The sequence below is a fragment of the Mixophyes fleayi genome, chromosome 7 (genome assembly GCF_038048845.1).
Source record: "Mixophyes fleayi isolate aMixFle1 chromosome 7, aMixFle1.hap1, whole genome shotgun sequence".
Classification (NCBI taxonomy): domain Eukaryota; kingdom Metazoa; phylum Chordata; class Amphibia; order Anura; family Limnodynastidae; genus Mixophyes; species Mixophyes fleayi.
In genome coordinates this window covers 16,595,327-16,667,415 of record NC_134408.1, presented here as the reverse complement: position 1 = coordinate 16,667,415, position 72,089 = coordinate 16,595,327, and the positions used below count along the sequence as shown (strand labels likewise).

The 72,089-nt window shown below is 41.9% G+C and overlaps 2 protein-coding genes across 2 annotated transcripts; one reads left to right on the top strand and one right to left on the bottom strand.

Moving 5' to 3' along the window:
- The first annotated feature begins 16,964 nt into the window (after positions 1-16,964).
- On the top strand, positions 16,965-17,877 carry PERCC1 (proline and glutamate rich with coiled coil 1). The gene has a single exon (XM_075181466.1). The coding sequence runs from the start codon at positions 16,972-16,974 to the stop codon at positions 17,785-17,787; it is 816 nt and encodes a 271-aa protein (XP_075037567.1). The 5' UTR covers positions 16,965-16,971; the 3' UTR covers positions 17,788-17,877.
- Positions 17,878-24,518: 6,641 nt separating this feature from the next.
- On the bottom strand, positions 24,519-58,578 carry CLCN7 (chloride voltage-gated channel 7). The gene is made up of 25 exons (XM_075179162.1): positions 58,388-58,578; positions 48,539-48,610; positions 48,131-48,199; positions 47,859-47,924; positions 46,585-46,717; positions 45,583-45,692; positions 45,377-45,457; positions 44,804-44,866; positions 44,371-44,454; positions 43,496-43,589; positions 41,581-41,645; positions 40,212-40,328; positions 37,311-37,365; positions 36,064-36,124; positions 34,301-34,439; positions 33,961-34,054; positions 33,591-33,763; positions 32,748-32,799; positions 31,879-32,006; positions 31,407-31,492; positions 30,712-30,844; positions 29,698-29,757; positions 27,838-28,014; positions 27,479-27,559; positions 24,519-26,920 (listed from the first exon to the last, which is right to left on the bottom strand). The coding sequence occupies exons 1-25, from the start codon at positions 58,538-58,540 to the stop codon at positions 26,834-26,836; spliced, it is 2,433 nt and encodes an 810-aa protein (XP_075035263.1). The 5' UTR covers positions 58,541-58,578; the 3' UTR covers positions 24,519-26,833.
- Between the last annotated feature and the right edge of the window lie 13,511 nt (positions 58,579-72,089).

The following is a 72,089-nucleotide window of genomic DNA, read 5'->3' as shown; positions in this document are numbered from 1 at the left end:
TGAGTGGAACAACAAGTGTGTTTTGAAGGTGGGAATACAAGCAACAGCATAAGTGAAAACAACAATTCATAATCAAACAGCAGATGCAAGTTGAGAAACAGATCAACAGGCTGTGTGCAGGCAGCGCACAATGCAGGAGGTGGAGGATATCACAGCTCACAGATGAATGAATGTTGTGCATATTATGTTGTCAGCACCATGGACAGAGAATGCAGATAGCGATGGTCACCTGACATAGCAATGGTCACCTGACATAGCAATGGTCACCTGACTACTCTCCTGCATTATTATCTCAGCAGTACCAACAACACACTTCCTGTAGACATGTCTGTGCATTGTACCTGTAGTTACTCAATACACTACATTACAAAGCTAAAAGAATAGCTGGTGTGATGTACTAAGTGCAGTAAAAGAAAATCCTTGCAACAATCCAGAGCTTATAGGTCACTGATGACAAGGTGGCCATATACGTTAAAAAAATTATCTTAAGATCCGATTGCTTTCAATCGAATTGTAAGAAAATCAAACCTCGTGCAGGTGAACATTGATTCAATGCAATCAGATGCAGATGTCTGAATCATGGGAACAATATAAAGGTTTTACCTGAAGTGGTCAAATTGTAGTATTTTGAAACCTGTATTCTAATCAGGCAACAAAAGTCTAATGAGGGTATAATGTGCGCAGCAATCTGACCAATTTTAAAAAAAATGTGATTGCATTGTGTGTAATGTCATTTATAATATATGTAATCTTATATAAAGCCAATTGTAATCCTGAAACATATGTGACAATCCAGGAGGCCAAGAACCTTATGAACTGTATTATGGACAATTTATGGCTGATTTGACCATCCAGGACAGATGCTTAAAGACTATTACATCATGGACAGTCCTGAGGAAGAAGAGGACTAAACACCTCTCGTTCTCACTGTATGTGTTTGCTTTTCAATAAAGTTTTGAGCCTGTGACTTCCCCTCCTCAACATACTACTTGAAATTTGTAGATTGTCTTGCCGTATTTATATACCCTCCCCTTATATGTGTCTATCAATAAAACTTCAGGCCTGTGATCTCCCTCCTCACAGCCATTGCTTGTAGAAACAGTTGTGGTTGTTGTGTTGCAAAATAAAGTATTCATTTTAAAATCAAAAAACTTACTCCCACCTACAAGAATTTTCCAATGCTGCTACCCTCCTATGGATTCCCTTAACACACTCGGTCAGACTCTTCTCCAGCTTTAAAACGCTCTCTGAAAACCAACCTCATGACTGCAGCCTGCTTTACCCCCACCTATACTACCCCCACTGGCACACCCTCACTAATGTCCCAATCTGCACTCTGAGCCACATTCGCTCCACTAGTCTCAGTTCTGCCCTTTTATTATTATTATCATTTATTTACGAGGCGCCACAAAGAGTCCTCAGCACTGTACATAGAGCATGGGACAACAGTACAGGGTAACAGTGCACAGCATACCATCAGGGCAAAGTGCAAAAATTACAAACTTAACAGAGAGCAGGTGCACAGGCAAAGGATAAAAGTGACTACTATGGTACAGATAGAGTGGGCAGAGGGTGAGGGGAGTGAAGAGAGGAGGCTGAGCCTGTGCCCACTAGTGTGGGCGCCACTAACAGGATCAAGGCAAAAGATGGGAGATGTGAAGGCAAGAGAGAAGAGGAGAGACAGCGGCAGGAGTCAAGTGATGGAAAGGAGAAATGAGGGGGAGCTGGGGGCAAAGGTAAATAGGTGGAAGAAGACATGAGGATAGATGGCCCTGCTCAAAGGAGCTCACAATCTAAGGGTGAGGGGAAGACTGACAGGAGACACAGAGAGGGAAGATAGGGTGAGGGGACAAGAACTGTAAGGGAAAAGATGAACGTGAGAGAGAAGAAGCGGAGGAAAAGGGAGGGGAGGTAAAGTATGCTGAGTGTAGAAGGATAGTGAAGAGGGATAGAGTTAAATGGAGGAAGGATAGGCTAATCTGAACAGATGGGTTTTGAGGGAGCGCTTGAAGTTTCGTAGGCTGGGGGAAAGCCTGATGGATCAGGGGAGAGATCGTTCCAGAAAAGGGGCAGCATGGGAGAAATTTTGAATGCGGGAATGAGAGGTGGTGACCAAGTGGGAGGTATGGCGGAGGTCATTGGAAGATCATAGAGGTCGAGAAGGAGTATGAGTGGAGATGAGGTTGGAGAGATAAGGACCTGTGGCGTTAGAGAGGGCTTTGTAGGTGGGGGAGAGGAGTTTGAAGAGGGATCTGAAGCAGAGGTGGAGCCAGTGTAGAGCTTGACAGAGAGGGGAGGCAGATGAGGACCGGCGGGAGAGGAAGATAAGTCAGACTACAGAGTTCAGTACGGACTGAAGAGGAGCAAGATGGTTGCGGGGGGAGGCAAGTAAGGAGGAGGTTGCAGTCATCCAGGTGGGAGATAATGAGAGCGTAGATGACAGTTTTGGTGCCATCAGTGGAGAGGAAGGGTCTGCTCCGGGCTATGTTGTGGAGATGGAAACGTCAGGACCACTAGATTGTAGACTCTCTCAAGTGGGTACTTCCCTACTCTTTATTATTCACATCTGCATTTATTTGGTCTATCTTCAATGTGGACAGAAGAGCAGCACAGTAATTAGTATTGGGGCCTCACAGTACTGGTGACGGGTTTCATAGTATGATATATATAATATAATGTCCGTTTTTTTTCTATGTCCTTTCCAAATCAATGACAATATTAATAATATCCTGCATTGTCCTTTGTTAAGTGATTCACCCTAACTATATGCAGGGAATACTTATTGTTTCTTTGTCTCTCCCATTAGATTTTGTTTTGACAGTGGAATTAAGAAATAGATGACAATGATCAATCTCCTCTATGGAGAGATGTAGATAAAATGCACAGGTGCAATTTACCAAAGCATAAAATAAAGCAAGTCCTGCATTCATTTTATAACACACAGTATAAGTATCAGCCCAAAGAGAGCATCAAGGTTTTGAAAGCTATATCCCTGCCCTGATCTCTTACTATTTACTGATCCTATCTCACATGTCTTCAGGTTGGTTAAGAGGAACTTTGCATTACACAGAACCATTTGAGAATAACCGGTTATCTACACAACCAGACAAGCTGAGAAGGATGAAATATGATTTTCACTTCTATGGTATCGGACCTTGAGATTTAGATTAAGCTCTGTCTGATAACGACAAAAGTTCAAAAGTTTTCCTAGATTAGGTGGTTTCCACTGAGAAGAGCGGACTGACACTACTGTGATTGATGAGACCATGGGATTGTCTTTTGAAAAGAAAGTTACAGAGGTTTATAAAGTGGAAGTACGGAAGAGTAAACACGAAGTTCAGAGCTGAGCAGATGAGATAAGACGACAGAGATAACTGTGAGCCATGCAGACAATATGAAGGACGAGGATGTACTAGACGATAATCACATTTACTTTGACTATTGCCAGAAGTGCAGTGTTAACTGGATAAACAATTATAATACTGGAACTAGACAGCTACAAGAGTAAGGCTGGGTACACACTACAGGGTTTTCAGGCGATAATCGGGCCAATCGAATGATAAACGACCGTTCGACCCAATATCACATTAGTGTGTGCAGCACAATAACGAACGATTATCGTTCCAAAGCTCATCGTATTATTTCATTTGAATATAAAACCAAACTAAAAATCTCTTTCATTGATGGAACGTTGTGGTTCCGATTCTACGGTGTGTATGCACTCAGGACCGGCAGTGTCCGTAGATCTCCATGGAGTGCGCAGAGTCACCATATTTTCAGCTGATGGTTATGACAGATGAAGATCACAGATCTGACGGTACATCGTGTAAAATGTGTTTAGGTTTTACATATAAATCGGCATGCTGATTGGGACTTTTTTTTCTAATCATTGCTAAAATCATTAAAGATATCGCATTGGGAGAAATTTTTACAGAAAACATTACAGAAAATTTCTCCCAATGCGATATCGTTAACAATTTTACCAACGACTGACAGCTCCCGATCAGCAGCATATTCATGTGTACACATTATACACGATTTACCTTCAGATCTGTGCTCTTCATCTGTCATAACCATCGGCTGAAAAGACTGTGACTGTAAACTTTACGGAGATCTGCCGGTTGCGAGTGCGCACTCACTGTAGAATTCGCCCGGCATCATTCCATCATTTATAGATTTTTTTGTCCATTTATAAAATCAAATCAAACAATACGATGTGCTTTGGTATGATCGTGGGAGCGTACACACTAATTAGATATTGGACATAACGGTCGTTTATCGTGTGATTGGCCCAATAATTGCGTGAAAGACCTGTAGTGTGTACCCAGCCTAATACAACATTTCTAACCCTTGCTACATAAGCAGAAATGTTTCATCCAATACGATGATCTTACAAGCGAATCATGCGATTATCACAGCTTCCGCGTGTATCGAACGACCGAGACATATACATCCTCAGAATTGCATGGAAAAATTATATTTAATGTATTTATAAAGAAATTAACATGTTGGCAAGTATGGCTATTGTGGGGGGGGGGACAAACCCTCCAACCAGGGGGGCTGGGGAGATCCTCAGTGATCTCAGCAAGGGGCTGCTTTTCCCTTCACCTGCTTTTTTGTTGTGTGTCCGACCAGCCTGTCATAACCTGGTGCTGTGTGGGTATGCAGACTGCATTAGGTGTAACCATCCTGGTCATAAACACCGGTGCTGGTTCCACTTTTTTTTGGAGGGTAGGGGAGGCTTTGTCAAAGCAATAGCTATTAATATATGGTATTTGCATAATATTTTATACAAGTATTATTTACAGAACTTTCCATAGCCTGTACCCATTGGTGTGTATTATGGAAGAACAGAAATATCATCCTTGCTATTTGCTTCAGAAAGGCTTTATTTTCATGTGTCTTCCTCCACCTGCTTCCACTTCTGTAATCATCTCCTACAGTGGCTACATAGGGACTTAAATAAGCTGTTGGTGTGGGCAGAATTCATCATGTGATCATTCAGAGCCAATGTACTGCAAGCTGGCAGCTTGATGATGTAACAGGATGTTTCTCAGGAGCTCACTGAGCATGCTCCATGCCAGGACATGGACTATTCACATACCTGCCCTGTAGACAACTGACTAATGCCAGCAGGTTAATAAAAGAAGAATATAGAAGAAACTGTACAACTCTAACACACATTACATGTAACACATGTTAATTTACATGCTGTCTGCTCAGGTATCTCTAATGTGCGGCCGTGTAGCCAGCGACTCTTTAAATGTTTTTGGGATTTTTTAGCCATAAGGCACGAATAACAATGTTTGCAAATCATCATATCATCGTTTCGGAGAATGGGAATTAAAAATTGATGGACAACTCCTTCAATTGCGTTCAGACTCCCTAACGAGGCCAGAGAAAATGATAAGATTGCCCGTGTGATTGATCTGTATTTAAAACAGTCTCTTCATTCCTGATGTACAGCACAGGAGACGCCACCAATGTCGCCCTGGAACAAGGAAAAAAGGTGATAGTTTATCTGTTATCTGAAAGCAAACTGTATGAAAGTTTTGTTAATGTCCATCTAATGGCATAAGCTAAGCTGCAGTCCTTGTGTGCCTAATGGGTTGTGTAATCCATTGGAGCTCTCTTAAGTGCAAACATATTGTGGCTATTGATTTTTGCCTAGTAAAATCAATGAGTGGAGGACAATGAGGGAAAGGGGAGGTGTGTATTAATAACTGCGGTTTAGGCTGGGGTTTTTTTTGCTTTTTTTTTTAAGTTTCTGGGCAACCAACAGAATATTGCCTGTGCTCCTCTGACCTCCAATATGATGCCCTGATAAGAGAGGGGGGTTGTCATGAATCAGGATATTCAGTATAGACAGCTAGCAGATGCTGGGACATATGTCATGGTTTGTGATATTACTTTGGATGCGTGTGCCTGATTGGTGGAAGAGACACAGAACAGACAAGATTCTGTTGTGGCAAATTGTCCGTACCCGCAATAAAAAAAAATCTAGCAAAAGGCCTAAAAAATGTCTTGAAAACAGAGTGTCCAAATTAATTAATTTAAGGGACCATTTACGAGCTCCCATACCTCCCAACGTTGCAGGAATGTTGGCCACACCCACGTATTTTACAAGACCACACCCCAGATCGGTAAGCCCCGCCTGCTTTGGGAATCTTGTGCAAAGTGCAACGAAGGTCCTGTGTAAACAGCTAATAAATACAAGTTGGTCCAGTCTAGAGAACACTTATGACATTCACATTATGTAAAAGTTCCCATGCCATTACTAAATGCATGTAACCGTGTTTAGGATAACTGCAAGTTACGGTATTAGGAGGCTTACACAGTGGAATTCCAGGGTGCAGACTGAAGTATCTTAGGATATAATACATTCTAGAACATGATAGCGAGAATCTGGTTGCTATGGGCAACACCTCAACTTTTCCTTTTTAGAAGTTTTGATAAATCTCCCCCCGGTCTCTTTTCACTGAAACCACTGAGGTGGAAAGAGCTTTCTCACTGTCAGGGTAATTACTGAGGAGACTGCCCAGGGGGGTAGTAGTGGCAGAATCACTGGATGGTATTAAAATGGATCGAATGTCATTCTTACAAGAGGGTTAAATTTATCAAGCTGCGGGTTTGAAAAAGTGGTGATGCTGCCTATAGCAACCAATCAGATTCTAGTTATCATTTATTTAGTACATTCTACAAAATGACAGCTAGAATCTGATTGGCTGCTATAGGCAACATCTCCACTTTTTTTCAACCTGCTGTTTAGTAAATATACCACCAGGTGTGCGCATGGTGAGTTCAGACTAGCAAGTGAATGCAGGGAGTAAGAACCAAGGGAAACAGGCAAGAACAGTGCAATGTGTGACACCTATGAACTGCAACTCGTAGCTGGATGCTGGACAATGCAGAAGATATTCTTTCAGCTAATTATCTACTCCTCCTGTTTCCTCCACTTCTAACTCTGCTCTCCAGCTACCTATCCCCCACCCCCCTGGGGGTCTCCCCGTCATCCGCGTCCTCCCTCTTGGGCTCCGGCGTTTGCGGATCTTCCCTCCCCCATCTTTCTAGCTGTGCTTTGAGCTCATTGAGTTACTGTGCTTATTGTTTACTGCACTGTGCCATCTCGCCTCGTATTATAATTGTACGGCGCTACGGACACCTAGTGGCGCCCTATAAATAATAATAATAATAATAATTGTCTGTTTCTGCTTGCTTTGTGACAAGACATGTAGTGGATGCACGATGTAGAACGGTTGCACGACCAAAGGAATTTTATAGGAATTGAAAAATGACAATACGCCATCTGCAAGTAGCATTAATCAGGTCACTTAGTTGAAAATGTTCCATGTAAAATTATCCGATTGTTGACCCATTTAGCAATCAAAATGGGATCATATCGGATAGATTGTCACTAACAAACGTCAATTATTTAACAATTTGATAATGAATGATTGGATTTAATAATTGGATTATAATGTGTGTGGCTAGTTTTATCAACCCAATCTCTAAGTTTACGCCTTAAACTACAACACTACAATGGTTAAATGATTAAATGTTTGGCAAAAGTTTAGTAGAGTCATTTCCTAAACCTTCCAATTCCTTAAATTAATTTGAAATAAAGAATTAAATGCCTTTCTAAAATCTAGATGAGAGATATCCATTGGTCCACCTGATCTATTGCAACAAATTAATTACCCAGGCAAAACAATCCACTAGACTTTTTTAACGTGATTTACCGTCTGTGATTAGTTGGCTCTCAATGTTTTGACTATAATTGGGCAAATCTAGCTAACATCCCAAGTAACTGGATCTATTTTAAGTCCAATATAATATCTGGGTGAATAACCTAATCTTATGAGGTCCTAGTAACCACAAACATAAGATGTTCATGTTCATCATCCAATTGTATTTTCCACCAGTCCCAATCGACACCTCTTCAATCCTAATCAATTCTGATTGTGCTCTGCAGTCATTTTTGGGCCCACAGACACAGCAATTTGACCACTTTGACCTAAAACAACCAATCTGGTCATCAGAATCATGGATTGTGCCGGCAGGATAAAGAGCCAACATTACTTTCATACACAAATCCTTTAGTTTCCTAAAAGGGAAGTGTGATTTGCATGTTGCTATACTCACTACGTCTTCTTTCTTTACTTTGTGGGAAGGAAATAACATTTTTTTATTATCCAGTTACCTGTAAATACCATTATCAGCAGCAACTGATTACAAAGTTCGGTAAGAGGGACTGGAAGTTCAATAAATAATTTTTTCTTTAATTGTGCCAAGCACATGTGACCGTATATAGTATACTAGTCAGTGCACACTATCAGTAAATTTAGGTAGTTGCACTGTGCCCATCCCTTGTCATCTTTTCCATCCATTATGGATGTGGCCATGGTCTGATAGCATCATGCTCATGCCCTCCCGACCCCAGTCACACATATCTCTTGCCACTAAACTATGTCCAGAAGCTATTGTATTATGGGAGTCCTATCCTCAATAAGGTACCCTGAGATACCTGATAGGAGATAAAGGGAGATAAAGGGATTATGGGGGAAAGAACATAATAATGGCAACTGTACTGAATGTAACCAAAGTAATTCAGTGAATCACCTCTAGGGGGCGCACCATCAGTCTATAGCAGTGGTTCCCAAACTTTCTCAGTTCGAGGCACCCTTAGGGTCACCATAATTTTTCCAAGGCACCCCTAAGCAAAAATAATTACCGGGTAGTCCCTTTTTTTAAGTAGTTGGTTCAAAATGACATAAGATGTATTTAGACCCCTTCACCATCACATTGTGCCCTTTCACCATATCACTCTGTATCCCTTCACCATCTCACACTCTGGGTCCCCCTATTCGCCATCTCACACTCGATCCCCCTCTTCATCAGCTCTCACTCTGTCCTCCCTTCATCAGCTCTCACTCTGTCCTCCCTTCAGCATCTCGCTCTGTCCCCCCCCCTTCAGCATCTCTCTTTGCCCCCTCCCCCCCTTCAGCATCTCTCTCTGTTCACCTCCTTCAGCGTCTCTCTGTCCCCCTCCTTCAGTGTCTCTCTGCCCTCCACCTTCAGCGTCTCTCTGTCCCCCTCCTTCAGCGTCTCTCTGTCCCCCTCCTTCAGTGTATCTCTGTCCCCCTCCTTCAGCGTCTCTCTGTCCCCCTCCTTCAGCGTCTCTCTGTCCCCCTCCTTCAGCGTCTCTCTGTCCCCCTCCTTCAGCGTCTCTCTGTCCCCCTCCTTCAGCGTCTCTCTGTCCCCCTCCTTCAGCGTCTCTCTGTCCCCCTCCTTCAGAGTCTCTGTCCCCCTCTTTCAGAGTCTCTGTCCTCCTCTTTCAGAGTCTCTCTGTCCCCCTCCTTCAGTGTCTCTCTGTCCCCCTCCTTCAGCGTCTCTCTGTCCCCCTCCTTCAGCGTCTCTCTGTCCCCCTCCTTCAGCGTCTCTCTGTCCCCCTCCTTCAGAGTCTCTGTCCCCCTCTTTCAGAGTCTCTGTCCTCCTCTTTCAGAGTCTCTCTGTCCCCCTCCTTCAGTGTCTCTCTGTCCCCCTCCTTCAGCGTCTCTCTGTCCCCCTCCTTCAGTGTCTCTCTGTCCCCCTCCTTCAGCGTCTTTATCCCCTTCCTTCAGCGTCTCTCTCTCCCCCCCTACCCCCTTCATCATCTCTCTGTCTCCCTTCACTCTCTGTTCCTTTACTTACCTTCTTTCTTCATGTTCCGTTGTCTTCTGTCCTCTCTGCTGCTGCTCCTCACTGACACTGTCGGACGTGATGACATCACGCCCGGCAGTCAGCGAGGAGGATCCGGCGCTGGATGGGTAAGTTTTTGGGGGGGGTTTTTCGGGGTTTTTTTGGAGGGCGATCGCGGCACCCCTGTGACAGTGCCGCGGCACCCCAGGAAGCCGCGGCGCACACTTTTGGAACCACTGGTCTATAGTTAGTAGGTCTCTGCTTTTAAGAACAAATAAATTACCACTCGTCCTGACCTTGGATTTGTCTATCAGTTATGAGATTTCTCTGCCAGACCTGATTTCAGATTTGCCACACTAGACTTCTCAATTACAAAACGGAACCATTGTGCTCAAGAAGTCAAAACTACCTAAACTGGTAAAGCTGCTTGTAATAAAACAAAGTATCGCTCCTCTAATGTAACAATAAATAATACACATGCGCTCATACCAGAAATGGTGATGATAGCACTAATACAAGCAGAGATGAAGTCTGATTTAAGAGTGAATATTTGTTAAGAGAATGGTAAAAACATATTATAAATGTACAATATAAAAGAAATGTACTAGTTTAATGTTGTGAGAGACTACTTAAATGTGAGACTAGCATGGACACAAAGTTTAATAGGTTTTGCAGAAGAGGATTGCCCTGCTCTAAGTACCATCATAGATTCAATGCCAGTCTTATATTATGATCCCTACCATACTGAAAAGACAGAGGCTGTTGGCCATTTTCTACAGGAAGGTCATAAAGCTGTGGGGGGGGATCAATCTTCTACATTTCACAGAAGGGTAGAGACAACACACAGTTTAATGAGGGATCTCAGAAGCACCAGAATCGTCGCTCTGGGGATGAAGAGATGACTGACACCGGTGGGAATTACCAAATCCCTGGAGTCCCTTATTCAACTCTCAGTACGAATTTACTGACTCCTAAGAGAGAGATGGATGGAAAGAGCAGGGAACTTTCGACTTACATGGTGTTTGGGTAAAGACTCTCCACCTGGTCAACCCACCAGAAGAAGAAACTGATGAAGATTTTGTTGGTTCATCCCGCTATATCCTCTAAAGAAAGATGTAGCCTTATAGAAGGAGGCTGCTGTTTGTGACTGTGACTTATGGTGCAAACTGTGATTATCAGAGACCTCTCACTATTCTCAGTTCTGTGCACACTTCATACATAGCAACATTGCCCAATTTTCCTTTTTATATCTTACATGCTTTGCCCTATACTGACTCCCAATGTATTGCAGTCCAATATATTTATACAGCTCTTTATCCTGTGTACAAATTACCCATATACCCCCTTCCCCCTCTGCATTATTATATAATTCAGTCATTTAAATAAATCCAAAACCCATTGTTTCTGTACTCCATTCATTATCCATATGAGTGTTCAGATACCCAGGCAATACATTTATATCTAAATAGTTGTATGTAACAAATATGTTTTCCTCCACTTGTCATTAGTGCTACTAGCTATCTTAGTATCTAAGTGTACACATACCCAGGCATTATATAGTCTTCTCAAGCAGTACAATTATTTATAACACACTAACTGGCACAAAAAACCCACTATATTTTTCTGCACTTGTCACTATCACTCAGTCAGTCTATCCATCGCCTTATTGTACATTGGGGAGCCACAAAGCCTAATGTATTGTATTGACTTTCAGTTACTTTATAGGAAATAACGACTTGCATGAAGAAAAGAGGATGTTTCAAACTTTGCTTAAGCCACAGCTTTGTATATATGAGTGAGTTAAACACATGATATTATGGAATGACTATCTCATATTGGAAGTTCAGATAATAGTGAAGTGGTGAATCTCTATCATTTCATTTCTCAAAACAATGCCGAGCTTTATTTAGTCACAATTTTGCAGACTTTAAAGGACTAGTTGTCAGGTTGTAGCAGTGGAGAAAACTAAATACATCTGAAATTACAATTAAAAGCCAGTAATGATATTGCTAAATAGATTGCACAAGAAATGAAGCAATGCCAGTGTCAGTGGTAATGAAGCTAAGAAAGTTTGTGCAGAGGCTTTCTTTTCCTTATATAGCTTATTTAGAATTAAAAAATAATAAAATAATGGGTGTCAGAAAATTGTCATTTGTGCACAATGAAAAGCAATATTCTGGCAGCCTCACAAAACGAAATGACACTATACAACTTATGCCGAATATGCAAAGTTTTCACCTGTGGCCCCCCCAGCTGGCTGCTCCCGATCTTATCAGAGCGTGACCTCTTCTGCACAATGCAGGCAGGTCATGCGGCATATTCCATGTACTCTCCCGTACACACGGCCCTCCATCTCTTTCACGTTGCTGCTCACTGGATTCCCGCCTCTCGGAACCGTCAACTGTTCAACTGAATGGTTACCAGTGGAAACTTCCATTTTAATGCATTCGCCCTCTTCTAAAACCTTAAGTTTTACAGGTATACGTAAGACACACTCTGGATAAAGATGTCATCAGAACATCCCAAATCACCTACTAGGGCTGGTATATTTTTTCCTGATAAAGAAAGACCACAGCCTTCACCCATGATTACAGGGAGCTGAATAACATTACCATCAAAAACAGGTAGCAGCTCTAACTCGTTCCTGAAATGTTTCAAAGGTTGCAGCTTGTTAACGTCGCCTTCTATGTGGCATTCAGAGGTGTCTATAGATTTGTGCACATTTGGCAAAAAGTTGAGTGGAAGACAATGTTAGAACCTGTCTTCCTTTACCTGGACTTATAAAGCACAAGCTGCTTCTGAGAAACTCAATATTTATTCATCACCTGTCTCCTATCTTGGCTCATCCGGATCCATTATTGCCTTTTATCCTGGAAGTGGATGTCTCAAACCTGGCACATGGTAACATCTTGTCTCAATATCAAGATATTCAGAGGCAGCTTCTTACCACCACTTTCTTCCCAAAGAAACTCAAAGGAGCTGAAGGTCATTTATGATGTAAGTGACTACATTTCGAGGAACACTCACTAGTGAAAGACAGGTGAAATCTGTCACTTACAAGTTGATGTTATCTGCATCTCTTCCATTTCCTAACTACAGTCCAGATACTATTGAGGTAAAAGGATGTCAGTAATTCATGGGAGAAGAGATCCTGGATGTAGGAAAAAGGGGAATGAAAAATTAATATTCAGAGAAAAGTTATTAGTCTTGACAAAGGTTCCTGAGAACCAACCAAAATCTTCTTTGCAAATTTAATTAAACTCATTCAAAGCTCCCCAATCCCTTCTGCGTCCGGAGGCTTCTCCTAAGGGGAAGTCGATCATGAAAAAATATTTACCTGATCCTGCAGACTCCAAGGAAGTGGGATGTGAGCGGAAGAACCAATCAAAAGCTATAAGCTCCTGCTTGTGGGTTGTGATTGGTCCTCCTCCTCACACCCCTCTCATCCGCTCAAGTGGGGTTGGCCACTTCAGAAATAGAATTTCCTTGGTGATGATGCAGCTTTAGAACACTTATAAATGTAATTTACTCACTCACAGAATGTCTTTTTAAGATATTATTTGAAAATGCAGTTCTACGATACATTATTGGATCAATTCTTGAGGTGTCATCCCAAGGGTAGGGTTGTTTCAAAGCTCTACTGGAATACCATCTCAGTTCAGCTGCTGGAGAGTTCAATACTGTCAGCCTTTGGTGATCTCTGTGGCATCCTCGGCTATTGCCACAATTTCTGCAAACATGAGGAAGAAGTGTCCTGACTTTGTGTCCAGCAGTGAACATGATACCAAAAGAAAATACCAGGCACCACACAGCTGCTCCAAGCTGGCACGCAACTGCAAAAGTGCCACACAAATGCAAGCCAGAAAAGAGACAAGGTTCGGGTAAGAGAAATGGTGAAGGCCAAAGGGAACTGTCTTAATGTCTACGATGACTAGTTCTCCTCTTGTGTCTCCAACCTTCCCCTGTCTCTCCTCACTCCAACCAAAATATACCGCCACAGAAATGCCAGTCGCCAACGACAGCTTAATATCGTGGGCCGATAATTCTTCTGCCTTACACCAGCCACACGCACCTACCCCACCATTGTTAATCTACTAGCTTATGTATCAAGTGTTCCCCTATTATTATTTATTTGTATCATGATTGCCTCAATGCACAGTGCTTCATAATTCATTTATTAAATTTAATGATAATAATAACTCTTAAAAATAACTGTTTTGTAAGTTGATTTGAGCCAAAATGCGTTGAATCCTGAACCTTCACTGAATTGTTTCATTCATCTCGTTTCAGTTTTCCTTGTAATATTCAATTCTTTTTTTTTAATCATTGTTGGTCGTTTTTATATATTTTACGTGTCTCTTGCAAACACAGAGCTGTTTGCGGCTCAGTCTATCTCTTTCCACCTGACTGACAAAATGTCTATATAAATATTGACTGTTTGTCAAGCATCATGTCCTTTAAGATCCCTACTCCAGAAGTCAAAATAGCATGAAATGTAATTTTCCAGCTATCTGTCAGAGCCGGGCAGAGCCTGTGATCGCCGCTGGTGATAACAGCCATAGCCCGTAGTGTCGGAGGCAGTCAGGCAGCTGTGGGGAGAACCTTAATAGCAGAATTCACAGGAACACCACTTGAGAATCCCCTGGCAAATTGACCATTAAGTTAAAACTCACCATCCGCTCTAATTTGCTGCCTTCCCCTTTCTCCTCGGTTGCTGGGTGCTAAAACAAATCCCTGCTGTGTTTGCCAAGTGTACTATTACAGTACTCCTATCAAATATTTGTCAACCTGTCAGCTCCAACCTTCCCTATAAATACTTTATCTAAAACCTCAGGTGTAGCAGATCAGGAGAACCTGGCTAACAGGTGAGTTCACTGTTCCTCTAGGTTATTTTATAATTAATATGTAAAACTTTAATTAGATTTACATAACAAAATTATATATATACACACACACAAAAATAAAAGCAAGAAACAAAAATGTAAATTGCGTTTCAATCATCAGATTGTATTATGTTAATTCATTTATCTATTTAACTCATTTATTTCAGTGTATTCGTTTAAGATGTGCATTTTGTTAGTCATATTCGAGTTATTATTTTTTTTTTCTTTTCTCTTTTATGCCCAAATGTTTTTTTAAAATGCACAATATTTCATAAAAGAAAACTTTGCAATTATGTTATAATTTAAAAAAAAAATCCCCCTCTGTTTGTTCTTCAAAGCTAATGAGTGTTTTTTTCCCCATTTACTAAGGCGTGAACAAATTTTTTACTGAATCATTATTATTATTACTTATGCTACATCAAATTTTAAATTAGGTACAGATTTATCGGAAAAGGGTCCAACTTTGTGAGGAAAAAAAATATTAAGTATTAATAGTTACTAGACATTATATATATATATATATATATATATATATATATATATATATATATTATATTATATATAGATATATAGTAATTAACATCAATAATGAAAAATTACCTTATAAAATGGACATTAAGACCTGGTATAAAGATAGAAAAGGTAATATGTTTTTTGTATAAAACTAAAATTGCTAATTATACAGAATATAAATATTTTGAATTAGTACAGATTTCATTGCCCTGTAAATGGTGAATGGTACCGCACACTTTATATACAATGACTTAGTAAGAGAAATACTTAATTATTTTATTAATGATAGAAGCTGAAGTCCAGACTCATGGCTGTCCAAATGGATTTAATCATTGTAGTAGTAGTAATGGGATATTTGCAAAGACTTAATTAGCTTAAAAAAATATAACTACAAATAAATGTTAAAAAAAACAACTACAAATGTGTGCCAGTTATAAATCAGAAATATTAATGGAAAACACAGAGCATTGGAGACATTTTTACTATATACATTACCATTTGTTTTTATACATTACTTTTTGTCTATATTTACCCATATTTTGCATCTATTTATTGCTTAGTAAACATACAAGTATTCCAAGCTAATTATACTTTATATATCACACATTCACAATGTTTAAAGTAGACTTACAAGCACGGTTTAAATGCATTAAATGTGTATTATAACTCAGGTATTAAAAACATCAACATTTGATTTGTAACCTCCAATAATAACCTAACTTCCCCTATGAATCAGGGAGCTTATCACTATATCTAATCGACTTATATGTTTATTACTAATGTGAATAAAGTATTTTATTAAGAGATCGTTCCTATTTCATTTTAATATACAGAATATTATACTGCAAAATAACTAATTAAATTAAACTTAAAAATATTCTCCCACCTTATTCCTTTTTTGCACATTATTTCCCAGAGACCCATCATATAAAATACTGCAAATCTATCTCATCACATTCTTTTCCACTTAGGATTCCAGATGTAATAGCCACCAACAAAACGGTTTTGTTAAAGTTCTGTCGTTTTCAACACAGAACAATGGTGAAAATGACAAATTGTTGTTGTTTTTTTTCTCTGTTTTCCCACGTTGTGATAAATCCCTGTGTGACTTTCTGGAATTATCAATCCGTTTGTTTCTGAGAGAATCTGCACCTATGTAAACATATCCTGGGGCTCAGTCTCCCTGAGATAAGATAGCTGTAGCTTTATTGAGTGTGGTCTTTACAATGAATTGTGAGCTCAAATTTAATTTATTTTTAAAAATGAATCACTAAATATGTCAATCTTCAACTCTTTTATAATCATTATATCTGAGCATAGATAAAGCATATATAAAGTGTAATGTTATTTGTACACGCATTCTCCAATAACAATATTTAATTTACACTCAAGGATGCACTGATTGCTAATGTCTTTCTTTACCTGTTAAATGTTTTATTTTATTTTTTAAAAGTGACATGTTATTTTTTTTAAATGTTCTGCTCTACATTGACATTAATTCAGAAGTTCTATTACATCTTCTACACCCTTCAACCAGGTAATTGATAATGACTAGATCTATTCCGATGTGGAATTTTTTGTAGTTTTGTTGCTCTATTTTGGGGATGGGGATATTTACAAAATATGAGGAATGGAAATTTTGCACTGTCCCTAAGATTTTCTGTTTTAAAAATTCAGAATTATAAATAAACACATCTACAAAGCACAGTAAAAAACAACTTTTTTAAAAAAAGAAAAAAATCTTTAATATAGTGTAAAAATGTAGTTAATTTATCTATTACATTTTTAGAATATTTTCAGATTTCTCCATCTTTTTATATGCAGAGTGTATGGTTAAGATTCTTTCTATATTTGATTTTACTTTGGTCTTTTATTCGTAGTGTGGTTAGTTATTACAATGGCAACTGGTGTGATACGGAACCTTTCAGAATTTCAGTTTCCACCATCCTTCCAGCAGTCGTTCTTACTCCCAGCACTAACTCAGGATCTGGACTTCCAAGAGTCATCAGAAGATGAGGATGAAATGATGGAGGAAGAGGAGATGGATGACTTTTCGGACGGGGAACAAACACCTATCAGGTCAACAATCGGTTTCAGCCACCAATGTGAGGATTCTCCAGAAGAGAGCTCTACAGAAATGACGGAGCAGCTTTTGAAGTTTTCGGAACTCATCAGCTCCGACATCCAAAGGTACTTTGGGCAGAAAACCAAGGAAGAAGACCCAGACTCTTGCAATATTTATGAAGATTATTTCACACCTAGACTGTCCGGAGGTCAGGAAATGTATTATCAAGATCTCATGAAGATAGCGCAAAACAGAGACAATGACAAGGGTGACTTTTTAAACCCACTCACTCCTCCAGTAGAGCTGGATCAGAGAATATTAAAAACCCTCTGCACCAAAGAGGATCCCAAGAAACTAGGACCCCTGACCGAGTTGTTCAACTTTGGTCTTCGCAAGTACACAAGGCAGAAGGTGGCGATGGGCAAAGACAGCAGGCTACAGAGACTAGACAGGAAATACGCTCATATCGTCCCCATGCATAGGCGATTGCTACCCTTGTCGTTCTGGAAGGAACCCTCTCCCATTCCGTCGTGTATCCTAAACACAAGTACTCCAGACTTCAGTGACCTCCTGGAAAATTGGACATCTGATGCACATCATGAGCTACACAACTCCGGAAGAGACCTCATCAGTGAATTTAGCAGATAGGTCATTATGATGATTTTCAGTGCACGTGATGATACACAAGTCATCTGAAACATTATAGCCTACACGTTGAGATTGTTTAAGTTCAGCAATGACTCCATAGATTGGGGATTGGTAATGATGGTTCCTGTAATTGTAACTTTAACTTATCTTATACAGGCTTAGCTACTTCCACATTGGTGTTTACAGTGGGATATTTTATTGCCTGAAGAGGAAAGTGAGTTTCCAACTGTGTTGCACAACGCACGTCTGTACAGTCTCATTTGGTACAATGATTTTTATTTTGACATCCATCTACAAGTGCTTAGCTTGTATTAGGAACGAATGTCAAATACAGAATTTTAATGCCAATGTGTAGGCTTAAACTGGCCGCTGTCGTTTCAAGGTGTCCACAGTAGCATGTTTTGAAACATGAAAATATAACAAAAGTGGCTTTGAGCCCATCTGATATTGACTCCCAAATGTTAAAACATTTAATTGAAGATCTGTTTAAATTATTTTTCCTTTTAAACGTCACCAAAATGAATGGACTTCCCAGCAACCAAACTAGTTATTTTATTAGTCAAATAGCACATAAAAAATCCTACATGTTGAAACACAGGTAAGCAACCTTTGGCTCCCGAGGTGGTGTGGAACTACAAGTGCCAGCATGCCTAACATTCCAATAGCATGCAATCTGGTACTGCGACATCCACAACAGAGCAGACGCCTATGCTAGTCATTAAAAATAAGGTATTTCTTGACTAAATCTGTCTCTTTTACTGACGTCGTCTCTCCAATGAGACAGCAGGAACTGCAGCAGTTTGAAAAGAAAGAAGTCCCTGCGATTGTAGGAAAGTAAATGTTATCTAACAGAAACACTTTGTGATCATCAAGATGCAGATACTATAGGAGTACCAGCAGTAACATCTAACACAGGTTTTATTATTCATTATTCAGTGCTCAATGTTGTTCATATAGCCACCTAGTGTCTTGAACTGGTAATACACCACACATGAAAACTAGAATCAACTAAACATATTTGAGGTTTTAAAATAGAAGTTAACCAAATTTAAAAAGAACATGTAACTAGTTTATGTAGTTTTACAACACAAACATTATCTGCTATATTATATAGCATCTTGGTGGCAATTGATAACATCTACAGGCGATAGGTTGGTACTACGGTATATAAAATATATTTTAAGTATTTTTGAAATTGGAGTAATACTCTTGAATCTTTTAACAAATATTTCTGTTTGTTTCAAAAATGTTCTTTATTTATCTATCTGTAGTTAATGAATAGACAGCCTATCACTAATTGTACTAGCGATAACATAAATTCAAACATAGATTTTAGTATTTCAATAACTGTGATTGAAAGTAAAGCCAGATCTTTCAAAACAGGTTGTTTGCAGAGAAATCAAATATGTCAATACAGTTTCCACCTACTTCGTTATTTTCTGGAATATATTTGTGTGTGCACAATATGCTTATGTAAAATATCTAATGTACATAATATGGTCTTTATATATTGATATAAACAAATATATATTTTGCCTAATAAAGTTTTTGAAAACCAATTGCATTTTGCAATGTTTTAAAACCATTTCTCACATAAACTATCACTATCTCCCCCCACACCCACCAATATAAATCCTAGTTTTACAGGTGTTGATGGATAAGCAAAAGAAATGAATTTTCCTTAAACGGTGCTGGGTATCCAATTAGCTACAGCAGCTGTAGAAGGAGCCGGCAACCGTCAGAAAAACCCAACAATATAACCAAGAAACAGCGCTCGTAGCTAATTGGTGTAATATGTATTAAAAGACACTAATATACTTTATCTTTGGTTTCCTTAAGCTCAAGTTGGTATCGTTAGCAGCGGTGGCATGGAACATATAAGTGAATGGAGTATGAAGGCATGAATTATTATTTTAATTTTTTTTAACACTTCGACCCTTGTGTGCATTCACATCCTTCATTACTACTTGTGTTTTATAGTGGCTGCATCCCTGACATTCCCGTTCTTACTCTCTCTCCCTTTACAATGTCTTTTATCTATGCCCCTGCACCATCTTCTCCCCTGTCTCTTTCACTTATCCCCCTGCACCATCTTCTCCCCTGTCCTCTCACGTCTCCCTGCACCATCTTCTCCCCTGTCCCTCTCGTATATCCGCCTGCACCATCTTCTCCCCTGTCCCTCTCGTATATCCGCCTGCACCATCTTCTCCCGTCCCTCTCACATTTGCCCCTGCACCATCTTCTCTCCTGTCCCTCTCACATATCCCCTGCACCATCTTCTCTCCTGTCCTTCTCGCATATCCCCTGCACCATCTCCCTCTCACACTGTCCCCCTGCATCATTTTCTCCCGTCTCTCACACTTGTGGCAATCCAATCCCCGCCCTCTCATGCGACTCACAGCAAACCATGTTTCACTCCTCATGACACTACTTCATCAGTGGAATCCTACAATTGTCCTCCACGTGTCCTTAAATAGGCACTGAAGGACGCTCAGCCACAAAAGAAAACATCACGGGTGTTGAACAACCAAAGTTAAATATATGTACTAAGACATTAGAGAGGTTCCGTGATGAGAGATTATAATATATATATTCCATATAGTAACTGATGAACCTCCTGACCATCGTAAACAGAGTCTCACTATTACTCTTGTATTTGGCATATCTTAAAGAATTATTGAGACATAAAACTTACAATCCCATATGGAGACAAGTGTTTTCCAGGTGTGGATGTCTGGAGAACGTAAAGGACCACTAAACCCCGAAATTGAAATGTTTGACTATGAACCATGAAGATAAAACCCATTGTCCAGTGTTTCCCTGACATTACTCCGCACCTCCACACTCCATTACTGACAGCTGAAGCTCCTCCCACCTATTGAAGAAAAGAGGTTCAACAGGATTTAATAAAGGTCAAAATGCTGAGACTGCAGTCACCCGTTTCTGTGACATCACTGGACCGGTTCTCTATATAAATCCACCAGTCCACAAAGTGCATCTGTGCAGAGCAAGTCTACAAAACTGTCAGTCCCTGCCTGCTCAACTATCTAGGCAACCTGCTGCAGGGGAGTGAAAGAGAGCATGGTGAACATATATAAAAAATCTCTCTCTCTATCTATCTATCTCTATATATATATATATATATATATATATATATATATATATATATATATATATATATATCTCAAAGAATTTGTATTACTGAGCTTAATATACATTTATTAAGTATATATTAATGTGAATTAGAGATTTCACACACTCTCCCAAGTTAGGCAGGACAGTCCTGATTTGGGAGGATGTTCCCGCTCTCCTTGTTGAGCAAGTGACGCAGTAATCCTTGTTGGGACAGAGTTGGCAGGTATGATAGTGTAACCTTTTACAATTGCAATAACATACAGTAGACAGCATTTAAAGGTACCTAAACCCCACTTTTCACTTTTCTCATATATATGAAGGAGTTCTGAAAGAATAAATATATAATATTGTATTGTAAGGCTTGACCAAGCTTTAATAAATTTGTTAGCCACAGGAGCCACCAATCTGACAACTTACATCACATTCATTGTTCTCGGTGATAGGCTCCTGTCTACTCAATATCCCCTTCTCATGTTCAGTCCCCACTCTGTTCCTCATGGGAGTCGGACCAGCTGTGCAGCCTCCCTGCGGAGATGGGATGAGTTTGGCCGCACACGTTGGTGGTAAGACCTGGCTGATTGGTCTTTCTGGGAATGGCCTCCTTCCGGCACTACTTGTAGAGACCAATAACAGTCAGAGTCCCCAGAGAGAGCATCCATGCTGGGGCCCTCTAAGAACGTGCTCCTTCCTGATATCAAAGGGCTCTTCGGGGGAGGGTCCCATTACCCAGAAACATTCTCCCCCCACATCACCCGTTTCATTCCAGATTAGACGCATGCATTTCATTTTATGACCACAGCACTAAAAAGTAGAATGTCCCAGAATGCCGTCTGCGCTGGCCGTCATTCTAGCACATCCAATCGGCTCAGAGAGGAAGTGTGTTCTTATTTCCACTCGGAACAGAGCTGGCAGCAAAATGGGGAAGGAGTGGGGTAGTGAGGACAGCTGTAAGGGTGCCCATAGGAGAGAAAGACGAGGAGGGGTCACTGGGAGAGAGATTTGTGTTAAATATTACGTTTTCTTTGGAACCAAATATATAACACCAACCTCCAGCAATCCTAATGAACAAGGGAGGCTATCTGTCCTACTATGCAGTTATGGAAGTTGCTCAATCAATTTATAGGTTCACCGCAGGTGCTAGAAGGGGGTGTTATACAGAATGGAATCATACACAGAAATAATCCCCCAGCACCTTACTAGTAAGGAATTTGAAATCCACATATTTTAGAAGCTCAAATGGAGGTCACAGTAGCACCAAAAGGACCAAGTTTAAGTCAAATGGAAGTAATGACAGAACAAAGGGCGGTTGGACACTCGGTCTGGAGTATTAACCAACCCTCTCCGGAAGATAGATAGCGCCAAATGCTGGACTTTAGGAGATGACGCTCTCAGGCCACTGTTCGGCCTATAGTGTAATAAGAACAGGAGCCAAGTTAATGAGGCGTCTACTTCTTTCTGCTCACACCACAACATGTAGGTTTTCCATACTTATAGGAGACAGGTTTCCTGACCTTCTCCGATATCCCCTTAGCTCAAAGAATCATGTTAACACTGTTAAAGCCAGCCAAGCAAAGTCTTGGTTCTAGGGACCTAGCAGGTTATCTCCTAGAGGCAGCCTCACTGGAAGTTCTCACAACATTCTTAGAATGTTGGTGTTCCATGATGTTCTACGCCAGCCTGGAGCTATCAGAATTACTCTGACATCCTCTCAGTGTTCTTTAGTTACTTTCACGCTATTCAGCAGCGCATAGAAAGGTGGCCCAACAACCTGGCAATAAATAAAAACGAGAAGAGCTATTGCTGGTGGAATATAGTAGGGAATGAGCTTGGATTCAAACAAGTTTACACTTTAGCATTATTGCCTAATCCTGCACCATTGCCCTCTATAGGCCAAGGTTGGCTTATGTCCCCCAAATAGTAAGAAAGAAAAATGTCTGTTATAATGGCTAGAGGACAATTGTTGGTTTAATGAACTCTCCGTGCCATGGACGCTCCAAAATGTTTGTGTGCCGGATCTCAGCATCAGCCATAGATATCTGCATAGGGAAGGGTCTGGCACCAGCGCTCTGGAATTCAGGTAAAACATTCAAAAGACAAAACTCCACCGACATCTGCTAAATGCAAAAGTTTTATTTAGTTTCAAGCACGGCAGTGGTTTTTTTAAGATGGTGCATGAGTTGCCCACATACACTTCACCTGCTGCAGACAATAAAAATAAACAATTATGGAGTTGTATAGTATATGTAAGATCGTCTCTTACGTTTTATTGACAACTGCAAAGTAATTAAGACTATACATAAAACACGGCACTCTGTAAAATAATTGTATCCCATATACCGAACACATCTAGACACAACAAAATGCAATAAAATTAAAAACAGATGGTATAATGGGTAATTATATGCTTAGAGCCCTAAAGATGGATTTGTTAACGGATAGCGTAAACACATAGAATATGTTAGAATAATTTAGGACTCTAACCTTAATGTTTACGGTGTAATGTTTTATTGAATACACAGACAATGGAGTGAAAGACATATCATCATTCTGGAGATAGATGACCACTATTTAAGTGGACAGTTCATCTTGCTACAACAGTCTTTTAGACATGACCAAAGGATCTCTCCAATTTGATTTAAAAACAGAAAAACCAAAACCTATATGTCGTACCTTTTCTATCCTGGCTTCAAAACTAGACAAGAGAGCCGTCTTTTAAGCAATTAAAAATGCCTGATAAGTGTAAACCAGTGGAGGACATCAGGTGGTCCGCAGAGCCTTTACCTGTGGGAAAAAACCGTGCAAGGCTATGCCTGAATCACGTGGGTAATTGCATCGCCCCCCTCGGAGATTCTGATTGGTCACTGAAGGTCAACCCCTGCACAAACATTAATTCGAATAGAAGAGAAAGAAGGGAGAAAGTGTGCCTTTGCAATTTCAGGTGGTCAGAGGCAATTGGAGCCTACCTCCTGCAGAGAGCAGTATTGATGAGCTATTGGGGTGTTTTCTTTTACCATTCAAGTAGCAAAATGATAATAAGTATATTAATAATAGCAACCCCCTTCTAATCATTGCTCCAGGTTCACATTAAAAAATTAAGAGCAATGCATTATTTGCAAAATCACTTTGCCTTGGCTCTTCCCTGTATGAATCTCACCGATGAGTGTTATTTAAATTATTAAAGAACTGGAATGTGTCAACCAGAAGGTCTTCCAAAAAGTTATAATTTGTAGGGTCTAGTGAGGAAACCTCTCAATAGGCAGCAAGAGCACCACCTACAAACTACAGTGTTATCACAAAATAACACATTGAAATCTGACAGTGTTACATTTAATTACATGGTTTTAAAAGAATAATTATGACCATAAAATAAACGAGAGATATAGAGAGTTGCAAAGGGAAAAGTTCTATTCCAAAAAGTGGAACGACAGTACTCAGAATTCATACAGATAAAACTATTATCCTATAGAAAAGGCACCGGGCAGTCAGTGTGTCTCTCCCAGTAAGCACCAATACACGGTGCACTACGCCACCTGCTGGTAACTTGGGTAATGCACCAAGTCTCGCTCAAAAGAAAAAACGATATACTAAGCAAGCAGTCAACCTAAATTGCATTATTTATTTATGGTTTCCTCAAACAGCAGCAAGGTTTAAAACCTTTAAATTCAAAGCAACACCCACCTCATACACATGCATACTATTCTGTATGCTCACACAACCACACACATTATTACATAGTGTAAACCAGTCATTAATTTGCAATATTTGGCATTTATAGCAAGTGGTCACTTAGTGAAGTTTGGTGGACGTGTGAGATCGCTGCATCTTCTCCTGCAGCCATTCCTGGTATAGTTTAGACTCGTGTTTGCCTATGTCTTGTGCATTAGATGTATAGGTACAAATCAGTTTCATCGTTGAAGTGTTAGATTCTGTGCTACACATTTATATTCCATGGTGATTTATCTATGTGGGGTTTACAAAATACAGAATCCCATTACCAGATTCAAGATAAGTATGTGAATATTGTTAAAGGTTAACTCCACTCACCAACATTTTGCTTCATTAAAATCATTATGCCGTGTCCAGCAACTTATATAAATAACTCCTGACTTGAATTACGACTTCTGCCTAAAATCAGCAGTTGAAACCTCAGAAACACTCTGCTGTCTCAATTTGACAAATCAGTCATGAATAACTGACCTTCCCCGGCTACAGCTGTAGCCATGGAAACAATGTCCAAATTTGTTTCAATGGTTACAGATGTTGCCAAGATAAATCTGTTGTTCATAAATGTCATAACTGTCAAATTGAAGCAACAGAGTCTTTTCTGAGGTTACAACTGCAGATTTCATGCAAAATACCCTTTTTCAAGTTTTAGCACTTATTCCAGTAAGTCGTAGTACAAGAATAATCATTTTAATTAGCAAAGGTTTTTTTTTTTTAGGTTTGAGTGTACCTAACCTTTATTGGCTACATTGACACTTCCATTTCGGTAAGACATTTCAAGATGCAGATTTATTATAATAAAAAAAAAAAAAAAAAAGAAGAATTTAAAAAAAAAATTCAGCTAAAACATTGCACAGTCTGGGCAAAAAAACATTGCATATTACTCATATTAGACCAATTTATAAATAATATTGTGAATGGTTTTTTTTTTTCACTGCTACCAAAGTGCCACTTTGAGATTCTGTCCATAAAATGGAGCAGCACTACTTTTAGGGTACGGTAGGAACACAACTAAAACCCACACACACAGCCCTCGTTTAAAGATACAAAACAACACAAGTCAGGATGAAGCATAAGACAGACTTGTGGGGGTTGTAGGTCAGGAATATGAGACTTCAAAACGCATGAAATGATTTTTTTGTTGTTGTTTGTTAAAGTCCCACAGGACGGCGGTGCAAATTCTGCTCCTAAATACAAAAACCAAGCAAATGTACGACGATGTCTGACGATAGATGGATGCTGATCCATTGAGACAGCGGAGGCTCTAGAAGACCATGGATCGCAACCAGCAATAACCAGGCCCTTGCATTTGCATATAAAAGCTCTATTATAAAAATCAGGAGTTTAATAAAGTGTTCTAGGCGTCGTTCAGTGCAAAATCTAAATTTACTTTTACACATGTAGTAAGATATAAAAAAAAAAAAAAAACAATCAAAACGTATTTCTTATTTTGAAGATGTCCCCCTGACCCCCAGGCACTGAGTTAGAGCGATGCTGGATAAATCCACCGTAACAATGAGTCATGTGACCACTGGGATTGCGGAGTGCCGGGATACTACGCTGAATTCCACATCTCTCTAGAGCAGGCCTGGACTAGCTATGGCATCTCCAGGTGTTGTGAAACTATAAGTCCCAGCATGCCCGGCCGGCTAGAGGCTAGTTATCTACTGGCAAAGCATGATGGGGCTTGTAGTTTCACAACACCAGGAGAGTCACCGGTTGTCCAGACCTGCTCTAGAGCTTTGCTGGAAAGAGAACTCCAGCTCAGGAATACCGTGCCACAGCGGACGCAGCCATTTTGTAAGGTAAACCAATCTCCAATCTTTGAAAGTCACTAGTTGAGTCAATGAATAGGCTGCTCTTTGACGAATATATTGGTTCAATCCACAAAATTGCGTCTTACACTGTAGACAGGTGACTATTACAGGTTAAACCTGAATCACTAGTGTCCGTTTGTCAGGCGTACAACAGCGGCAGGTACAACCTGTTGGCTAGATGTGAAAACTAACTCTGAAGCCCTTTGCAGACTAGAACCTGGGGATTGATCTGACAATAGGGCCTATAATTTACTCCCGGACATATGAGCACAGGCCGGCATCCAGTGCAATGATGTCTGTGCTGCAAGTTCCCAGAACTCTTAATGTCCGATAGTAAAGAGATGAATATAGAAAATCCGTCTGGCGCTCAATCACGTCTGTGCCAGACCCAGCTCTTCCAGCCCGTTCTTCCCGATTCGGTAGCGGGCGAGATCTTTTCTGGTCACCAGACCCACAACCTGCGGGAAAAACATGAATAACTATTACCCACACGCTGTTTATGGTCGGCTAATTCGGTCATTTTCATCTAATCTTCTGATATTCCTACTCGTTACTCATTGATAAATTTTGGTGTTTGTTTTTCTCTCCCCCCCCCCCCGTCATTTTACAGCGCTGCGGACCCTTTGTGGCGTCTTATAAATAAATTATAATGTTAATTATAATTTGTGGTCACGGATTGGATCATTTGGTGACTGGGTGGTAACTTCTGTGCCCAGCATTAGTATCCAGTCTGACACAATTAAATCATAAAGTCAATGTTTGTGGCTTGGATTCTAATTATGAAATAACACAGACTTTATGAGAGTCCTAAGGAAAACAGAGGGACAAGAAAAAAAAAACCAAGACATTAATGTTTCCATCCTACGATTTTTTTTACGCAGTGCAGCTCCACTTTCTAAACGTACAGGCGCTAAGTGCCAGGTTAGTCTGGCTGTGGTGAGTGGCCCCAAGAAAGATGGCCGACTACACAGAAAGAGGACGTGTAAGAAGTGACATTGGGACGAGGACACACTTACCCTGTTGTGATTATCCACCACCACAAGATGCCGCAGGCCGAGGGCTCTGAATAACTTGAACACTCTGGGTAACGATGCTTCCTGCAATTCACAAAGAAGATGCGATGAGAACACGTCAGTGAGGTAGTTTGTTGGCCATGTTGTGTGCTGAACCACGAATTCATGAGTATCAAAACAAGCGACATTGGTGAGGCAAATTTGTTCGGCCATGTTGTGTGCTGAACCACTAATTCGTGCGAACAGAAGCAGCACATACAATACTCTGGTAATTGATCTATTTCAAGATGTCTTTTTCGACTGCGTCTAAATACGGCAGATGAGCGACACGTTGGTAGCGAGAACAGGGGATAATTCTATACCTGAGGTACAGTGTAGGGAGTAGGATTCATGAACTCGGTCATATCCATCAGACACTCCCGCTCGTCCTGGGACACGTGGATAGATTGGATTGGGGGGAAGCGGGGATAGGCATCTCGAAAATCCTTTAACTTCAAGCGCCCTTGAATAATGCTCAGATTTTCCCTCTCAACAAAAACCTAAAAAGAGACGGTGATGGGATTAGCATAACATTATCATTTTGCACATATTATAAACTTAAATGGTTTAATTACAGTATCACAAGTAATGGAACTTCTTTCTATTGTACAATCCAGCTTATATACGCTGCCGTGGCTCATCAAGTTCGACAGCACACACATATCACAGCTTTACTATTGAAGAACAATGGTTGTTGCTTGTGACATACAAAATATGAGAAGTGAGGGTGTACAATAAAGTCCACCCCACCTGCACATAACCGTTTCCCGGCGTGCTACAGTACTTTTCAATGAGAAATTTGGAATTCTACTTGTAAATGCACCACAAAGGAAAATTCTATTAAAAAAAACATGCTATGCATGTTAGAACACTAGAGACTTTACCCAATTTGTGGCCACATAATAAGAATTAATGTGGGATATACAGCAATACTGCTTCAGCAGCACATGTCTATACATGGTACCATTCGTATACAAGAACACATGTAGAATGTCCTTAACTGATGCTATACGTATTTAAACTCCAAAAAAAGGAGATTTACTAGCCTTGCACTGCAGAAGAACAGGTGTATACAAACATGAAATAATCTGCCATCTATATACCAACGTGGCAATTTGTGTGATTTGATGATTAGCACAGTAATACACTTACCAGGACTGTATATATTCCTTATTACTGTGGATCTCTTGGTCTTTACCGACATATTATAGTGACATACTCATCAAAGTGACACTTACCTTATACCTCATTTGTGTAAACCACACGTGACTGTATGATTCTCATGTCCATATGATGGAAACACAATACACTTACCTTATATGATCACTACTTATGAATTGTTGGTATTTTCAAGATCCCATCATAAGACATCTGTATACTATAACTACCATAGATAGAGACTCTCGGTATATATTTACGGAACCAATTAAAGTGTATTGATCTTCTGAATATACGTACCCGACCAAGACTCCGAAATTTTAATATTTCGCTTTTTAACCATACAGTTTTATTTGCATGACTAATAAATAGTAGTTTTATAGTGTAGTGTCAATTTATTTATTTGTTCATTTCTATCCACTCTTGTTATCCACAATGAAGTGTCCCTTCAACAACACAGGATTTTCTCCATGAGTGTTCCTTCCATACAAGTAGTACTTCTTCTCTTCTATTATATACATTACTACTGGAAGCAGCACCTCATACTATCAGACTAACATATTAAATCATATCTTGAAAATATACATTAATTGGAAAGATTTTTTTCTTGTGCGGGAAATCATATACATTACTTATGTTAGAGCATCACTATTAACCAGTAGAGTGCAGCACTAGTGCCCTATTCCTGAAGAACTATATATTGTATCCTCTCTCTCAGTATATGCACTTGTTCTCAGACGCACATGGAATCTGTGACTCAAACTGGTATATTTACTAAACTACCTATAGCAACCAATCAGATTCTAGCTGGCATTTTCTAGAATGTACTAAATACAGGATAACTAGAATCTGATTGGTTGCTATAGGCAACATCTCCACTATTTCAAACCCGCAGTTTAGTAAATATACTCCCTAAAGCTTTTTAGCTGTGAAAAAAAAAAAAAACGTACGAAGCAGAGGACGGAATTAGGATTTGTTTTAAGAGCTTCCCTAAAATCACAATACATTAGTAAACATTCCTGTACCTTGTGTTTGAGGAGTACGATCAGCTGGGATCTTAGAACCAGTCCACATAATCGGGGCGGCTGCAGAGCAAAATGAAAAGAAGAGTAAAGTAAAGTATATAAAACACTGGAGTGTATGAGAATCGGGCTGTGTGTAATCACAGTCATTAGGTCTGAGCATCAAACGGCTGTTATCTGTGTACAACCCGCGAGTGACCAACTTGGGCAGATCCAGTTATTTGGTGGTTGGCTGGATTATAGGATTACACCGGCCTAGTTAGAGTATCTGTGATCACTCAGATCATCAGTATAGGTATTGTGTACCTCTATCACCCCTCCAATTATCAGTCACAGCTTGGGACTGCTGAGGGTCGCAGGTAGCGAAAAGCTGGCCAGTCTGTCATAACTGTGGACCACCCCATCTGGGTAACCAGGGCCCCCCACCCCATCTGGGTACCCAGCGCCCCCTCAGGCATGGAATACTAAGAATCAGACTGGCCTGAGAGCAGGGTAGAAGGAGAAATAAAGACTCCTTGGGTCAGGAGCTATCCTTGTGGGCACCAGGAAGGCTGGACCAATGAGTGCTGGATATTCAGGCTGAGGGCCATCTGGAGACTGGAGCACCTGAGGCAGGTTGCAGCGGGCACACAACGCTGTAATACGGAGGCCTCATAAGCCAGTCCTTGCTTGAGGTTATAAAAGACCATCGGCCGTGTACATCCCCCATTTAGGCGACAACCTGGAACAAGGCCTACCGAAGCCGGAGGGAGGATCTCCTGCTCAGACACCCTCTCCTGGGTGGGATTTCACGGGAGATGGTCATGGACCACCTGAGCATGGTCCTGCAGGAACAATGGAGAAGATCTCCTGGTAGGACTGTTACACAATCGGAGGACTCGCTGAATCACTGAGTCCACCAAGCTGGGGTAACTTATATGTCATCTAAAGCTACATAGTTGTGGAATTCCCCTTTAAAATTAGAGCTCCTTTGCCTAGGACATAATGTAATCACATTGAGAACGGCCCACTCCTCACCTGGCCAGTGTTCCCATTGTTCTCTACCACCGGGAAGCCGTTGTGGTTGGACGTGGTTTTGCTCAGGACGTCCACGATGATGCCCACTTTCTCCCTCCTGTGCAGGAAGGTGACGGGTGTACTCATTATCTCCCTGAAAGAAAGTAACAGCACTTTACTATATAGGTGAACGCTTGTTTGTGAGGTACACACACAAATTAGACCTTGGTTTCTTTGTTTTTCCAGAAAAAACCATTAGTAGGCTTTTTTATTTTTTTTATTGGAACTGCAATAAAGTGAACTAAATGCAAATGTGTGTCATCTGATTTCTAACCACCCCCATGCTTGATTTGGCACCAATCCTCCTTCCCAAAACAGCAAAAAGCAGGATTCTACACATAGGTATTTATAATATCTGCACTTGAAAATGATAAAGCATGTTTTGATATTCTTTTTTGCTAGTTTGCACGGCCTTGAATGAAACACATAAAATGATTAGGAAACATATTGGTAGGCCAACAAGGCATACCGTTTTGAAAACTCCACAACCTACCACATCAAATGTGAGTACCCCTGAGTTTACTGAAACTAGGATGGGGGAAATGTGGGCATTACAAAAATCACTAAGATTTGAAAAAAAAAAAGAGCATATTATTTGAATAAAAAAATAAAAATAAGGTTGTTTCTTTACAAGAAATGCGAGTGTTTGTACTGACCGGGCAGTGAGGGAATGAGAGGTAACAGGAGCCTCCCAGTGCAGGAACGGGACGCTCTGCAGCTTGATGTGAAGATCATAGAGACCCTGCAAAAAACATACAACGGGATGTCGAAATTTACTAAATACATCTAGAAAGCTCAATATCAACAACACATGACATCAAGGATCCGAGTGTGACATCACCGAGGACCATCGGCAATGTCCCAATAGGAGAAGCAGTTTGACAGATCTTCGTGCATACAGCAGGTACATCACCTTCTCCTAGATCAGACACTTTATTATATCAGTAGTAATAACCTTCTGGAGAAAGCCCCGGCAGATATGGTCACAGTTGATGTAAGATTCTCCCTATCATCTTAGGATCTCTCGATAGAGGACAAACATGTCCAATATAAAATAGCCTCAGTCTGCTTTGATAGGTCCACTTCAATGGAGTTAGTTTACCTACTCTGCTCGGTGGCCTGACTTACCTCAATAAAGATGTCTCCGACTATTTTAGCCGTTATGAGGACTAGCATGATCGGGAAACCGTAGGTGACGTTCCCGGTGGCTTCGACCATGATAACCGTGAGGCTCAAAGTCATCCTTACGATTCCACCTGTGGAGGACAACCGAGCCATATTGAATAGACCGGCCTCTCCCCAACCACCAATCCAGCCCCAAAGACCCCTAAATTCCACTAAATACATTACAGAGGAGAACGGTAAGTAAGGTGTATAGTAGAAAGACTACAACTACCACTCAGGTTGATGGAAATTGTAGATCATAAAAGAGAAAACAATAGGATATTTGATTCTCACATCAGACAATAAGGGTTATTCACCAACGGCGAGAAAATAAATAAAACGTGTAGGACGATGCACGGTAAAAATAAAGTCTGTTTGCGGGGAAGTTCAAAGCAGCGGACACCACAATAACCGCGCAATCTTATTAAAACGATCTTATCAATGGAATCTTGTTTCTGCATGTTGGTGCTAAACCAAATCCGTAATTCAGGAAAGGACACTTCTGACTCCTCGCATTGGCCGTTGCAGACTTAACCCCGCAAACGCACTTCTCAGTAACACAAGATGCAAAATAGTAGTAACGTCACAGAAGAGCATTATGTGGCATTTTTACAGTTTGTAGAGGATCCTTTACATTACAGTGTACGAGTAATATTTAAGTAACATTTAGGGGGGATAGGACACATCAGACTTTATGAAACCGGAGGGCACAGCATAATACACAGCACATGACTCCACATCCGTTTATACATCCTCAGCAGTCACACGGAGAATTGTTAAACCCGAACATTCCAGAACAGAACAGACATCTCTGTGTCTGCAGATACACTCACCAAGCTGTGCCGCTGCTCCCATCAGTGCATACTTCCCAGGATCAGCCCATGACTGCACAGGAGACAAGGGATCATGTCAGTACGTCTCACGTTACATACAAACCACTTACTTTCTGCAACCGAAAACCTCCTACATGCAAAGCACTAACTGACTTACATTGCTCCATATTGCCCAGTATGTTGATTCTTGATGATTGTTAATTCTAAGCCAACTGAGAAGCTTTGATACAATCCTGCACTGTTGAAGTCAGTACCAATAGGCTGCTGCAATACCACATCTGACCAGCAGGTGTCGTGTGTGCACACAATATTCTTTACATTGTATTGTAATAAGCGTGTGTACATAATGAATGGGTCATTCTTCTGTCAAGCTAATAACCCATGTTTAGTGAATTGTGGCTGATCGGCAACTTTCTGCAAATTAATTACATTTAGTTATAACTACATAATAAGAGAATAATGTTGCCCGATACCACATTCCCAAAAAATAATGCAGTTCCGGGTCCTCATTGAAATATTTACATACAGAACACATGACACCCTGCAGCTATAAAAACTACTACTGTTACCCATAGCAACCAATCAGTTTGTGGCTATCATGTTCTAGGATGTACTGGATATATGAGAGCTGGAATCGGATTGGTTGCTGTCGGAAACGCCTCCACTTTTCCCTTTTGGAAGTTATGACAAACCTGCCCCTAAATATATTGCACAGAGAAGATACACATCTCTACTGGAACAAAGCATGCTATCTGCACATTACACGCTGGTAAAACAATACAACACATTATAGGAGACCACATGCAACGGATCAGAGATTCTACAGATGAGACCGGAACTCACAATAGACTCGTTGGAAATGGTCGTTAAGAGAATTCCAAAGAGTCTTCCCCAGGCTGCTCCCAGGAGTAGAGAGGGGATGAACACGCCAGCGGATACAGTCAGACCGTACGTCCAGCACGCCAGGAAGAAATACATCAGGGTGAACAGGCCCAGGGTCTGAGGGTTAAAGGAACCTGTGTAGGACATAGAAGACAGGACGTCCATGATGTACATGGGTGACAGAGCTCTAAACTGCAATATTAAGGCCTCATCCGCACAAGCGTTGTCTAAACAGCCGTAATGTCCCATTATTATTTGTCAAATTAAGTAGAAAACAAACTAATGGTTCCGTCTACCACATTACAGGGCTAGGACAGACTATGGCAATCACCTGCGGGATCGTGGAAGAGTCTGCGAACGCTGGTCTCCGGGGTAGTGAAGAAAGCCGACGCCATAGCGTTATACTCTCCATCTGCGCAGAAGAGCTGAGGAAACAGACATTCTACCACTTATCAGTGCAAAGACAAACAAAGGATAAATAAGTCAGGATTCATAAAGTAAAGAAATGGCCAACAAGTGCAAAACACCCTCTATCCGCCTGCTTTACAGAGCCAGAGGCGTGCGGGGATGAAATGTACAACAACGAGGCCGCTGTATTCACAGTAAGGCTGCCCATACTGCCGTGGACAGAAATAAAACTACGAACATTTAGCTGGAAGCGCTATTTTTACCTGTAGCGGGTAATCGCCCGATTCCTCCCGCAGAGGCTGGCAGTCTGAGGAGCAATAGATCATGACAAAGGACACGGTGGCGGTCACTGCTGCCACCAACATGGCTTCAACCACCTGCAGGCTCCGGCTGTGTAAGTACCTGAGAAAAGAGAGCGTCAACGATTGTGGACGGGGTTTGAGCCCCTTAAGAGCTGCCGACGGGTCATGTTTTCCGGATTTCTGTCTATAGAAACAGGTGTAATAATTACTGACCCAGGAAAACAGATTAAGTCACCTGTGCATGATTAAAGGCATCCTGAAAACATGAACTGCCAGGCGCTCGAGGACTGAATTTGGGTCTGTGAGTGACTTGTGATGTCTGCAGATAAACACGTCACAAAACCTCTGAGACTGGCCGTGGGCAGCACAGTACTTACTAAGAAATGTCAATAACTTCTCTCTCTAGAAGGATTTTTTATTCTAACTTAGATTTGAATATTAATCTACACATCAGAGTTTTACAGTCAGTTTTGTATCAGTCCTTTAAACGAAAATTACATGTGGGTGTTGACACCCACACATGCTGTCACCAGAGTGTGGACATAACTCATTAATGGGCACAGGTTTCTCCAATAACCAAGAAACAAAGAAACGTATGTTGGGAAAATTACTGGAAAAACCATTAAGAATGGACATTCCAACAGAGGAAGGGATTAAATTACACCAATTACCGGAGGAAGTAAAAGTATTTATCCGGGAGGATAATGCATAAACCAGGAGTATAAAACAAACACAAACTTCTGCAAACTTAAGAAATATCTTAATCGTGGGATTGAGCTGTAGGAATTTTCCAGACGTTCCGTCGTTGCATAAAGGTGACGGCAGCGATGTGTACAAGAGAGAAAGAGCGAATTCTGTATCTTTTATGAATGGAATAGACTGACATAAGGCTGTGGTTTGTTCTCTTTGGGGTGTGTGTGTGTGTGTGTGTGTGTGTGTGTGTGTGTGTGTGTGTGTGTGTGTGTGTGTGTGTGTGTTTCATGCACAGAGCAGAATTCCTGCTTGCAATAAAAAAAAAAAAAAAAAGAAGTTTTAATGTAAACCTGTCAAAGGATACTAGAGGAAAAAAAAACTGACTATAGTGAACAGCTGACTTAGAGCGTTGAATAGAGGAACATCATAACAAAAGCTCTCTTTAGATGATATAAATGTGCACTCACAACTACAAGTTATCGAATCAAAACAATAGAGATGGGAGAGGTTCGTCAGTGAATAGGAGTAGAACCTTCTTGTAACAACATCACCAAAAGAGCGCTCTACCGTTGGAGGGAAAGGGAGAGACGTCGGCCTAATCTGCTTTAAAGCAAGCAGGGTTTGCCGTCCTCTGTGGGGTCCATTTATGAAAACAGCTTAAGCCAGTGTTGGCTAAACTGTGACAGTAACCGGGATATTGCCCAATGCAGAGAGTCAGACGTTTGATTTCATTTCCAAGACTACGCTAGAAAAATCATACTCCCTCCTTTTGTACCTGCAGCACAATTTTCAAAAACGATCTCCATAGAATAAACCATAAGAACGGAATCAAAATCGGTTTGTAACATACAAGATGGACAACTCGATCTGTCGGATGGAGAGTGCTCACTTCACCTCCACAACACATAGACCGTGTGAGCAACTCTAATATCAAACATTTACATTGCTTCTTCTAGAAATGAGACCCAGAACTTGGATGGGTCAGAGGACCAGGTCCACCATAGAAGACCAAGGGATAAACATCACCTTACCTGATCCTGAACATGGTCAGCCAGTTGTTCAAGGCATTGAACAGAGCCCCCAGCATGCCACCTGCCAGACCAAAGAAGAACCACGAGTTATATAATACAACAAGACAAAGGAAGTACAGCCACGTACCACGGTCATTTACAAGATATACGAGACTGGAGACTATTGTGGCAGCAAATGTCCAAATTACCAAGATTACATTGTCAAAAGATAAAGTTGTGCGCAATAGAGTGTGTGAAAAGTTTACAAACAATAAAAAAAAAAAAACAACACTCACTATAATACAGTGCCCAATAAGTAAAACAAATGACATCTCTATGTTGGGTATATAGCAGAAGTTATGATAAAAGGCACAGACTAAACACGATGATAACACCGACAGTTCACTGACGTTCTGAAACAGAACCATAAGTATTACAAAATAAAGTGTCAAATGTTCCCCTGAACGGAGCGACTGTGTAATAGAATAAGTAAGAGTAATGTGATTAAGGCACTATTAGGTCTGTGCGTATACTAAGCTACAAAGGTAATATTAGTTTCCTGCTGGATTAGGCAGCAACACAGAGAGAAGAACAGGAATAAGTTATAGTAGAAATAGTTGATGGTTCTGTCTTCCTGTTCTACGACGCGTTTCAGTGTTGGAACCCAGGATATTTCTGTGGTGACGGCTCTCAGTCCACTTTCATGTAGTGATATAATAGATATGTGCTTTAAGTGATATACTGTTTTGTGGCAACCTCCTAATTGATGATTCATGTATTTGTGTCACTTATTTCATTATTCTTACTTGCCTTGTTACTACATCAATCTTATCTTTGCTCACTAGGTGGCAGCCCTGCTTAGACACATTTTACACTCTCTCTCTATCTACTCTAATGACAACTTAATGAAACCAATTTTAACACAGGATCTCTAGAACTTAACATATCTTAAAGGAGAAGTTGTGTTTTGTTTGTTCTTTGCTCTCTCTCTCTATATCTCTACAGGATACAGTAGAGCAGAACAGGGACTTCCCCTGGATTACTAGGGGTTTTATTGTATGATTGTAAGTGGCATATCCAATTACAATTCGCGGCTGCGCATATAAAGCGTCATTGCGGTAGCGCAATATCGCAGATTTCTGTGCGCAGAAATCCACGATGTTGCAGTACCAGAAACCGTGCGCCCGCGAATCGTAATTGAATATGCCCCTAAGGCAAAAGAAAACATACGCTATCACTTTACTAGAAACTCTGACACTACGTCTTACCTACTGCTCCCATCCCAATAAAGATCGGAAGTTCAAAGTACTTGTAGCTGTTCTCCTGTGAAACAAAACACAGCAATAAATAATTAATTACATCTATTCTATTAACTGTTGGATACACACATAGTAGACTGACAATATCATTATACTAGGACCTATTGACATCACTGAAGCAGCCATTTTGTGGGCTGAACCTATATACATGGGAACCTAGCCTATCATTGTACTAGGACCTAGTGACATCACTGAGGCAGCCATTTTGTGGGCTGATCCTGTATTTATGGCAACCTAGCCTATCATTATACTAGGACCTAGTGACATCACTGAGGCAGCCATTTCGTGGGCTGAACCTATATACATGGGAACCTAGCCTATCATTATACTAGGACCTAGTGCCATCACTGAGGCAGCCATTTTGTGGGCTGATCCTGTATTTATGGCAACCTAGCCTATCATTATACTAGGACCTAGTGACATCACTGAGGCAGCCATTTTGTGGGCTGAACCTATAATTTTCCTAGGTACCAGCGACATCACTGCAGCACATTGTGCACTGGTACCTTAGTAACGACACTGGTTCTCAGCCATGTAAAACACAGCAGTGTCATGAATATTGGTACAATGTCTGTCCCTATGGAGGCTACATATTAATGCCTAGCGAAGATCAAAGGCATGTCTGAGCAGAATGGACTACAGTACTTACTATAACTATGCTAATGTGGAGGAAAAAGCAGTTTATTGCCTGGGCACATGACAGGTCTGACATTTTTATTATTAGCCTATAAACCAAGGTAAACAAATCATATTTCACTGGTGAACGCATCCCATTAGGTCCATGCACTGCATACAAACATTGCAGTTGTGTCACTGTATAATTGCTGAAGTTCAGGTATTCCTGAGAGCATTAATACTCCCTGCAGTGATAGCATTTAGCTGCTGCAGTACCAGTTTCCCGCCAGCAGAGGGCACAAGATCAGTGCAGACCACTCAGAGATATGTCAGAGGGATCATGAGACTCACTCTTGACTTGTGCATCTCACAATCCCTTGAACATATGTTTAGAAGTTATCTTTCCCTATAATCTAGTGGCCACGCGGTGTCACGAGCAGAGCACACAATTCCAGGCTTGTCCCCAGGAAGGACAATGAGCCGTGTGTACTCCTTCTCCCTCTTGGTTTTCCCAGACTCTCAAACACAATCCTGACCTCTACCCTCTAATATACAAAGATTTAATTAAGTCGTACGGGATCAGATGTCACAGAAATACATATATGTTTTTTTAAAAAAAAAAATATGCTCAATTGGTCTGGAAATGCCATTACAACTCCACTCTCTGTACTCGTCCTTGATTTGGAAGGGGAATGAGGTCAACCTTAGATCTTCATAATAAGCAAAGATGAAAAGAAGATCCTGGGATAACTAGGAGAACACTTACAAGATTGGTCCCTGGACACAAGTATTATTCCTGGGTGATACCAAACCTCTAGTAGACTAGAGCTTCTAGAGGGACTCACCTACAGACGGGCTACATGCCGACGTCAAGGGCATCAAGTGATACGTGAAGGAAATTAAGAACCTTCTGAGACTTGCAGACTGACCCTGACATTCTATTGATTCTGAAGAGAGGTCCAAACAATTTGCGATGACAGAGCAGCCACCTACTTCAGTGCTAGAGGACAACCCCTCAAAATGAAGCTTAATTCCCCATCTGTACCGGTCGTTAAATATTAACATATTTGTTAGGGCAGATAAGCCAGACAGTCATTCAGAGATTAATGGGAAATTTATACAGCCCACATATCAAATGAACAACAGAAGGACACTGTAGGAAGCATCTGGGATATCTTTATAAATCTCTCTTACAGAACGACGCATACAACGCATTTCACACATAGTAGAGAGTTTCGTTACGAGATACCCCTAGTGGTACTAGATCAGGTCCGGACAACCTGTGGTTTTCCAGGTGTTGTGAAACTACAAGCCCCAGGATGCTTTGCCTAACATTTGCCAGCCAATAGCTGGCAGGGTATGCTGGGACTTGTGGTTTAGTTTAGCCAGGCCTGCACTAGACGACATGCTCAGATTGGTAACTTTTACGCACATTATGAAGCTGGCTGTCATTGGTGAACTATTGGATACTAATACTAAGTGGGGGGGGGGGGGGGGGGAAGAGAGGGGAAATATATACACACACACCCTACTAATATATATGTTTAAAATGCTATGTTCAATGTTAGATATCATTACTGGATAAAGGTCTTAAAATCATTGCTGTGCAGATATTTTTGTCTAGCAGTTGTACATCACCGTGTCTAAGCTATCTTGGAGACACGTCCAGCAATATATTGCACGTAGCAGATATAATTTAGAACAGACAGGACAAGAGAAATGAAATAGTTGGGAGTATGTGACCACACCAGTATACTGTTATACAGGGCTGCGGGGGTCTAATCCCCGGCAGACACAGAGCCAGAGATCATTAATACAGCAATGTGGAATTTATTGTAATCCACAACACAAAAAGACACTAGGGAACTCCAGACAACAACATGACTACTGTGGAAAAATACCAAAAAAACAGAACTAAGTATATTAAGAATAGGAAGGAAACAGCACGTAGTGAATCTTAGATATTTGCAGAATGCCCATGACTATACAATACCTTTTTTTTAACATGATTATAGCACTAATTTAACCAGCAGCCAACAGAGAACCAAAGATGCATCAGGACAGGAATCCTCTATGTAATTCACTATAATCTCACAACTGTTTCACGAACGTGCTGAACTAAAGGCAGAACCGTTCTGGTGACCGATGGTTTGCAGAACTGGAAGCCAGACACTTTGCAATGCTGGAGGCCGAGAACACGTTATAATTAAACACACATGACCGGCAGAGACTCACATCTGTGTCGAACCTCCCGAAGTTTATGAGACCGGGGTTGGACAGGTCTCCCGGCTTTCGGTTGTAAAAACTCAGGACAAAGTTCAGCGTGAAAGTGGAGATCATGGAAGCGAAGAACTAGGGAGAAGAGAACAATCCATAAATCACACAATGCAATGTAAAGGAAAACAGATGCTAATATGAGTAGCAGATTACACCTAGAGGACGGGATATTTCCATATATATCATTGTTCAGAGGCCCTGCCTGGAGAGATGAGAAAATACAAAGAAGGCTTCAATTAAAGCTTGAAAACATCACATGCGAAGCAACTGAGCGGCCATCTTGGCTCACTCAGTCGTCAGCACGGGCGAAATAAGCAAACACATAATGGGTATTCCTATTGTGTGCGGAAGAAATAGCCCAAATAATCCTATTTTAGACACAAAAAAATACAGAGTTAATAAATGTTAAAGTAAAAATTAAAAAAAATCTGCTCCATGTTGTAGGCTGCTTGTGATCAGTGTAAAAACACTTTCTATCCCCTGGCCTTGGGGCGAGATAAGAGAGATTTCTAATACTGGGAATCATTGCAAAATAGAACAACATGTGATGTGCATAGAAGAACAGCTGCCGGCTATTATTACTGAACATTACTACAAGAAACACAAACATCTCAGGCCTGTTCCCAAGATTAAAGATCTGATGTCAGTTAGGTAGTACCGGGGCCACCGGCAGAAAACGTCACCAGGATAAAATAAACAGATCAGCCCATTAATGCCAGAAGTAGATAGATAGATAGATAGATAGATAGATAGATAGATAGATAGATATATATATGATAGATATGATGCTAAAATGTGTCTGATCACAAAGCTACACAAAGTCATTAAAGGGGTTGCAAAACAAAAGACAAAAAAACAAAATAAAACCCTTTCTGAAACAAATCTAAAAAGACAGACATGCAAAATATTTTTTTCAGAACACAATGAAGTTCATAGGCACATAAGTATAATCTGATGTGTTTTGTAATGCCAAGCTGAACAGTGCGAGGATCCAGGCTGACCTCCACTAGAGGACAAATGGAAGAAGAGACTTCAGAGAAAGCCGTCATCAGGCCTGCATTATTACAGCTGTAATTAAAGTGTACATTCTGCCTAGACATGGTGTGGGCGGCCATTTTGTGGGTGGAGCCAATATTCACGGTCATGTCCATAACAATTCACTAGGAACCACTGACATTATTGAGTCATTTCCCTGACCGATATGTGCACTCACGAATATCGGTGTAACCCACAAACGGCTGCCTCCAGTGTGCGTAGGTGATCGCTGCCCATTAAGAGTAACTGAAACCATCTGAAAACATGGGGACAACACTTATCTTGTACTTACTATCCTCCAGGTGAGCAGCTGGTTCCAGAATGAGGCTCCTTCTTCCAAGCTAAAAAGCACCCCACCTGCAAGACACCAGCACCCATGATCTACATGTGTAATAATAATACCATGGTACAGACACAGATACTGGGAGGTAGCTGTAACCAGAGAACGGGAGGAGCCAGGTAAGAGGTTGTTTGTATTGAAGAAAAGGTCTTTTCAGGCATAACTTATATGAAGGCGAAATTAGAAAAGCTGGACATTAACACCAGTGCAGAACGTTCACTCCAAGTAGTTATATTATAACTTCTCATGGACCAACCTTGGAGGTCAGTACCAGAGATCACCTCATAGCTGGCGGGGGAGCTCTAGCTTAGCCCATCTAAATACTAGGAATCTCTGTATTAATGTGATTTATAATACACAGGCGGGTTAGAAGCGCAGGACATCGCTCCTCTCTCTGTACCCCCCTTAAGCAGTGTATTCAGCGATTCCTGATTGCACTATAATTATATAACTAGAATCATTAAAGTTTAGTTACACAGTGAAGTGAAAAGTACATTCGATATATAGTTTCGACTTTTCTTTGTAACACTTGGATATAGTTCTCTCCGCTCAGAGAACCCGATTTCTCACGATATTTACATTACTATACATGAGGACTGTAAATCTCCTTCACTTGACAAGTTAAAACAAAATACGAGCCATAGACTTCAGCTGAGAGCACCCCCTACTGGCCAGTAATTCATAAAAAACAGAATTTTTTTTTTTTTACAACACAATGAAATTCATAGAGACATGTCCACTTAATACATAATACATAACTATTTGATACATCGAAGCAATGTACTACTATAGACAATTGGTCAGACCCTCTCCATTATATATATGCATACAGTAGATACAGTTATTAACACAAGTAATGTTACTATAATGAGCCTCAACATTCCAGAGTAATGACTAATAGAAAACAACGATGAGCCGGCTATAAGACACCCCCCCCCCCCCCCATGGTAATTAGAGAAGGAAGCTGTGGTCACATCGTCATGACTTCCCAGAGCACGGACTAAGTCTGGTTGAGCTTTAACTGTTCCTTCCTGGAAATATTGATCAAACCCCACTGGGTAAGTACCAGCTACAGCGACACAACCCTGCTTATTGCAATGGGACCTGGGCTGTCACCTAATGAGCCGGGAAGGGTAACAGAGGAAACATATATGACACGTATAGACACAGAACGTGACCTGCACCGCTTAGGATATCACTTCCAATATCACAATTCTCTGTATTTAGAAAAGGGAACCAACCAATCACCTGTTCAGCAACTTCCCTCTGGTAAACATTTAAAAATCAGAACATCGAGGCTCAAAAAGAAGATTCTAGGAAACGTCTCACTATGCAACAAGTTACATAAAAAAGCAGAACACAAATAATTCCTCGGCTTCAGGTCATGTATTGTATGGTCTTATAAATTGATTGAGCAACTTCCACTTCTGTATTGATTGTTTGGTCATCGTCATCCAACTCTCAAGATAGATATTATAGATCCGCACTCATTAATTACAGTGTGGTCAAAGCCAGATTAAACAAAACACACACAGAGAGAGTGTGTGTGTGTGTGTGTGTGTGTGTGTGTGTGTGTGTGTGTGTGTGTGTGTGTGTGTGTGTGTGTGTGTGTGTGTGTGTGTGTGTGTGTGTGTGTGTGTGTGTGTGTGTGTGTGTTTTATGAATGAATCTCCTATTGCAACAATTTTAGGTGATATAATGTTCTCTGCAATGACCTTCAATAGGATTACCAGCAGAAACTCCTTTACAGAGTCCTGCAAAGCTCCTAATGCGTTTATATAAATGTGAATGTTGTCGGCAGCAGATCCACGATAAGCAACGTGCACTGTAGGTTTAATGCATCTTTGAATGGATAAAATCATCATACCAACTGGAGCCCCAAAGGCTGCCGAAACGCCGGCGGCGGCCCCCGCTGACACAAAATCCCTCTTCTCCGTGTCTCTGCGAAAGTATTCAAAGATCTGCAAACAAAATAATAATCGCAATATATAATATATAATATATATATATATATATATATATATATATATATATATATATATATATATATATATATATATATATATATATATATATACACACACACATATACACACACACACATACATACACGTAGGGTGGAGAATACTCTAAAATGGTCTATTTATCAACATTAAGGTGGCCTAAAATAAAATCGGATCGTCATTTAAATCCGAATAATAAATAGAGAAGCTAATTAACCCCTTGCTGACCACCCGCAGTAGATTTACTGTCGGCCAATGGTCCAAGGCGACTTCTTGCGTCACCTCTTAATGGAGGCTGCGGGTAACGCAGGGTTGTCACCGACAGCCAGGGGATCCCATAAAAGGGACAGTAACAGAAAGATTCGGTTCATGCCCCTCTCGTTACCACCCAACGTCTTCACTTTGAACCAGACATCTGACAGTTCCCAGGCAGTAAAGCCAGGAGAATACATAAACACTACAGCAAGGTCAATTACAGTCACAGACTGGCTAGAGTCCGATTATCAGCAGTTAGATACTCGGTATCGGTGTATGCGGATGAGGATCTATAACTACGGCCATTGCTAGAAAGTGGAGTGAAAATTAAGAACTAGGTGAGGTTCTTTGGGGAACCGCAAATCCTAAATACGATAGAAATAACCTGCAGATCTACGTTACTTATTGCATTACCATTTTTATTATCTAAATATCAGCACAACAGTCCTAAGAAGAGACAGAAGTCAGAATCAGTTCAACAGACCTTAAAATCCTTCTTGAGAGAGGTCGACCTTCCTTGAGAAATACCAGCTGCAACCACAGCCCCGGAGTGAATCATCGGCCCTTCCTGAAATCAGAGCGAGCAGAAGTCAGAACGCGATGATCGAGCACGTTCCATAAACGTTAGATTATTAAGTGGGGTTCCCACAGAAACATAAAGAGCAGCCTATATATGAAGAATAGGTTTATTGGAATTAACCCGGTACAATGAATAAAGCCCAGACAACCAATTATTAACAAGTTCCATATTAATCACACAATCAAGAAGGCATTTAGCTATCTAAGGTTCTCAGTGTGGCTTTAGATGGGGTGGACACAAATGTATATGCTGCGTTTCCTTATTTACGTGTATTAGCAGATCGGAAAACTAGAGTTAGGGAGAAGACGATGAAAGTAGAAGAGAGGATTTCACTGACCTTTCCCACCGCCAGTCCTCCTACTACGGACGATATCACACCGCATACCTTAATCACCAGGGTCTGGAAACACAGACAGATATAGTTTTATCGCAGGTCATGCCACCAAACACGGGAAACTTTGTAGAAGACAGACACATGACACTGAATTTGGAGCCACTACTGGCAGATCTAAGATCTCCCCCCACCCTCAGACTACCCTCAACCCAATTTTCAGTAGTGTTTCCTCTACACATCTAGCTACGATGCAACAGGTACAGGTCATCGCCATTTGTGCAAAACCATCCCGACTCTTGAGCAATGAACGGGGCGTGTCCTAGGTGGGTGTTACCTTATGATAAATGGGGGTGTGGTTGGCAGATGTGGGTCGTGCTTAGATGGTCACAGATTTGCTTTTTTTTTTTTTAAATAGCATTATGCGTAGTTACCCAAGGTATCATTTATTATTCCATCTCCTCCTTGAGGTAACACAATTCGAATTAGTTTTGTAGCTGCGGCAGAGACATCACACACAAGTCACAAGTACACAATGCAGTCTAACACAACACCACGCAAAATGTTACCGCCAATTACCTTGAGTCTCACTACATGAGGGATCTTCACACCGTTTAGGAAACACTTAATTTGTGGGATGCCACTCCCAGCGGCCACAGGCTGCAGGCAGGAACAGAGACATTAGAGATCTTACGTTAAACAACAAAATAAACAATTAACACGAAGTGATCACTCATGAAGACAAATCGCGTCTCAGCAACACGACATTAAATGCCTAAATGTACCTCTATGAAGGCGACCAGTAGGGATCCAATCATAACAATGACGGCGTTTAACGTGACCCAGAGCAGCAGAGAGAACGACAATCCTCCTTTTTCCGTGAATTTGTCGATATCTTAAATGATTTCCGTTAAGAGAACTTGCAGATGGTAGAAGGTGTGGATAATAAAGATCTACAGCTGGTCAGCAGTACCGCATCGACCAGGGAATTAATCAAGTTGGCCCCATACAGTCCGCACTGGCCTTCCCTTTACAGGGAATTCAAAAGCACCTTTAAACCTCCCTTAAGGATAACAGGTCTACTCATTTGTTGGGCTAGTGGACCAATCACAACAGACAATCTGAACGGCTTGTCTTTGTAAGACGGGTCTAACTAGGGCTTTAGAACCTTACTACACTCTGTATTCATCTCATGCTTGCCCAGAAGGACCATAATTCTAAGTGGGCGGGGATAGAACAACATGTAGCCAATCGGTTCATCAGAATGTTGAGTGCGCTGATCATGTGGGGGCCAGTCCGCAGGGATGCATTTGACAGGGACTGGGGGCAAGTGGGAGGACAACAGGCCGGGAGTTAAAAAGAGAAAAAAGCAGGGTCTCCCTAAACAAGAATGACTTTCCACCTAGAAGTTATCCTACTGTGTGAACATTTCATACTGTTCCCATAACATGACCTTGTCCTCCTCTACCCCCTTGCTATGGGACCATTGGTCACCTGAGAAGCCCATGAAAGATGATGTTACCCACCTCTGCAGGAATGATGAGATAGAATCATGCTCTATACAGAGATGAATGGTTTATATACTTTGCACAACGTCCAACCAAGAGCTCATGAGCTTCCTTGAACTCTCCTTCTGTCTGGCAACTAAATGCAAAGGCAACTATGAAGCAAACGGTACTTTTTCCACTGAAAAATTATAATGCAACAAACCCAAAGATTCTACAGGCTTTGGCGAAACGTGGGTCTAGTCCAATGACCAGATTTAATCAATCTCAGTAAAAGGATACTGTTTTTAATCACTTGGTATTTGACACCAGCCAGTTGCTCCACCATAATGTCGATGAAAGCAGCGATGAGCCCGGTCAGTATCCCGATCATGCCGCAGATGGCCCAGCGCGTGACCTCTACGGTTCGAAACGCCTGAAGCAGAGACACACACACACACACGTGTTTAAATGAGAAGACAGAACTGTGGAGTGATCACAAACAGATGTTAGTTACACAATACATTACTGTTCGCTGGATGATTCCACACTGACGCGCTTTAAGACCCCTAGTTCCTACCAATCTATTGTGTAACACTCCGTTTTAACCCTCTCAGCCCCCGTCTCATGGTAAAGACAGTCACACAAGGGAATTCTTGTATAAACAAAACAAACCCTGAGAGCAGCAATCTGGAACCCATTGCTTCCCCGGTGACCTGCGCTGGTGCTGCCATACACACAGAGTGCTGCAGGGGGCGGCAGAGTACAGACAACAGGTACATTCTTAAAATAGTTTATCAGGGGGGTAGAGGACGCCGAAAGGTATTATTCTCATTGACAACTTTACAACTAAGCAACTCCAGTAGCCCTCAGAAAACAGGTCATGTGATGGCAGAGGGGAAAGAAGGATGTTTCAGAGAAGACAGAGCTCAGAGAGGCGTTCCAAAGCATCTCTACTGACTACATGTGCCATGTAACTGTGGTTGCCATGGTAATCTAGAATCATAAATTATTACTAGCAGCCTGAAGAAAAAAAAAACTGGGGAAATACCAACATTATTCTGGCCAACAGCAACAAACCAAAATTAAAAGAAAAAAAATGAATAAATCGCAGCGTAGGTGGTGTCAGACTGAGGGACATGATCATGCAAGGAGCATATTTACTTATTTAAGAAATAGTCATTTAAAATGCCCAGGGCAGCATCAATTGCGGGGGAGAGATTTAAGATAACCGCAGACAACGATTTATGACTTGTACACAAACTATACACAATATCGAACACGTGCACAAGAGATTCCTTGATATAGTCGTTAAACCTGCTCACACACAAAGCAATACAATGGTTTTCAGATATAGGTGCGATCAAATTTGGAAGATCAGATTTTTTAATGTTAATTAAGATGTTTTGTTTACCAACTAATCGAGTTGTAGCGTTTGCAAAAAAATGTTGGCAGGTGAGGTCACCATAACACAAAAATACAGGTCACACCAAACTATCCATCGATAAATCAAGTGAATGTAAACCCCTCTACGGGCATGTTGGTTTGACCTGAAATTAAACAAATTGTATAGTTACCGTATGATTTATCCTTCGCTCCTCTTCCATAAACAGCTGGTTTTCACTATTGTCATAATCCAGACTCTGCAACAATGGAGAGAATCGTCATTGCGTGCAAGTCAGCCGTATGATAAAACACTGCTATACCGCCCAATAAGTGTCAGGGTCCCAAAGACCTACAGATTGCACAATCCCAGAAGCCCTGAGGGCCCCCAGGAAACAGGGGGACAAGCAGGTCCTTCAGGCCCCCATGCAACGAGGGAAACCTGACCGGAGGTCAAGAGACGTACCTCATATTTGAGAGAGAGGAGGTTCTCATTGTGTGGGATCTCCTTAAAGGTGTTGGACAGTTCCGTTTCCTAATGAAATAAAGACAACACGTTACAAATCACGTAAACTAACATGACCCAAATGGTGTTTCTCAGCGGTGGACGTTGTACGCTTCTACTGAAGGAAAACACTGCTCCACGCCTATTAATTGACTTGGAATAGAAATTAAACCAATAGGCGGACCTCTATCCAAACATATCACTGATACTATTTCCACGGTGCACGCAGTGTAAAATAAACTATCACTGCGTAATGAAATAACCAGCATTGTCCGATGTATTCACGTAATCCAGTCCAGTGTCCGTCGCATCTAGCCGCAGGCCAGACCACTTTTATTCAATGATCAGGACACTGAACAGGTAACTCACCGATTCCTGGTTCTCATCTTCCAGATCCACCGTACTCAGCTGTCCGATGCGGAACAGGAGGGAACTAGGGAACTGGCAGAAAAAAAGAATATGTGTGAGATGGAGGGGGATGGTGCAGAATAAACATTGTATAGATGAAAATCACAGTAAAACATCTACACACAAAACTCCACAGTCATTCTGGCCTTTATGACGAAATCCGTGCAATCCTGCAGATAGTGCTGGGGCAGAATACTAAACAAAATAAACTAACTGCAGAACATTACTGCCGTCAAGACAAATTCTTATCAGAGGATTTATGGAAGGATTAACCGTCCACTAGTCTAGAGAAGATTGGGAAACCAGCATAGGACCAGGTGACTAACCTACTACAAGGCGGCACAGTGGTTAGTATTGCCGTCTGGCGATACGGTGGTTCGATTCCGACCTTGATGTCAACCAAGTGGAGTTCGTACGTTCTCAAGTTTGCGTTGGAATTCCCCGAGTGTACCAGTTACATCCCACAGACGGAAACTATAAGGCTCTCTTGTGTGCAGGATTACGGGCGGGTTGTGGGGAATTAGATTGTAAGCACCATGGACTGATGTGAATAAATACATTTCACTATCGGGTCATCCTAACATCCATACAGTGTATTCTTTATGTGCTTAGGGTCAGGTACAGGTCTTTGTCCCCAACCCTCTAGGTCTCTGTGTCTCAGGAGGACAGACTAATAGTATATAGCGCATTCTGTCTCTACAGGACGCACACAGTACAAATACTCTACAATCAATAGCAAACGCCGTTACTCATCTATGTTATGCCTCAGTGACAGGTCAGGTAATTACATATAAACACTGATTACTGGTAACCTACAGGACCTACAACTCAACAGCAGATGGTGAAATAGATTATCAGAAAGAGGAACAGCTCATTTCAAGAGGAACCAAGATAAGATGTGTTACTCCACAAAACAAAGTCTATCAGAATCATTACAGAACATGAACTGAACGATTGTATCAACTACAACGTATCTGCAGAAGAGAAGGATGTGTACACGTCAGGACAACTCACAGCAGGTTACCGGTTCTTATACCTCTTTCTGATTAGAAATAAAATAAAGTCTGTTGCGCAACTGAAAGCTTTGTCAAAGCTAAAATTATTTAAGGAACAACAACAACAAATAATTTAAAGCATTTAAATCCCAGCCCCTGCACCGAGCTTACTATCTTACATTGTGTTAGTGCATTTTACATGAAGCCTTTATACACCACGATGTAGCTCCCAGTAGCATGGATTTTGGCAGGACTTCCCGATTATCAGACCCTGCAAAGGTGAGGCCTTGTCAGAATGTGGGTTTAGTATGTTGGACCAGGGCAGAGTTCATTTGTCCCAATTTTGTCTTTTTTTAAAAAAAAAATGTTGGGAGATGTGATACATCAGTATATTTATATCAATCACAAGAGCACTGGAATTCAATCACTTGCAGAAATGATATTATCTGATGGTATGTTTTGTGATTTAAACATTAGTACCTCAAATTCTAGCACATTAGGTACCTTTTAAGCATGCATTTGCCTTCGCTATCCTACTACAAAATCATTATCTCCTTTTCAAAAGCTCGCTGCTTGGCAAACAAAAATGCCTGCCAGACACAAACACACAGCTCTCAGCATGTCAAGTGCTGGCAGAGGGGAAAGGAGGATGTTTCAGAGAAGACAGAGCTCTGAAAGGCATTCCAAAGCATCTCTGCTGACTACATGTGCCATGTAACTGTGGTTGTCATGGTAATCTATAATCAAATTATTATTAGCAGCCTGAAGAAAAAAAAAAACAGGGAAAATCCCAACATTATTTTTCATGGCCTGCCACAGTGATGTATGGAATAAATAAAATAAAAAAAACACAACTTTTTCATGGGATTACTGCTTTAAAATGTGGACCCAGAAAACTCCAGTGTGACCTTAACTGTCCTGTTTCATTAAGCTAGATGTCTCTGCCATTATGTTTTAAAGGACACAACAGTAAAAATGTAAATACACCAAGGCTATAATTAAGATACACTAATCAGTAAACTGGCAAAGGTGAGCCAGAGAGACGGCCATTTTGTGAGCTGACCAAATATTCAGGTTATCAATTTATAAGGAACTCATGACATCATGAGGCACAGAGGTGCTTATGCCTCGGGATGCCACCAGATTATTAGCAAGATCGGAAGGTGGCATTTTTGACACAAAATTACGGCCTTCACCGTGTGTAGGTCATGAGGAAACGTCAATGACAGGTTGCCGAGATGAAAAGTAGAAAATAAACAATATGGAAGTTAAAATGGCTGATCTGATTAGTTTATTGCAGTAGAAACCAGTGAATTTATAGGTTGTGCTCTCATAAATGTTGGTTTAGCGCACAAAATGGCTGCGCCCACTACAGGTGGTTCACGGGTCCCCTGTAACAACACTACGCCCATCTTGCGGATGACAGTCAGCCAAAGCAGAGTAGACGGCAGAACACGCTTCGTCTTTCTTCTCGGTCTTGAGACTGTCAACCGAGGTAACCACAGATTCATCACTAACTCAGTGTGTACACTGCCAACAAACAGGATTGTTCAATCACACAGCCAAGTAGTGTAAATAACAGGTGCTTGTTGTACCCTGCGGGAAGGTGCAGCTATGCAGTAATACTGGTCCTGTCACCCATCGCCTCTCCATATGTTTATATGATGGGAAACTTGTCAAGCAAACTGTTCCAATTGACAAGAACTTAAAATCACTACTTCCTATTACACCTCAGTAAGCTTTGCAGTCAGGTACACAATCACTTTGGTGTAAATAGATAGATAATATATATAATTTTTTAGAACACAGCATGAATGTATGTGTGTGTATATATCATCACCACCATTTATTTATATAGCGCCACTAATTCCGCAGCGCTGTACAGAGAACTCACATCAGTCCCTGCTCCATTGGAGCTTACAGTCTAAATTCCCCAACACACACACAGACTGACACACAGACTAGGGTCAATTTGATAGCAGCCAATTAACCTACTAGTATGTTTTTGGAGTGTGGGAGGAAACCGGAGCACCCGGAAGAAACCCACGCGAACACGGGGAGAACATACAAACTCCACACAGATAAGGCCATGGTCGGGAATTGAACTCATGACCCCAGTGCTGTAAGCAGAAGTACTTTCCACTTAGCCACCATGCTGCCCATATATATGTGGATTTTTTTGTTATTCAAAAAGATATCTTAATACAATATCTAGTTGGACGTGTAAGACAGCCATGACTGCTGATAGTAAACCACTGGATCCAATTGATGTGTGTTAATGATCTGTGACTCAACCACCCCTGTGCTAACACAAAGCCTACATTCACAGACTAATGTTCTACATAGTTAACGTGCCTGCTCCAATTTCCTGATGTGCCATTCATGATATAAACCGCTGGGTACTTCCAGGACATGAGCGAATGCTGCGCTTACAGAAGAGGTGGGAGTATCCTTTACTGCATTACACTGAGCTGTCAAACGATTGCGTCCCCCCTGTGATTCCTCTAAGCAGGAAAAACACAAACGTCAAATCGCCCGAATCCCAGGATTGGTTGGAGGGACAGAGTCTTCCTGGTTTTAATAGATGTCCAGTCTCCTGTATGCGGGAGGACTGGCTTCTGGTCAATACACAATCCTGTCCATCCCTGTTCTATATAGAGGACTGACAATTATGGTAAGCGGCTTGGGAAGTGTATACAGAAATGAATGGGATTCCTGGATAGAAGCGTGACGAAACGGAAGATGCAGATCTTGGAAAATGTGTTATTTTTAAACTGTGCGGAGATAAATGATTAGCAGTCATATGACTCCCAAAGTCACGATGCATTACACCAAATTTTACCAGAGGGGAAATATCCACTCGCTGGCATCTTCCAACCACGAACGCTCAAAATCAGACTCGGAATTGTGCAGCTAAATTACAAATGCAGCACTGAAAACATTAGTTTAAATTATTATTTTTTTATTTGCATTAAACAAGATTACTCCCTTTTTTGAGAGTGCTATTCTAATTATTGTGGCTATTTCATTCTACAACACTGCTCTGCTGTATGCTACGAAAAAAAAAAAAAAATACATTACATGTTACCTTGGCTAAGAGGCTGACACAACAATACGTAGAAAAACATTTTTACCTGAAAAAGAACTTTTGATGTAGTACTGAATATTTACAATGAAGATAACGCATCCAGTATTTTAAAAAAGCATCTTACATTTACCAGTTCAATTCACACAGAAGCTGTTTTTTTAAATTATTTTACCATGGTGTAATGCCGCCTTAAGCATGGGTATGAGAGAGAGGTCCTTATGGAAATGATGAGAAGGTTTTCAGGACACAAGTGTTTAAAAGCACAACTCTTGTGTCCCGGGGAAAGGGGGGTGGAGGGGTCTCACTTAACATAATGTTTAATTACATTCCGAGAATTCAGTGTTTCGTGAGATTCATATGAAGCTTTTGTACTATGGATCTGAGTCAGTACCAATAATGTTTGAGTGCACTTGTGTTCTGTAAGAGATGCTCCGATACACACAGAGAGAGAGGCCTTCGAAGCTGCAGAGATCGAGATGGGGGTCCCGAAAGTAATAAGGAGTGTGAGGTCAAGCAGGGCGACGTTAGCCAAACCTGCATTTGATTTAGCTGTTGTAAGAGCATTATTGTATTCTCAGAGAGACCCCTCCAACTGCAGTGAAGAACTAGAGACAGAGAGTTGAGAACAGGAGCATGTATGCACACTAATGTGACCGCCGTAACATAGGAAAATGCGTGACTGTCAGCTCTTCAGTCAAGTGTGAGTGCCACAAAGTGCCAATAGGACATTGTGATTATTGCCATGAGATGAGAAGAGACAACGTGAGTCATAGTGACAAATAAACTTACTGAAACTAGGTGATTGGTGCTGGAGAAAAGCCAGCAAGCTGGAAATAAGCCGACGGTAAATATGATAAATCCATTTCATTTATCGTATATAAAATAAGAGGACTTGGCGCCCATTGATTTCATCAACGATAACTGTGCAACGCTACACCTGCTGCATGTGCTACACCTGTCGCCCCTTTATCAAGCCTGCGTGTGCGGGGTCATCTGTTTGCCGATTTAACAGGAGGTGGGAGAGGCTGAGCCACAGACGGGTGGGTGATCCAAGGGTGGTACAAAGGTAGGAGGTGTAATACACTACCTCCAGTCACCTGGAGATTACATTTGTGTTTACGGAACGTAAATGTTAATAAATAAATGTGCACTGTCCAAATTTCTGCATTGGTGTTATCGGGTATGGTTTCCTAGAGAGCCATTGTTTGTCAGACCCATAATCCCCTGCTTTCCTACCAAAGCTCCCCCGTCTAATGATTTGTGCATAATAATCCTCTCACAATACAACACCTGTTGTGTCTACGTCCCATCACAACCAAACGAAGACCAGATGCACACTTTGCAGCATCGCATAGGCACAAACAGCGAATGGTGGGGAAGTGTTGGGGTTACCTCACCCCAGTAACGTGCCGATTGCTCATGAATCACTAGGCTGCCCCAACCGCCCCCCAGAAAACACCGGTGATCTCCGCATGCACCCCATAGCAGGTGGGCACAGCACCATCTCGCCATGATGATGTCTCCACTCATCATACCCTCCAACTTCCTGGGAGCCAGGACAAACATAACAACGATAGAGACAATCCCTTAAAATCCGGATTGGCGTGACGTAATCAGGGGCATGCTATGATGGCATCGGTGGCCTGGTCACGTCTGGAGCTCTGACGGTATAAAATGACTGGGCGGTCCCTACATTTTCTCCTAGCGGGTAGAGACAGCAAATACTCCTCTGCAACAACGCACAGCGGACATTCTACTTATTTTCAACTTTAAAACCTCCTTAAAGACAAGATTGCGACAGCACAGGAGCGAACATGCTTAACACCTGTCTGCACTCATGTAAGGAATGCACTTACATTGCCTATGCTTCAGAATGTCTTACCTGGCAAACAGACAATTCAAATCAGGTGACTAATTAAAAGGACAAAACACACCCTACATGATCAAAAAAAACAACAACATCAAAGTCAATGTGTTCAATGCCAGTCTGCCAGTGTTGGAACAATTTCACCTTATACAACAGTAGTACAAAGTGTGCAAATTTTTCTTTTTGCAGTGAGTTTATTCAGTTAACGATCTTACAAATGTATGTTGAAATAGAAGGATTTCCCTTATCTTCCCATAAGATTACTTAACCCTCTGATAAGTTTGCTTTATCTTACTTTGTGCAATATCTCAGACAGATTGACACTGGCCACTTTACAGCCCATTCCTTCACCTCCGCAGGATTTTCTTTCAGAAACTGAAGGTTTAAAGTATTCAAAGCAAGTAATGACAACACAGTAGTTGTCACAAAAATATATGAAACACTTTTATTAGCATCTCAGTAACCCTGATTTAACAGGCGAAAAGACATCCTGGGTTTTCCAAGCTCTGTCGCAAACAGGATTTATTGTGAAACGACCCACAGAATGGCGCTGAGAAAATTCCCATAACTTGCAAAAGGCTCTTCGAATGACTGGAGAAGGAAGTACAACTGAACGGCAAGAAAAAGTAGTGTATGCTTGCTCACGTGAATTATCATGAAATCTTTGCTGCTGTTAAAAGGAAATGATCCATTACATCAAGCAAAATAAACACTTGTGTTAATGACAGCTTTCCTTATGCGAGAACGTAAGGACTGCTACAAGCAGAAAACTCACAATTTACACACTTCCAAATAAAGAAATAAGACATTTTTCGCATCCTTGTAACTGGAAGCCGTGAATTGTTACAATATCTCAGAATAATGGTATGCAAAATTAAATTTACCTTAGTTCTGCAGAAAACTTGTCAATGAAAGATCACCCTTTTACACAGTTGACATATGTCTATAACAAGGAGACAAGTCCAGAGTACCCCAATTAGCCGTAAAAACCTATGCAAGGTGTGAAAGAAAAGCACTACTTCACCACATGGATGAGTGATAAATGGAATAGACAGATAATCCACCTGGGATTTGTCTCGCCAACTATACATGTTATCCTCTGAACTGTAAAGCCCTTTATCAGCTTATACCTGTCCACTCCCCTCCCTTGTGTGTTTAATGGACATTTAAACCAAATGTAGGCATCCTGTGGCTCTCGGACTGCAAAGGAACTACAAGTCTCAGCAGGTCCTACCAGTGCTTAATGCTCTCTGCCCGAATTTGTCTGTTTGCAGATTACCTTCCTCAATCTGTACAGTAGCTGAATTTCACTTTATTTTACCATCAATACACCAGTATTTATCTCTTACAACCCTTCCCTTCTTTAGTACTGTCTTTTACACATTCCATTATTCTACACTTCCTTCTCATGTCTATAACACGCACATATCAGAGAACACAGCTATCCACACTATGGTTGGTTACCATGGCTCTATATTTATTATGTGTGTCTTATCAACTGCTAAATCCACGTTTCCTCAGATCAATCCATTCCATCTACACCCCCCAAAAATTAATGATTTTATTGTATATTCACTGATCTACTGCATAGAAGTAAAGTTGTCTCATTCTGTCGCACTCCCAATCACCATGCATTCATTCTTCACTGCTAATTATATCTACCATATCTCCTCCACATCATAGTTTAAATTTTCATGCACACAATTTAAAATAATCAGACTGTCGGCCCTATACATGCTATAAGCACTTACTTCTGATTTTCATGGTTTTCAGTTAGTTCCCCCCCCCCCCCCCAGCCTCTCCGATGCCCACCCCACGTCTCTTACAGTCGCACAGCCTCCGGTGCCCCCCACGTATCTTGCAGCATTTCAATGTATAGCAGTCACACAGTAAACTATCTCTGCCAGTCTCCTCTCCTGTACATGGTGCTCTCCCCCATCTCTCTGGCAGCCTCTCCAGCACATGGCAGTCTCCCCCATGTCTCCGACAGTCTCACTTATGTTTCCAACACATAGCACTCTCCCCCATGTCTGACACTCTACCCCACCCCCCCATGTCTCCGGCACTCTCCCTCCCCCCCCATGTCACCGACACTCTCCCAGCCCCCCATGTCACCGACACTCACTCTTCCCCCCCCCATGTCACCGGCACTCTTCCCCCCCCATGTCACCGACACTCTCCCAGCCCCCCATGTCACCGACACTCCCTCTTCCCCCCCCCATGTCACCGACACTCCCTCTTCCCCCCCCCCATGTCACCGACACTCCCTCTTCCCCCCCCCATGTCACCGGCACTCCCTCTTCCCCCCCCCCATGTCACTGGCACTCTCCTCCCCCCCCCCATGTCACTGGCACTCTCCTCCCCCCCCCCATGTCACTGGCACTCTCCTCCCCCCCCCCCATGTCACTGGCACTCTCCTCCCCCCCCCCCATGTAACTGGCACTCTCCTCCCCCCCCCCCCCGATGTAACTGGCACTCTCCCCCCTATTTCCCTGGCACTCTCCCCCCCATGTCACTGGCACTCTCCCCCCCCCCATGTCACTGGCACTCTCCCCCCCCCCCATGTTACTGGCACTCTCCTCCCCACCCATGTCACTGGCACTCTCCTCCCCTCCCCACCCATGTCACTGGCACTCTCCTCCCCTCCCCACCCATGTCACTGGCACTCTCCTCCCCCCCCCACCCATGTCACTGGCACTCTCCTCCCCCCCCCCACCCATGTCACTGGCACTCTCCTCCCCCCCCACCCATGTCACTGGCACTCTCCTCCCCCCCCCACCCATGTCACTGGCACTCTCCTCCCCCCCCCCCGCCCATGTCACTGGCACTCTCCTCCCCCCCCCCCGCCCATGTCACTGGCACTCTCCTCCCCCCCCCCGCCCATGTCACTGGCACTCTCCTCCCCCCCCCCCACCCATGTCACTGGCACTCTCCTCCCCCCCCCCCACCCATGTCACTGGCACTCTCCTCCCCCCCCCCACCCATGTCACTGGCACTCTCCTCCCCCCCCCACCCATGTCACTGGCACTCTCCTCCCCCCCCCACCCATGTCACTGGCACTCTCCTCCCCCCCCCACCCATGTCACTGGCACTCTCCTCCCCCCCATGTAACTGGCACTCTCCTCCCCCCCATGTAACTGGCACTCTCCTCCCCCCCATGTAACTGGCACTCTCCTCCCCCCCATGTAACTGGCACTCTCCCCCCTATTTCTCTGGCACTCTCCTCCCCCCCCCCACCCATGTCACTGGCACTCTCCTCCCCCCCCCCACCCATGTCACTGGCACTCTCCTCCCCCCCCCCCCACCCATGTCACTGGCACTCTCCTCCCCCCCCCCACCCATGTCACTGGCACTCTCCCCCCCCCCCACCCATGTCACTGGCACTCTCCCCCCCCCCCCACCCATGTCACTGGCACTCTCCTCCCCCCCCCCCCCATGTAACTGGCACTCTCCCCCCTATTTCCCTGGCACTCTCCTCCCCCCCCCCCCATGTAACTGGCACTCTCCTCCCCCCCCCCCCCATGTAACTGGCACTCTCCTCCCCCCCCCCCCCCCATGTAACTGGCACTCTCCTCCCCCCCCATGTAACTGGCACTCTCCTCCTCCCCCCCCCCCATGTAACTGGCACTCTCCTCCTCCCCCCCCCCCATGTAACTGGCACTCTCCCCCCTATTTCCCTGGCACTCTCCCCCCCATGTAACTGGCACTCTCCTCCCCCCCCCCCCCATGTAACTGGCACTCTCCTCCCCCCCCCATAGGTCTCCAGCACTCTCCCCCTAGGTCTCCAGCACTCTCCCCCTAGGTCTCCAGCACTCTCCCCCTAGATCTCCAGCACTCTCCCCCGCACATGTCAGTCTCACCTGTCTGGGAGCCCCCACAGAGCTGGTACCATTCAGCAGCGGTGTGCTCTCCCCGTCCTCCTCCGGGTGCTCCCGCCCTGACCAGGACACCCTGTTGGACACATTGGCCATGTCTCCGGGCTGCCGTCCGTCCGCTCTGCCCGCTCCGTGCATGTGATAGACGAACCCTCAGCAATCACCGGATCACGTGACCTGTCGGCTACGGCACGCGACCGAGGTCAGAGGCGGACTGCGAGCGCGGGGCATGCCGGGAGTTGTAGTTTTACTGCCTGTGCCCGTATATGCGTTACCATGACAACGCACACTGCTGCCAGAGCTGCTGGATCTTCCAGTCTCAAGTCCTAAGGATGTATCCCTGCAGGAAATGTGTCTATAACTCAAAACTGACTTATATTAGTTTTTGTCCAATTATTTTGCATATAATGTGCAGTTCTCACTATCTGTTATCTTTTCTTTGTGGGGGGGGGACAGAAGAGGGTTTCAAATGCAAAACTATCAGATTATAACTGTGTTAAGTGATTTATTTATATTTTATGATGGAGACTGCATTCATACATTTCTGTCTCCATTACTGAAGTCATGTTGTCTTACCTGTCAGTCTTTGATTAAATCTTGGTCTCCATGAAAATGGCCACCTCCATAGGCATCAATACATGGATATAGGACACAATTTCTGAACTGTGTCATCATGCCACAGATGGCGAAGCCAACCATGTCTTGTACTGGCTCAGCATCAGGGAGAATGCCAGACTCTTCAGGGAGTGAGGGAGATCACCCCTATTTCAGGGAGTCTCCCTGACATTCAGGGAGAGGTGGCAAGTATGGTTTTTATGGGAGGGGAAGGAGGACTGCACAGACCAATAGGAAGCCACAAACTCTCTTCTTGCAGCTTACTGTTGATCTACACAGTCATCCACCCACCTTGCGGCCAACGAATGTTGTGCGGTGGGGGCCAATAAGAATGAGAGTCCTGGTGCTGGCACCTTTATTGCTCCTCCCATATAATCAGATCTGTCCATTGGTTCTGCTTTCCGTAGGGGGTGTTAGGCTCACAGGCAGTGGGGCTCATCAGAGATTTCCACAGGACCATGGTGGATCAGTCCGACACATTAATGCATTACATAATGATCGTTTTTACAATTAATCACTATATGTTATTCTATCTTGTAGAGAAGACTTGTGCAATCTTTGCCTCTCTTGCTGTTATGATGTCATGTTTGGTCTCGTTGCTTCTAACAGCTGAGAAGCCAACAGTTACCTTAATCTGCTTTAGTCATTAACTAATGAGGTAATATTAAGACTTCTTAATTTTCTTCTGGCCTCAATCAAGAAAACCATACTGTTTAGAACTTGAGAGATGAGCAGAGAGGTTACAAGTGACCTGACGGAGATCAACCTATCCAAGAGTGGGTCAATTCGTCAGTTTTGTCTGGAAGTAATTAGAATGATAATTTACCAGCTAAGTAACTGTACTTGACTCTGTGTGCCAGGTGCCAAGAAAATGCCAGGAGGATGGCTGATCTCTTACCGCCAGTGGCTGACTCAGGTGGCATCAGTGTCACATGTTATTAGATGTCATGTGTTGGTGCATGGCCAGTTTCAAATTGAAGATTGGCAACATAATCCATGAGTGATGCAAGATACTGATGCCGCCAGGGTTTTAACCGCTGTTATTCTGCTCATGAGGGGTTGTGGCGAAAAAAAGAAATCACCTGGGCCTACACCCAAACAAATTCGGCACCTAAACCCCTGCCAGGGCCTAATGACACCATTGCCATCTGCTCTTCCCTGCTTTCTATCTGTAAGGGGCAGCGCCCACTGGCAGTGTTGCTCACTGGGCATTTCCCAGTATCCCAATGGGCCAGTCCAGTATTGCCCCTAAATGTGGAGACGCTTATAGCAAATTGTGAAGTATGTCATGCAAATCAATGGAGAAACTTCAAGAATCTTGGATACCTTGAGAAATCCTGGCATGAGCAGGGTACGTTCTAGTACCACATAGAGGGAGGAGACTTTCCTAATTGGAAATGAAATTGCCAAGTTAATAGTAAAATAATGATGGTGGCTCAGTGGTTAGCACTTGTGCCTCACAGCACTGGGGTCATGAGTTCGATTCCCCACCATGGCCTTTTCTGTGTGGAGTTTGTATGTTCTCCTAGTGTTTGCGTGTGTTTCCTCCGGGTGCTCCAGTTTCCTCCCACAATCCAAAAACATACTGGTAGGTTACTTGGCTGCTATCAAATTGACCCTAGTCTCTATCTATGTCTATGTGGGGAATTTAAATTGTAAGCTCCAATGGGGCAGGGACTGATGTGAGTGAGTTCTCTGTACAGCGCTGCGGAATTAGTGGCGCTATATAAATAACTGATGATGATAAATGAGAAGACATAGTATGTGCAATGAGTTTATTACACATAATGAACCTCAAAATGGTTCTATACATAAAACCTTGCACCTTGTTCATTTGATTGTACTCAAAATCATTTGGTGAATTCCCCCGGTATAAATGACCATTATTTGATCCCGGCTTCCTCAAACATTTCTTAGTTGATTCATCCAGATAAATGTTTTGCAACAAAGAATCTTTTAGAAATAATTCTCAAATCAAAGCTTGCTGGACATTCTGGCTTAAAGAAGACCTCGGAAATGATAAATCTGAGTTATTGGCAGTTAAGTCTCTGGAGGAACGTCATGGAATTCATTTCTACCTGTTCAGCATGAATAGTTTATTGTAAAAATGTGTATACAATATGAAATATATTGTTAAATGACTGTATTATTAAATCTAAATGGGAATACAAAAATGTCTGATATAATGTCTAGATATTTGATACCCGACTGTACTGACCTCTTTATTCAAAACCCTACTCTGATTGACAAGTAATATTTTATTCAGTCTTGAGCATTTTGCTGGACAGTTCTACTGCCCTCTGGTGGCTGGTGTGCAGCGTGTCCTCTAATTTGAGTTCCTTCCAATGCAGTGACCCTGTCATATAACTCCACCAGTAGCTCATTGTGACCATTCAGTAACTCGGTGAGAACTGCCACCTTGTGGGCAAGTTGGGTAGTGCTGACCTTGCCCTTTCTGTGCCCGGTGGCATTCTGTGTCCTTTGACCTGACTGCTTGGAGCTGGTCTGGTTCTCTCCTTGTTGGTTTCCGGGCTCACTCGTGTGTATATTGGTTCTGTTTATAGATTCTGCATTGTATACACCCTCCGTGATCTCCACTCTCATTTTTATGGTTTTCATGTGTTTCTCTATCATGTCCATTCGCTCAGGCACGTGGTCACTAAGTTCAGAGACTTTATCTTTCAAATCTGGAAAACACATTCAATTATGAAGATTATTTCACTGCTCTGAGATGACCATTCAGCACCTGACAATATTCCTGAAATAAAATCGGGATAGTATTGATCAAACCTCTAATTTTCCCAGGCCACACCCTTTCTAAGATCTGCAGTCTGTTGTAACCACACCCCTGATCCTGCCAAGCCACTCCCAGACCAGGTCGCCCAATTTGCCGTTTCCATTTTGTCCCTGGGAACTTTGGACAGTCTCATAAAAAATGGGACTGTTGGGGTGTATAAAGTCAGTCATACAATCAATTGCAATTTGAAGACTATCTGCAACACCACTTGATTTTAATTCTGCCTCTTTACATTTAATTCTAGTTACCATGTTGAAGGCTCGTTCATTATCCACAGTATATGCTGATGCGCTACACATTAAATATTGCAAAATGCGCATATATAAAGACGTAAGTATATTTCCTGGTTTAGGAAGTGTCTCTGTGCAAACACTTTGTGCTTCCATTTGCATGACTACCAACGCTTTGCCTGAGGTAATCAGAACAGAAGTATGAAGGGGTGTGGACATGCTACATTGGGGGCTTAGCGGTGCTTCCCCGTCACCCCTTCCTTTCCCTAAAAACTCTTCAATTGCTGCGGGCACCAGATATACCAGCCTCTGCTGTCTCGCGGGACATCAGGACAGTCCACTCAAATCAGGACAAGCAAGACAGTTCAGAAGTACGTAATTGCGGGACTGTGGGCCAAGGCTGGAATGGCATTGGTGGAAAAAGTTAAAATATCACTTCAACATCATATTTGCTACTTTTGGACCACCACCTAAATTCATTTTACAATTTTCTCCTTAATTAGTGCTTGTTGTCAAGTTATTTTTGGACTTTATTTCATGTGTTACGTTTTCATGTTTTTATTGAATTGGGAATCCTGTACTTAAATGTACTTTCCTGTATAAAGACCACACGGAAAATATGGGAAGTACAGCCATAACCCGAATCTCTCCCAACTCTCAGGACATGAAAAGAAAACACCAAAGGGTTAATGTATCAAGCTGAGAGTTTTCCGGCAGGTTTGAAAACCCAATCAGATTCTAGTTATCATTTATTTAGTACATTCTACAAAATGACAGCTAGAATCTGATTGGTTGCTATAGGCAACATCTCTACTTTTCAAACCCGCTGGAAAACTCTCAGCTTGATACATTTACCCCCAAGTGCTTTTTGCGGAGGAAAAAAGGCTCAACAGCCATCCGCCAATTTGGACGTCCCCTTAAATGTGTCGTCTCCATTTAAATATCTTGTCCGTAGACATAGAGGGCCTGATTCATCTGCAATGCAAGTTCATTTGCGTATTGTATCATGTGTAAAATAGCTGCATGCAATTATGTCCACATGCAAATGACACTTCCGACTGCCTACGATTTGAAGGGCGGAACGGATTTGGGGATAGGCGAACAAACGTAGGTAGAGTACAATCAGATTCTAGCTGTCATTTTGTAGAATGTACTAAAAAAATGATAGATAGAATCTGGTTGCTATAGGCAACATCTCCACTTTTTCAAACCTGCAGTTTAGTAAATATAGCCCTTAGTGACAACATTTGCATAATCAAGTGGGCGGGGCATTGTGTATGATTCCACAGATTGCATCACTCAGTGTTATCACAGGAGGGTGTGGTTTGAGAATGTAATTTGCGTTTTCAGAGCAAGACTCCGCCTACCTTCCATGCAGGTGGTCTCCCTCCAATTTGGGAGTTTCCCTGCAGAATTAGGCAGCTACGCTGATATGGTTGATAGCAAAGGATAGTAGCTTACACTCAGATGCACAGAAAATATAAATACAGTGTTAAAATTATAACAGTGCTTACTATCCCTGTAACTTTATATATCAACTAAGATCATACACAGCAAATTCATTCAATAATTGAATGTATTCTCATGTCTGTTAGATATCCACATTTCTATGGTCATAAGATGTAACGTATTTCACACCTTGGCAGGACTCCGCAGACAATCTGCTTATCTTCATCATTTTTCTCCAGGTCTCATCTTGCTCTTTCTGAAGCTTCCTGAACTGAAGCCATAACTCAACCAGTCCAATGTGCATCCTGGGGATGGCCTGCAACAGAGCGGAACACAGAGCAATAACCTGAGCTTCTGAATGTTAGGAATCTGGGGGCCATCTGAGGTAGCAGAGAGGTCAGAACCTTCTGCACACACATGAAGCAACAATAACACATGTAATGTAAAAATATAGCTTGTGACACCGCATCTCTCCCAATAATGATTTCATTTGTGCTGTACCAACGCCGTCGGGTTTTCTGGCTTGTAAGAACTTCAAATAAAGAAGCTATGAATGAAGGATCATAGGGGATGCTTTGTTAAAAATGTAGTACAGTTTGAGCTTGCTTCTACGTTCAGTACCTCCCGCTACAAGCTGATTAGGGGCTGACTATCAACAAAATGTAATAGTGAAGGCCTGTTGTCTATACACAGAGCCAATAATACTGAAAGGCCAGTCAATAATTAGGGTGATGTCTCCATAATCAGAGCCCTCATAGATCTGGGAGCTCCACAGATACAAGAGAAGTTGTCCAATCACAGAGTAACATAGACTGGTCATTCCCCACAAGGCTGACAATAAAACGTTGTGTCTCACCTGTTTTAAGAGGTCTGAGTTCCAGCCTTGGAAGGTTGGTTGGTCCACCAGCTGAAGGACGTGGTCTACTTGTCTCCTGATCTCCTCATCCGAGAGATCCTCATTTACTGGTGGCCACCCAATGTCTCCAAAAGACAAACCACAGACGAGACAGAAGAAAATACCAACCAAATTCTTCTGTGAGCTCATTGTGTTTTCTCGAGCCATCCACCGTAGGCAGAATTTGGTCCCATAAAAGACGTCTTCATTGCATAGCTTGGAGGTGTAACTTGATCACTGTTTTCACGACAACAAGCACTTGTTAATCTTGGGTTATTTAAGGCTTTTTGCACAGTGGGGAGCGTTCGCCACATGACATAATAAAAGTTTACTGCAGTTGGGTAGACTTTCTCCAAATACATACCAGCCATCCAGTGTTGTTGAACAATTCCTATGCTCGAAGGAGCTGACGTGTTCATAAACTAAACAGGTGGTTGTTTAATGACTTTTCCCAGCTTAAAACCAAGGTTCAGAAACTGTCTTCAAACTGGTATTTGTACCACATTATCTGATTTACAATGATACAAGTAGCACATCATAAAAAAAACATTATTTTTTTTGCACCATGAACTTTTGAAAGTATTTCTGTTCATAGTTTTTAAATCAAGTAGAGGACATTGTATGTAAAGGTTGTTCAGTGTAGGTGCAGGATGGGGCAGGCAGAGAAGGCAGTTGCTTTGGGTGTAACAAGTGACAAGGGTTAAGGTTAGGACCGTTTTCGTCCAATAATCGGGCAAATCAGTCGACATACAACAGTTTGGTCGGAAGTTATGTTTGTATGTATAGTGACATGATGATCGAAAGTCGTTCCAAAATGTTGATTGTTGGCTCATTTGGTTGGTCGTACTGTTTAATATTTTTTGACCAATCACCGCCTGATCATGTAGTGTGTATGCACTCGAGCTCACGATCTCCATAGAGTTTACAGAGTCGTGGTCTTTTCAGCCGATGCTGGCGATAAATGTCCCGGTGAATAAATGTAGAGAGTGCTGTAAAAGGAATTATTAACTTGTTCGTTCTGAGACAGAATGTTTCATTTCAGAGTCACAGAAGCTAACGAAATTCGTTAGGACATGTGGATAGCTATAACAAGGCGGTTTTAATCAGTGTGACAATAATGAATGAATGAATATTGTGCTGTCATTCTCTAAAGACTAGACGACCAGATGAAGGACCAGAAGAAGAGCACAGATCTGAAGGTAAATCATGCTAGTGTATATGCCTTAATCGCCAGACTGATCGGACCTTCAGTCGTAGGTACAATCGTTTGAGATAACACGTTGGTCGAAAAATCCTTCACTGTGCACCTAGCCTAACATTCAGCATTGAACTCAGACCAATTACCCACTTTAACAAATTAGCATATTTTTGTTTGACTGACCTTTAAACCCTTCAAAAATATATTTTACAATCCTCACTTCCCCATAAATACACCCCTGGCCCTCTCACCTGCTGGGATAGGATTGTAACCAGGAATCACATAATTGTTTGGACAACAATTGCACACTTCTGCCTGAAATTGCCTGTTGAAACCTCAGCGAGATAAGATATGTTAACAATTAGTGAATGTGCACTGGTGTGTGAATCTGAAATGAGATAATATTTCCTCGATGAACACAGACAAGATAATAGAGGAAAGTGAGGTCTAAAAAGTATATATCAAAATATATTTTTATTGCACGATGGTCTATGTGACAACAAACAAAGTCCATTAATGTGATTGTTCCATGACTAGAAACTACCACTATTCCACTGAGCAATGTTTATTATTGTTTGGTAAATACAGAGTACATATTACGCCCCCAAACATTATTCCTTTTTACACTGTACAGTATGAACTCAAAAACACTACTTTAGCACTATGTACTTTGGTTTCTAAAGTCCTGCTGAAATGTTAAATGATTTCGACAAACGAGCCCTTGGGAAAATGTATCAAGCTGCGACTTTTCTGGCGATTTAAAATTGCTGCAAATCATTGACAATTTGCCATTCCAAACCTCCGGACGTACTATGGTGTGGTATGGAGGGTCCACACTCAAATCACCAGTGATGTGAGATGATTTCAAAACGCCTATCCCGCTGATGTTTTATTCAACATCGCCGAAAAAATCACCAGGAAAAAGTGTTTTTTTTTTTAGACCCGCTGCTGATAGGCTAGATAGCCCCAACAGCATACTGGAAGGGAACGCTATATAAACCAATCAACATGGAACATTGAATGAGATTGCAATCGCGGCACATAACATGAAAACTGAGCAAAATATAATACTATAATATCAGATAGGAGGTTCACATATTGGGGCATTCATATAATGGACCTATTGTTTAAGTTAATTTTACCTGATGAACCCAGGGTAGTTTATTCTGAGGCCTCCTATTAAAAAAAAAAACAAAAAAAAAACTATTGCGCCTCAATATGTTCCCCCTGAAAAATAAAGAAAATAATCCCAATACGGGATGTTATATGTGTCATCATTGTAGAGCCTGAACATTTCTGTATAAGACGAGTGTTTGTAAACCATATTTAATACAAAAGTAATATAACCTTGGGTCATATATCAATTGTCAAAGCACATATAATAAAAATATTAATGGATAAATCATATATATATACTTTTAAAGTGAGTTAGTTTGTTTTCTTTTTTTTAATATTCCTGCGTTTGCTGGCCAATGGGATCACATGGGTAGATGAAAGACCTATGATACGCCTCTGAGATATGCCACTGGTAAAGCACTTTGTTGCAAAACACGTTTAACTAGGCCTATGGAGCGGCGGCGAAACGCATTAGTTACTTTCCGCCGTCTTCTGGTTTCCAGCTTGATGCTATTATATCAATGGCAGTGTGTCTTACCTATACCTCTTAAAGCCTTCCTACTTGTATGTGGTTAGTCACATTTTGTTTCAATACATATTTATTTATTGTATTTGTTGGTTTCCTCTTTTTTCCTCAATTTAGCAATTTGGATTTAATCTGTTACTGGTGGAGGAGGTCCAGTCTATTGGAGGATCAAGACCCGGTATTGAGACACAATTGCACTGCAGCCAAAAGGTCATTTTTATACTTTGTGGTTTATGTCTTGCGGAAGCCTTTTCAGGAAATGTTTGCTGTCACAATAGCACTAAAATCAGTTCCTATCATTAGTCCTCCTCTGCAATTATGGTTAAAGATTAGTATAAAACTGGGAAGATTTTATACATGTTCAATTCCTTTTAGAGCTCTATTCTCCCAGTTCTGAAACTAGCTGGAGAACATACCTGGTACAGATTGTTGGCTGTCAGGACCCTGTAATATTTTCCCTCTGCAGTACCCCTGTTTTACCAGAGGTGTTGCTCTTGTGAACTCACCTGCAGAAGATAACCTCCTTCCCTAATCATCACCTGCACCTGCTCCACTGCTTTATATGTCCGCCCCAAACTTTGCACATGGCTGGTCATTAATTGTTGTCTTTATCTTGTGTTTTGGACTGTCTGCTTCCAGAGATATTTCTCCTGCATTCGTGGCTCTACTGGGTACCACCGTTCCTGCATTCTCCCAGCATCAGTTCTCAGCAATTGTCTGTGTCTTATATCATCTGCATTACCTGGACTGAGTTTTGTGTTCTGCTTTATCCTGCAGTACCTGGACTGAGTTTCGTTTTATCCTGCAATACCTGGACTGAGTTTTGTTTATTTCCTCTTATTCTTGGATCCCGTTTTTTTTTTCCTTGTTCCTTCTGCAGCAACAAAGCTCCATGATTTTTGCAACTAGCATTTGTCCTACAATAAAACCCTTATACTCTTCACCAACTATTGACTCCTTTTTGCTGTCATTGTAAACACCCATTTACCATAACACTGGCTTTTGCCCAGTTACAACCAGAAATAGTCTCCTGGCTTCCACAGCGTAAAGGACCAATATATTGTATTTTGACATATGAGGGGTAAGATTGGGGTATGGTATGCAGCTTTACAGTAGGAGAGCAAGGGGCTGTCCAAGCACAATCTACACTGGGGGCAGAGAAGGATGAGGTGTCCTGTCCCCTTCAGGTCTCTTAGAGCAGAGATTCTGGAACTCCGCAACTGTGGGAGACAAAGGCCCTTGAGGAAGGTAGACACAGGTAGACACTCTAGGCTTTCCTCCCCACAATATAAAATATAAAAACGCTATAACTCGGGGTCTGGTTCGGGCATCAAAAACAGGAGCATCTGAATAAGATATAAAATCCACGGGTAAGCTGCCTTCATAATTAAGGTCACCCATCCCAATAAAGATAGATGTAGACAGCCCAAATAACCCCAGCTTCTTTCACATAATAGGATCGAAATTAAACTGGTACAGATGATGGATGACTATACCCAATAATTTAATGTCATGTCTCTCCAAGTGGAAGGGAAATGATTAGCATGTCAGGAGACCAGATCCGTAACACCTCAATCTTGGAGTTTTAGGGGTATATTTACTAAACTGAGGGTTTGAAAAATGAGATGTTGCCTATAGCAACCAATCAGATTCTAGTTATCTTTTATTTAGTACATTCTACAAAATGACAGCTAGAATCTGATTGGTTGCTATAGGCAACATCTCCACTTTTTTAAACCCGCAGTTTAGTAAATATACCCCTTAATCTTATAACCTGAGAAAGGAAAGGAGTAATCTATAACGATTAGCAAAAATTCTACATCCTGCCTGGGGACTTCCAAGGAAAACAAATCATTCTCATAGAAATGTTCATGCATCTATGGTCACATATATCTCACCACATACCATATGCTGTCAGAAGACTATGAGAGGACAGTATATTCTCTACTTTCTGACATTGTGGTCAATAGTCTATAGCTTGTATTGAGGAGGACACTACTGCCCAAAGGAGAAGACCTGCATGGTTCTAGATTCTGGTGACGTTGACCAGTTCGGGGTCTCAACTTGCAAACGATCCACAGGAAGTTCTCTTATAGAGGAATATTTAATAAATGGAATCATAGATGCCAGTGTGTGTTTGAGTACCCCCAATATTTGTGCTAGGGCTGCGGTAACCAGAACACCTCCAATCAATTTTAAAAGTTGGCAAAAATGAGTGGAATAAATGTTCTTGGTTATTGCATCATACAAGTAAAAAAAAATAAAAACAGGTGAAATAAATTTACATTATAAACTGCTGTTTTAACTTTTTATTATCTTGTCTTGTTTTTCGTCTTAAAATAGAAATAAAAGATTTGAGAATCGAATTATAGGCCCAAAATAATCTCTCGCACCCAACCATGGGAATTTCGCTTGTAGTTTACAAATACCTGGTGGAGGATTATTCCCCAGGGCAATGCCTAGTTGACTCTCTTACTCCTTGGTATCAAAGTATAAAGACAAAGGGCTAGATTTACTAAGCTGCGGGTTTGAAAAAGTGGAGATGTTGCCTATAGCAACCAATCAGATTCTAGCTGTGATTTTGTAGAATGTACTAAATAAATGAAAGCTAGAATCTGATTGGTTGCTATAGGCAACACCCCCACTTTTTCAAACCCGCAGCTTAATAAATCTAGCCCCAAGAACGAGATACTGGTGTGATATATAATGAGCTTGGTGCTGTGTTGGACGCATGCTGTGCATGATTTGCACTCAATAGAAGACGCCAGTAAAGAATAGCGCATTTTCGGCTCCTGACAGGCATATATGAGATTCTGTGCTGGTCTGCATCAGCCGAATATATGCCCTTGCCATACTTAGCCTACGTTAGACCTCCCCTTACCGCCCATGCTCCTTCTCGCCAGTCCTAAGGACTGTCAGCTGGGCACAACTCTGCATTCACGCGCTTGCGCTCTGTATTGGCACGCACAATGCATGTGTTCCTAGTTTACGCTACGCCAATGGGCGCGCATCCAGCTCAACATCAGGCCCTGACTGTCCCTAATCAGTGCATTCTGTATGTTTATGTATCTACACGTAATCTCACCAACTGCATAGCACAAATGAACATGCTTGGCACTTTATAACTAAATAATATAGAGACTAAAGTTTATTGTCCTACAGATTATAAGGATATTACAAGTCACAGAGTTCTATGGCTACATATAGGTCATTGTTTATAATGCAGTACTAGATTGATGTCAGAGCTTGTTGAATATCTGGTCACTTTGTAGGGGAAGTTGTAATGACTAATATGTATAATAATAATAATGATAATAAAAATATTAATAACAACAATGATCATGCAATGAAGTTTATAATGAGATATTTTATAGAATACTAACACAGCTCTGAATTTAATGCCAAAACCACATAATATGGGCTGCAGCTAGGAGCAGGGGATCAATGCTTGCTGGAGTTATCATGGAGTACAACCATTTATATAGTTAAACATGTAAATGTACATAATAAATGAGATACACGCATATCAGTTGTAAAGTAGCATACACCTGTACTGCCCAATGTCCAAGGACAATATAGAGTCCGTGTTGTCCAATTATTCAGGGAAGAATGGCAGGAGTACAATAGCACCACCTTCTGGCATGTGATTAGAGTGCACAATCTGGACTGGTTTGTTTGCAATTTGAGTTAAAATTATATACTATAAATCAGTGGTTCCCAAACTTTTGCAGTTTGCGGCACCCTTAGTGTCTCCATAATTTTTTCAAGGCACCCCTCCAAAATAATTACCCAGCAGTCCCGTTTTATAGGTAGTTGGGTCAAAAAAATGTAATAAGTATTTAGGTGAGGACAGAAAAACATATTTAGTTGTATGCAAAAATAATACACATACATCCAAGGGAAAAGAATATTTTTATATATTTTTTTCAATTATATTTCTGTCAAAGAATAATTTACAGCTATCTCACACTGTGCCCCCTTTCATCTCCACACACTCTGTGCCCTCCTTCATCTCCACACACTCTGTGCCCTCCTTCATCTCCACACACTCTGTGCCCTCCTTCATCTTCACACACTCTGTGCCCTCCTTCATCCCCACACACTCTGTGCCCTCCTTCATATCCACACACTCTGTGCCCTCCTTCATCCCCACACACTCTGTGCCCTCCTTCATATCCACACACTCTGTGCCCCTGCATCCACACACTCTGTGCCGCTGCATCCACTAACTCTGTTCCCTCCTTCATCTAAACACACTCTGTGCCCTCCTTCATCTCCACAAGCTCTATGCCCTCCTTCATCTCCACACATTCAGTGCCCCTGCATCCACTCACTCTGTGCCCCTGCATCCACACACTCTGTGCCCTCCTTCATCTAAACACACTCTGTGCCCTCCTTCATATCCACACACTCTGTGCCCTCCTTCATCTCCACACACTCTGCGCCCCTGCATCCACACACTCTGTGCCCCTGCATCCACTAACTCTGTGCCCTCCTTCATCTAAACACACTCTGTGCCCTCCTTCATCTCCACAAGCTCTGTGCCCTCCTTCATCTCCACACACTATGTGCCCCTGCATCCACTCACTCTGTGCCCCTGCATCCCCTCACTCTGTGCCCCCTCTGCATCCCCTCACTCTGCCCCCTCTGCATCCTCACTCTGTGCTCCTGCATCCACTCACTCTGTGCCCCCTCTGCATCTCCTCACTCTGTGCCCCCTCTGCATCCCCTCACTCTGCCCCCTCTGCATCCTCACTCTGTGCTCCTGCATCCACTCACTCTGTGCCCCCTCTGCATCTCCTCACTCTGCCCCCTCTGCATCCCCTCACTCTGCCCCCTCTGCATCCTCACTCTGTGCCCC

Bases quoted from the DNA above. Each gene is read 5' to 3' on its own strand.
- PERCC1 (XM_075181466.1), top strand. From the start codon at position 16,972: ATGGCAACTGGTGTGATACGGAACCTTTCAGAATTTCAGTTTCCACCA.
- CLCN7 (XM_075179162.1), bottom strand. From the start codon at position 58,540: ATGCACGGAGCGGGCAGAGCGGACGGACGGCAGCCCGGAGACATGGCC. The intron at 32,007-32,747 runs GTGAGTGTATCT...TGTCCTCCACAG, and splicing joins GGGAGCAGCGGCACAGCTTG to GTGGAATCGTAAGGATGACT. The intron at 26,921-27,478 runs GTAAGTGTGTCC...TTTTTCCCGCAG, and splicing joins TGGTGGATAATCACAACAGG to GTTGTGGGTCTGGTGACCAG.